Here is a 72,089-nt window from a genome sequence, read left to right as displayed (position 1 = left end):
TTTTCTTTTCTTTTTTTAAAAATAATGTCTTTGTCTGGTTTTGGAATCAGTAAAGCTGGTCTTCCCTCCTCTCGAATTTTTTGGAATAGTTTGAGAGAGTAGCTATTAATTCTTCCTTGAATGTTTGGTAAAATTCACCTGTGGAGTTTTCCAATTCAGGACTTTTGTTTGTTGGGAGATTTTTTGATTACTGATTCAGTTTTGTTGGTAGTAATTGGTCTGTTCAGGTTTTCTGTTTCTCATTGATTCAATCTTTGAATAATATATGTTTCTAGGAATTATCTATTTCTTCCAGATTGTCCAATTTTTTGGCATGTAGTTATTTTTAGTATTTTTAAAGTAATCCTTTGTATTTCAGTGGTGTCAGTTGTCACTTTTACTCTTCCACCTCTGATTTTATTTATTTGGATACTCTCTCTCTTTTTCTTGATGAGTCTGATTAAGGGTTTGTTAGAGAAAAGATTTTAAATGCACATCTACACTATGTGCCACGAAGCACGGCAGAGGCCATTTGAAGCCCTCAAATAATGATGTTAATAACCAGAAGCCATTCTTTCTTCTTTGCTTCATTAAGCTAGTGCCTCCTGTTATTCTTCAATCAGAAAGAAAGATGTGGGTAACAAAAGAATATTATGATTTAAGTATTTTAAGCTTAAAATGCTTATTGTGTTTGGTAATTATTGTTCTTCATAGATGAAAAATGGTAAGAAGAGCAAGACGTAGGGGGGGAGGGAGAGGAGAACAGGGGAGAAGAGAGAAGAGGAGAGGAAAAGCCTTATCCAAAAACTTAAATCTTCCTGTTCCTTCAGCACCAGGTTCAATGTAAAATATTCTTTTAAGTTTAATGTCCTAAATTTTTTCCCTTGAACTCAAGTACTTGTTCACTGAGTCATTGTCTAAAGGAGATGAACACTATTCTTTTGAATTTGATTTAAAAAATCTCTAGATTGCATTTTGAATTTTCTCAAGTTTCACATTAAGGGTAAGAATCTTTGCCAACTGCAATAGCACACAATTACATCCTTTTTTATCTCACAGTGAAAGAGCACTGTAGTTTGAAAAAGTTTGTATGACTCATTTTTTTGTGTGTGCATAACTCTAAAGTTTGGAAAAAACTTTGTCTTCTAATAAATTCTTGTGTTAACCCAGTCCCATTGCCAGCATCTCAATGACTTTGATTTTCATCACTGACAAGAGTCTTACATAAACACCTCCTACTGGGCCAGATACTTAATAAATATGATCCTATTTAAGCCTAAGGAAAAGTTATGATGTAGGTAATTTTTCTCCTCTTTTAAATATGAGGAAGCTTAAGGGTCTAAGAAGTTAAGAATTATACTGAAAATCCAAGATAGTACATGGCACAAGTAGAATTTTTACCTGGATAGTTCTTCCCATCAAGGCTTTTTATATGGCAATATTCTGCCTTCACTTGGGAGTATAAAAAGGCAGTTATTTATATTTTAGCCAGAGGGTAAATGCTGGGAGTGCAAAGACAAACACCTCACTGTCCCTTCCCACAAGGCATTTATAGTCTAGTAGTGCAGATAGATGCAAACATAAACTAGTGATTGCAATATTCTGTGACTAAAAATATTATATTCCCTAACATTTATTGAGTGTATTCTGTCTGCAAAGTGTGTTCTGAGTGGTTACCTGTGTTGACCCCTGTGTACCACGACAAAGGAATGCATGAGGGGTCTGGTGGCCAAAGAAGGAAGGGATGAGATCTGCTGAAGGGACCCATTTCCTTATCATAAGAGGAGAATACATTAGAGTAGGCACCACAGGATGGACAAGAACCCCTAGGTCTGTTCGGGTGGAAATATTGCAGGTAAAATGAGTACGTGTGCAAAAGCAGAGAGATGTGGAAAAGCTTCGCTTCTAAGTTTTGTGGAGGGAGTATGTGAGGGAATGGGATGCATGAGTTTGAACAGGTAGGTAGGACTCAAATCTGGAAAGGCCATACATGCCATGTTATAACGTTTGGATTTTTATCTCATTGTCAGTGGACGGTCATTAAAGAGTTTTAAGTTGGTGAATGACGTGGGACCCCAGCCCCCGGATCACACCAAAGGTGGGTGTCTATTCCAACCTTAAATGCTGTGGTCATGGGACAGGGCTGAAAGCCAATGCTCTTTTCATGTCATAGTGACCCCAAGGCTTGTCCCCAGCCCTTGAACGTACCAATGTAAGGGCTGGTGCTTTGCCAGTCATTCACCTTAAGGGCCCCAAAGCTCAAGGACTAAAAGGTACATCTCCTAAGGTCCAGTGACAGGCCAGCTGGATCTCTGTGTGCTGCCCTCACATGTGATAGGCAACAGAGAATCCACACATTTGCTACTTCTGTCTTCATGATTTGCTGCAGTAAATGAGGGGAAAGCTTGGCCTATAAGCTGGTTGGAATTCATTACTGTTGGCTTGGCAGGTAAATACTCATATAAATCACCTCCTAGGTTTGTTGAATCTAGGTTCCTTTGCCGCAGAGCCTCACTCCTACCCATGTTGGCTTAGGTGCCATTCCTCCTGAAGGCAGGGGAATAGAAAAAAGGCCATCGAGAGCATATCTTGACTCTGTTTCGACAATAGGCCTCTCTATTCTGAGGTACATTCATGACTTAATACAGATAAAAAATTATTTATGTGGCTCCAATTTACTCTTACCATTTTTTCCAACTTCAATCAGTGGTCTCTTCAGAGCTTGCAGTCTCAGGCAGATGTTGGGATCCTGGTGTCATGCACAGAAGTAGCTTGATTACAATCACGTTCCTTTAATCATCTCATTCTATCTGCAGCTTGATGCCCATTATTGCCTTCCCAGATCCGCCTTGGGAGTTCTGCTCTAATTTTATGCTGAGATATCTCTCCTTCTATTTTTGCTTCCTTGCTTTTCAATAGAGCTATGATTTCCTAGTTATTAGGTACTCACTATTTATGAAGCACCCAACCTTCCAAGTGAAAAGGTGAGTCTTACTTTCCTTCCTTGTTGGGGCAGTTAACAAGTTATTTCTCCTTGCCCCGTCCCCATGTCTCACTGAGCTCAGTAAAGCACCTCCTACAAGGACTCTTTCTGCTAGTGACTCTTTTCTCCTTACACCAAGGACAGAATTTTGCCTCCTTCGTTCCTTCCAAAGCCCATCTCATGTCATTATTTCTCCAACCTCATTTTCCATGCCAATTATGATCCCATTATCTCTGCTAACTTGCTACATTATACACACATAAATTATTGAGGACAAAGAGATTATGATCTTAATATTTAATTGCTTTCATAATGTCGTATTTATTTCAAAATGGAACTCTGCTGTGATGGCATTTCTCTATTATGTACCATTCAGTGGCAGTCAATGAATTGCAAAGGAAAACAAAACCCAAAATCTTAGTTGTGGTTCTCAGGAAGGAAGGGTATTTCTGTTTAAACCCAAACTACTGACATGCAGCTATTTAAAATGAAAGTGGAAGACGAGAGCCTTAAAGGGAAACATTCCCTCGGAGCTGTCCAAGTACATTCCTTCTCCGATGAAAACAGCGTGGATCTTACAGAGGGCATCTTGTTCCCCATCAACACAGACATTCTAGATAGTAGCTCAGAATCCAATCCAGACCATTCATTCATGGACGTTCATCCCATTCAAACATAAATGATTTACTCAAACAGTCAATCACTCAAGTATTTTACTGAGCACCAACTCTATGGTAGGCCCTGGAAGTTCAGGTTCAGTAAGTCATAACTGACCCCTGCCTTCAAGGATCTCATCTCAAGGCAGAGATGGCAGAAAAGTGAAAGGGGGCCACATTAGAAGACTGGTATAAAATGAAGAGACCTGTGTATAGGAGGAAGTGATCATCAAGTTGAGTATTGAAGCTTTAGTTGGAGACAAAGTCGAAGAGGGATAGAGACATCCCTGGTACGTGAAACAGCAGGTACAAAGACAGGACCGTGGGCTACAGTCTGGTGGCTGCAGTGGAATCATGCCTCAGAACAGTTCTGTTTGGCCTCCGCATAGTGGTTTTAATTTGACTTTCGAAGCTTTATGCACACATGCCGTAGTATCCGCTGCCCCCTATTACCTTACACACAAGCTGTTTTACTCATTTGTGTTTCCCACTTAGTCGCTAAATATATTTGAGTTTTCCAACCCTGGTGTAGAGACAGCAAACAAAATGAAGCATTATAAGCTCAGCGTGGGCAGTATAAGAGGTAAATGCAGGGAAGGGGCAGGCAGGAATCTGCAGCACTGCATGGGCATTTGAACATGAGGGGCCTTGCAGGGCAAGGATAAAGAATCTGAATTTCATCCAGAAAATTAAAAGAAACGAAGTAATCCAAGCTGGCAGTGTCAGGGTCAGATCTGTCTTGTGGAAAGATCATGAGGCATCAGGGTGCAGGATGGACTGGAGGAGATAAATAGAGACAAGCATAAACATTCTAAAGTTATTGATTAAACCAGGCTGGATATCATAAAGGCCCTACACAGTAACAATCAGAATAAAAGGCTGGGACATGTCTTTTGAGATATTAAAGAGGTTGAAAGACTAAAACTTGGTGGATGATTGTTGTGGAAAATGATTAAAATGGAAATGTCTTAGATGAAATTATTTTTCTGTCTTAGTTGGATTCATGGGGGCACCATTTGCCAAAACAGGGAAGGAAGATTAAATTGTAGGCATTTTTTCTTCTTATCCTCACTTATCATCCCCTTGTCTAGAGCTGAGTGCTCTGCCTCTGTCTGATCCTGCGGTGCAAGCAGGGCATCAAGGGGAGAGGTAGTGACTTAGTAAAGAGAGCATCACACTTGTGATCGGGAGCCCTGGTTTTGAACCATCTCCCTTTTTTATTTTTAAGATTTTATTTATTTATTTTTAGAGAGAGCGGAAGGGAGGGAGAAAGGGAGAGAAACACAGGTGTGAGAGGGAAATATCCATCAATTGCCTGTCACACATGCTCCATGGAAGCCAGGCATGTGCCCTGACTGGAAATCGAACCTGCAACCTTTTGCTTTGCAGAACGACACCCATCCAACTGAGCCACACCAGTCAGGACTGAACCATCTCTCTACATCATCTCGGACACAGTATTTTCACTGTGCCTCAAGTATCTCATCTTTCAAATGGAGATGCTAAAACTTTCTGCTTACCTTAAGGCTGGTTTGGAGAGAAAATGTGCTGAAAAAAAGTGAATTTACTTTAGATGGTGTGAAGTTTAAGGAAATATCTAAGAGATTAATTGAGTCTCTTGGGCACATCTGTGCCAGGATGTAAGCACTGCCCCAGAGGATATCACGTGGGCAGATTAAAAAGCAGTGAGAGATATAACAAGCCTGCTGTGTCAAAATCGGGAGCAAATGAAGCTGAACTAAGCAAACTGTAAACGGGTGAGATGGAATGAAACCTTGAAAGTCAGGTCAGACTGACAAGGGAAATCATCTCTCTGGGGAGTCAGGGCAAATAACACTGAAGGATGCTGGACTTGTCCCACAGTTCTTCCTCTGGAGAAACACAGGTGGAGAGGTTCATTCTGAAGTTCCATCTGTGGCTATATAAATCCTCAGCACTGGGGATGTGTGTTTCTGAGAAAGCTGTGAGCCACACAGTATTGCTGGAGAAATGATATGGCCTACCCTGTGTTTCTCTCAGACATGCTGCCTCATTTGGGGCTGGGAGTTCCTTTGTGGGGGCTGAGGATCCAGTGTAAGCAACAGGGACCCCTCAGATCCATCAAGCCCCTGCAGTCCTCTTCGCAAGCACGTGTTAGTGGATTCCTGAAGTATGGCTCTTGAAAGGTTGCCTAAACATAGGATGCTTATGTTAATTAGGACATAGATTAGGAGGCTACAACAAAAAGACCACCCCCCATACAGTAGCATAAACAAGAGTGAAGTTTATTTCTTCCTCCTTTAGACATCTTGGTACGTGGTCCAGGGCTGTGTTGGTGGCCTGACAAGGTGAGAGAGAACCCAAGCTCCTTTGATATTCATGCTCCCTCATTGTGTTACCACGTGTTTGAAACTAGCTCAACATCACATCTGTCGGGGGTACATTTTGGCCAGGAGGGAAGGGTAAAGGGGAGGCAACAGGACACTTTCTCTTTTAAGGTCATGACCCAGAAGCTGTACACATTGCTTAGGCTCAGTTCAGCAGAACCCGATCATATGTTCACACCTAGCTTCCATAAAGGCTGAGGAGTGTAGTCTTTAGCTGGCTATTCGTGTGCCCAGCTAAACCTGGAAATTGCAGAAGTAGAAAAGGTTATGGGACACTGGGCTGAGGGTAATTACCAGTCTCCACCACAGTAATAAAAGCACTTGGGTCTGAAACTTTGTCCTTATGGATAGCCTTAAAAATAATCTCAACCCGAAGAGATAAAGTGAAATATTAGTCTTGTGAAAATCTGATTATGGCTCCGTGTTTTCTTTTTATCAAGATATAATTTATATGCAGCTTAAGGTGCAGATCTTAACTGCTACAGTTCGGTGAGTGTTGATGAATTTGTATGCCCATCAACCTACACCCTTATTAGGACAGTGAGCATTTTCATCACCAAGAACATTCCTTCGTGCCCCTTCTACGTCAATCCCCAGCACCCAGGCAGTCCCGTCCTGAATATCATCCTCATAGTTTTGCTTTATTCTAGAGCTTCATGGGAATGGAAGTCAGGGAGCACATACTACTTAGCTTCTTTCAGTTAGAAAAATGACTTTTAAGATTCTTCTGTGTTGTGAATAGTATTCCATTATATGAGCTTACTACAGCTTGTTTGCCCATTTTTCTACTTGATGAACATTTGGGCCATTTACAAATTTGGAAAACCATGAAAACATCGACTATGAATATTCATCTGTAAGTATTTTTCTGGACATTTGTTTTCATTTCTCTTGGATAAATACCTAGGAGTGGAATTACTGGGTCTCAGGATTGATGTATGTTATGTGCATAAAAAATTGCTCATTTTCTAACCAGTAATTTGAATTCCAGTTGCTCTAAATCCTCACCAACATAAGCCACTGGCAGAATTTTTAATAGAAGTTCTTCTAATGGGCCTACTGAGTTTGAAAGGGGGAAAAATAAAATTCAGTCTGTGATTTACATATTTTCAGATTTTTTTCAACAACTCTTCTCCATAAGACAACAAACACTGAAGAAATGTTCATAAAGTACTTTGAAATATCAAAAATTCAACAAAGAAAAATGATCCAATAGTAAATGTGTTTACAAAAAGGACTTTTTAATAAAACTTTATAGTGTAATGGCATTTTTAGAGTCAGGAGACCTGGGCATCTCACTGAATCTCAATTTTAATCTACAAAATGGAGATAGAAATACCCTTTTCAGGTTTTTATGAAATTTGAATAAAGGAATTTGCCTAGCACTAGCCTGGTGCCTAACACAGAGTAAAGGATAGTATGTTTTAATAGCATCTAAGATGAGCTGGTCTTATTCAAATAACCACAATCATCATCATCCCCATCACTATCATCCTTATCGATTACTCTAACCTTTGCCATATTCCAGGAACTGCTCAGCCCTTATATATTTTAATTAAACCCTCCAAACTGCCCTTCACTTCAGCACTGGCATTTTAACTTGTCAGGCATCTGCCACCCCTTCTATTCATGGGTCTCACCGTGCACCAAGTAGAGCAGGCCCTCCAATACCATTGCTTTGCTCCACGTCGTTTCGTGATAATGTTGATGAGAGGCCTGTAGGTACTCAACCCCTGTTTACATCGGTTAGCCTGTGGTAATACTGATTTCCTTATATGTTGTTTTGCTTTAAGTTGCATAACTTATCAAGGACATTTAGTGCAGACTTACTGTAATGCTTGCTGCTCTGTGCCTTTTGCCTGATGGAGGAGCTATTGTTGTACCAGGAGCTTGTGTAAACACAGAGGCATCCCTATGCCCACTAGAATTCATGGGCAGAAGTGTCTGTAGTGGCACAGATTCTCCACTTACTCATCACCTTGCGGAGGGGGGATCCTTTCCTGCACCACAGCTCCGTGGTGCGCCCAGCTGTGGCTCATCCCAAGCGTGCCCTCTCTGCAGTGTTCTACGGGAATTGGGCTCTTGTGCATCTGCTCATTTTCCACACTACACGTTTCACCTGTAAAACCAAGTGAAACCAGAGGGGTTTGGGTAAGCGCATTGCATGCACCATATAACAAACTATGAGCCTGGACTCAAAAAGGTGCATGATTTGCTCAAGCTTACAAAATTAGCAAGTTAAAGAAACAAAATTCAAACCCAGGCTGTGTGACTCAAAGCCTTTGTTTTGAATTGTTACGAGGTACAGACTCCTTAACTGGAGTTTTATGTGTTCATTTGTTTTTAAACCCCACTGAAGCTTTGTTTCTTTTTAGTGCACAGTCTGAAATGTGCCCATGTTGTGTGCCTGAGGAGAACAGGTGAGAAATCAAGCACTCGTCACGTCACTGCATGTACAAATCCATTACCTCAGAAGACAGCACCATTGGTCCAATGACGGCCATTTGAGTGGCTAGGTCACTCCAACACAAATCTCTGTCACACAATTTCGTTTCAGAGACTAAAGAGAAACAAATTTTAGTTAAACAGATCTGGATCAAAACCACGGTTCTCCCAGTGACTAGCTGGGTAGTCTAGTCCCGGAACTGTTTAAGATTCAGCTTCTTTACTTGTAAAATAAATGTATTAGGACTTTCTCATGCATTGGCATGAGGATTAAATATAGCTTATGTTGTAATATTTTGTTGATTCTAAGTCATGTGTGTCTTAAACATCAATACAAATGTTAAGTGCCTGGTACTAGGCTCCCCCCGTAGGAACTGTTGCCATTTTCACTATTGCTAGCACCATGCAAGCCCACAGAATTGGCACAGGGAAGATTTCCTGCATTAAGGTACTGCAAAACAGTGAAGGCAAATGATTTCTATGATGCTTTCAGGTACAACTCTATCCATTGGTACCTCAGTCTCTTTGGTATGAGGACCTCACGCATCTGTCACCTATAATATAATCTGTCATCTGTTTTATATCATTTTATATTTAATATGTCTATTAAATATATATCCATTATTGATGAGAGGGAATTCTGAGAAGGACAGAGGTAAACGTATTTTTCCTCGTGATAGAAATGAAGCCAGGTATTATTAGCCCCTTTCAGCAATGTATTTGGGCAATACAGGTGCCACTTGTAAAGTGAAAGGTTGCATTCAGCCATTATCATCCATAGATATGGAGAAAAGAAAATCCATGACAACAAAAGTTTCTTGGTAAAGGTAACTCATTTTAATGATAAGGTACTGATGCTTGATAGAAACATCTTCTGTTATACAGTTGCTAAGGAACAGAACTTATTAGCAACAAAGATGTTATCTGAGTTCAAATCTGGAGATTTCGAATTGACTAGTGTGTGATCTTAAACAAGTTGCTCATTGGCTCTGGGCCTCAGCGTCCTTCCCCTATAACTCGGCACGCAGAACAACACTCGTCCACACTCAGAGTTGTTAAACCGTCTTTTCCCATGTAATTTCTTCAGTTCCTTTTGTTTTTCCCTGACCTCCTCTTTTACTTTACAATCTAGTTCAAGTGTCTCCTCCAGATGGAATTATAGAGAAGCCCTAATTAAATATCCTTTTTAGATCTTATAATTTTAATTTAAAGAACTACTTTGATAAAAACGCATCTAACATTCGCCTCCTCCGCTGGATTCTGGGCCCTGTGATGTTAGGGCCCACGCACAAGCCTGTTCCCATCCATACCCCAGCACCTAGCGCACTGTAGGTGTGCTGTTATTTTCCCAAGTGAATGAATGAATGGACGGATGAGCAAGTGAGGTAAAATGCCTAACTCAACTCCTGGCACCTCACAAGTCTTCAAATAGTAGCTATTGTAATTTCTCCGGTAACTCAATGCCATTTTTTATGAAAACGTTTGTTGGAAATTCTGTTTTATCTTTTTTTTCTGTCTTGCTATGTTTCAATCATTTTAGCCACATCAAGCCTGCCTGTCTGGGACCTGGCTGTGTTTTCAGGGATCACTGGTGTCCACATGGCTGAAGGGAGGTGTCTGAGTATGTTTGCCATTGCGTGGTGGACTGTCACAGTCCATTCGGGGATTTAGTGAAGATTTGTTTCTTTTGAAGTCAAGGCACTGTCCCTTGTTGTGAGTGAGTGAGCCAACAGCTGCTGTAGAAGTGCCAGCACTCACAGGACACCTTCCAATTACCCATGAAGCCCAGGGGACAAGAAAGAGCAATAGCCTTTGCTTGGTGAGTTGCCTGGGGGAAAAGCACAACCACGTTCAAGTGCACTGGACAAGTGGATCTGACAGAGTAAATGAGAGAATCTGAATGGGACCACAGTCAGTGAGAGGGGCTTTCATCAAGGCAATCTCAGCCGCGTTCAGTCCGTTATTCTCAAGGTGCAAAGGAGGCCTGTTTCCACACGGCAAAGGGTGTATAGAACAAGCTAGAAACAGCCTCAGGATTGCTAAAGAACAATGTAGCTTGTTTGCATGGATGTGGGCCGAGCATGCACAGGCCATTGACTGAAGCTGTGCCAGCACCCTGCTTCTGATTTGACATTGGAGCTTTTTCTACTTAACCCAGATCCTTAAATCAGATCATGTGGGTTTGCATCACAGTCCTATCACTTGTCAGATGCGTTTTCTTAAAAAGATTCCTTAGTCCCTTGATACTACAATTTCTTTATCTTTCATGGGAGGATAATAGTACTTATCTCAGAGTTGTTGCGAGAATTAGTCATTATGCTCAGTGTGTTGAGCTACGACCCTCGTTATTACAGTTACTCACATCTTAGACTCGCTGTCTCTGACACAGGCTCAGCAGTTGTATGGGGCCCTTTGTATCACGGTTATGGCCGTCATGGCTGTCACATAAAGGTGTGGTGCTTTATCATTTTTAAAAAGCTTGCCTTGTTCTTAACTTAGTTCATCTTTATATCAGTCCTCCAAGACAAAGAAACTGCGACTCATCTAGTAAAACATGAAACCTAACAACCGAGTGTCAGGTGCATCAGGCCTGGATTAATATATCAGCAGAAATGCAGCGAAGTTCAAAGGCGCTTTTGGACTAGGAAGAATAGACAGAGATTTAGAAACAGTTTTGAGTAGCTACAATGTGGCAGACCAGCGTTAGTTATTATCATCACCGTGTAACGTGAGACCACCTCAAATGGAGGCTTCACAGGAATGACGGCAGAATGGAATTTTAACGCAGTTATATCTCACTGGAAAGCACATATACTTTCCACCGCACATTAATATGCATTCATGTGATTAAGCGGCACCCCATTGCCAGCAGAATGGCAGGAGGTGTTTGTGACAGAGCCTGCACTGTTACAGCCCGTGTCCGAATGAGGATGAGTGACTGGGAGCATCAGGGACGTGGATCAGAGGCCAGGCCCTAATCCATCACTTTTATTTCCCCGGCACCTGGCAGACAGTGGGGGCTGAGTGTACGCGGGGGTCATGTTGCTGACGGAATAGGAAATGAGAAGTCAGGAAGAGAGGCTGGCTGTCTAGGACACGGGCCCACTGATCTTTTGTCTCCCCAGTTGCTTCTACTGTTCTTTTGACATGGTTTCCGAGTCCCCGTTTTGCTCGTCTCTCTTTTGTGTGCGCTCTGTTTTGTTACCATTCCAGATGTGAACAGGCTTTCCAGGTGGTGTACGCTGGTTGGCACATGACTGATGCTGTGTATGAAAGGATTACTGTTTCCGTCATGTCATAAACTGTTAATACAACCTGAGACTAAGAGAGGTTTCTGGCAAGTGCACCACATCTGCCCAGGTCTGTGCCAAGTTTATTGTTAACTGAGATCAGAACTTTCCGACTGCACCCTCAACATCCTGCACCTGTACGATTCATCTTTGGAATGCAAAGTCAGGACCTGACAATTAGTTCTGTTGGGCTATTCACAGGAGATGGCTTTTGAAAGAGGCACAGTTTTAGGAATTACTTAGATGATGGCAGTGGTTAGGTTGAATTTAAATGTAGGTAGAAAGGACCTATCGAGCCTGGTGAGGGCTGGGAGGAGGTGAGCTCCGGGCAAATGTGGAGTCTCTCATCTTTCCTATCTCCTCAAACCCCTGTTGGTAAGATTTCCCGTGCTGTACTCAGAAGGACCAAATAGAGGCTAAAGCAACAGGTTTTCTGCATCCAGTAAATTGGAATTTCTACCTCCACCAGCTAAAGCTGGATAAAAATCCCTTGCACAGGGCCAGCTTGAACGAGGCAGCATTTCTGCTGCAAGCCCCGTATACCGAGGGTGACTTATAATCATGGTGGACGCCAGAGTCAGAATGCCGCTGTGGCACTGCAGAGCGTTCGGACACGCCCTCACTGCCGTTCGCATGCTATGCCTGATGAGGCCCAGCAGGTAATAGCTAATATAAGGAGAATAAAGCCACTTGTCATATTTTTAAATTTCTCCATTTCTTTCTAGCTGCTTCTGTAGTTTTCTATTCTGAAAGCCACGAGTTAGCCTCACCGCCCTTTCATTTCACCCATTTTAAAGAACTAATTTTCTTAGTGCCCTGACATTTCTGGCTCGATTTTTTTTTTTTCCCCTGGAGGGAGTTTAACAAAGTATTTGTTTCAAAGGCTTAACATTTAGGCCAAGACACGGTGATAAGTGGATTAAAGTCAGGAGCCCAACTTAAAACATGTTTAAAAGAAAGAGTCCATCTGGTTTTGTTTATAACAAGCAGAAGTTATTCTTGCTTTCAATTGCTTAGACTATTCTCCCTAAAAAATTATAACAAAAACAAAGTATTTAGTGATTTCAGCATCATGAGAGGGAATGGGGTTCCTAGATTCCTGCCACTAACAGGTCCTTTGACAACAAGATCCTTTATGAAAGCTGCCTGGACGACACAGACAACGAAGCCACTCAGATCTCCTCAGTCACTGGTCTGGGAAGCACGTGCGGGAGGAGAACGCGGGTGTGCTCGCACACTGAGGCCCCTGTAGGAGCTACGCTGGGCTTGGCACTGGCTGACTGTGGGGTTGCCCCTGAGGTTTATAGAAATGCCCCACCCACTGCAGGGATCCTAAGACCTTCCTCTCAGAAATAAACTATCCAGGAATAATATCTTGGAAACCAGAGTTTCCTCTTTCAACAAAGACACCAATTTGTTTGCGCATTACTCTCTTCTTTCCCTGGCTCCTCCATCCCCCCGAACCCCTGTTCAGACACAGCAGTCCATTCCAGGTTGTTGGTCATTCAGAATAGGTTTTCAGTTCTGTTGTGTCCTAACCGGGTCTCCTGGACACTATGGCATCAAGATCTAAGGCAGCTGAAAATTAGCTTAGTCAACTCCAGTGGGGACGTCTGTATCTGTGATGGAGAAAGCAGGTTTGTTACTGAATTGTTTCATCCAGGAGTGTGAGAGGAGAGATACAGAGCATCAACAGGGTGCTATGAGGCTGAATCTGGGGATGTCTGCAATAGTCTACTAGAATCCTGCAGCCAGAACCAGCCAAGTCTGGAAGAAATTTAGGATTCCAGAAGAAAGCATGTTTTGAGTTGTCATGGGTATCTGGTAGTTAAAAAGGGCCTATTTTGTGATCTGCCATCTTGAGGATGTTGAAAGGGTCTGGAGAAGTGCAGGTAATGTTTTGCTGATATGTGAGTATAATTGGTGGTTCTGCCTCTATCAAATATATTTTGAAAAATTTTTTTAAACAAACGTGCATCAGAGCTTATTATTTTCATTAGTACAACCATAGCTGTGGAAAGAAAAGCTAAAGAGTTAACTTCATAAGTATGCCCTGGCCAGTGTGGCTCAGTTGGTTGGAACATTGTCCAGCAACCAAAACGTTGTGGGTTCAATTCCCCGTCATGGCACTTAGCTAGGTTGAGGGTTTGATCCCTGGTCCGGGCACTATGATCCCTGGTCTGGGAGTATACAGGAGGCAACCAATCAATGTTTCTCTCTCTCTCTTCCTCTGTCTCTGAAAGCAATGAAGAAAATATCCTTGGGTGAGGATTAAAAAATAAAAAGAAGAGTAAACTCCATAAATCTCAAAGGCAGAGTTTTATCTATGGATAGGGGGAAGTTATTCTCCAGGATATCTGGGATTAGGTAAATCAGACTAAATTCTTATCTGTATAAAGAAGTTGCAGTTAAACCTGAAAAAACATTGTCTTTTTGGAATAATGTGGTACTAGAAAATTTCAATTTGTGCAGTCTTCTCTAAATGGACAATTATTTCCATTTGTGCTCCTGATTTTCTTTTTTTTAATTTTTATTCCATTTTTGGGGATGACATTGGTTAATAAAATTAGATAGGTTTCAGGTGTACAAGTCTATAATATATCATTTGTATATTGTGTGTTCACCACCCCAAGTCAAGCCTCTTTTCATCACCATTTACACCCCCCCAATACCCTCTTCTGCCTGCCCCCAGCACCCTTTCCCTCTGGTAGTCACCATAGAGTTGTCTGTGTCTGAGTTTTGTTTTGGTTTTCTTGCTTAATCCTTTGAACTTTTCCACTCAGCGACCCCAACCTCCCTCTGCTCTGACAGCTGTCAGTCTATTCTCTGAGTCTGTTTCTGTTTTGTTTGTTAGTTTTTTTTGTTCTTATTTTTCTTTGGAAGCTGTTTGAAATAGAGAAATGACTTGTTTTCAGACTAAAAACCTAAACTTTGGTCAAGAAGTTAGGACTCTGGTTAGTTTATTTTTGCACTTTACATGGAATGAGACAGAAAGTCATTTTTTTCCTATTCTTAAAATCTTTTCATATTCTCTACAAACCTAATGTCTCTGCCTTAGCAAGTCAAAGACAGTGAATACTAGTGAAGCCCTGTTGTTGGTCCCAGATTATACAGTGACTTACTGACCATCATTTCCACTCTAGTCAACTGAGGATTCCCAAATGGTGACATACTGCTGGCCGGCCATGAGTGAGGTGGGTGGCAAGATATTACAGAGTCAGACACTGCCCTCAGAGTGTCTATAATTACTTTTCTTAATTTAGTGAAAAGTTGTATGGGAAGAGACAATGCTCAAGTGAAGGAAGAGTCATTTCCTGTTCAAGGTGAGGGAACAGGGAAAGACATAGACTGTATTTGTGATATCATAGTAAGCTTCAGGATCCAGTTCTAGAAATCGAATTTTACTAGCTAACTACCAGCTAACCCAAGGACAAGTAGTTGGAGTTGCTTTTTCAGTAAGTCCTTTGTTATGTTGTTTTTCTGTTTCAAAATGAGAATAAAATATTAAGAAATGTGGGAAACTTGTATGATTAAATATAAACTTCCTTGGTGAAACTGGTTGAGTCCAGTTTGAGTTTAATTTGCCCACATGTCATTTAAATTATCAATTTATATATGAATACCAAAGACAAGACAATTAAACATATTTTATATTCCTCAATTTTTCAACACTTAAGCTTTTTAACTTTCTCTACACCCTGTTCCTTTATCCTGTGAGAAAGCTCTGGTATTAGGATACCTGCCGATATAAATGTAAGAATGACAAACCAGGGGGACCGCTTAGAAAATAAATACTCTTTGTGGCAGAGTTTCATCAGGTTCAATGCATATCCAATATCTCTTCTCAGTTCTTTCCTAAGGTTATATTTAGGAAATAATGTGTCAGTCTGACAAGATTCGTTAAAGAAACTCATAGGAGCAATTTCGTCAGGTTTGGCTTTATATCTGATCCCTTATGGAATCATGGTGCTACCAGAGCTACCATGAAGTCATGTTCAAGTCCTAGCTTTAGAAAAGGAGGTGCTGGCTTTCATTTTTGTTTCTAGGAGGGTTCCTTTCTTTTCTCCCTTCCTTAGTCTATCGTATTTAGAGCAAGACAGATAAACGGACACTGGCTAACTAAGTTCAACTATGAAGAGCTGGAATGTACCTGGTGCTTATGTTGTGGCTGTAGTTAACACCTGGAATGGAAGGATGCAGAAGTGGAAGCTACACACAGATATTGACCTGTCCTAAATCAACTCTTCTTCCTCCTTCGGTCCAGATACATCTGTCTTCTCTACTCTGCCCGTATCTTAAAACCTTTCACTCCATATCAGACTTCTTTTCTTCTTCTTTTTTTTTTGTTGTGGTCCCCGCCCACTATCTATTACCAGAACACAACTTCCCCTACAAGGTCAATCTGAGAACTTCACCCCTGATATCTGCAGTATACAGATAATCTTATATTAAAGCACTTATTACACTGAATTGTGGTATTTTGATTGTGTTGCTTTTTTTCTGGCATATTGCGGGCTACTTTATGAAAAGGAACATGTCAGTCATATTTGTATTCCCAGTGACTAGCAGAGGGTCAAACTACAGTAGGTTCTCATTAATTATAAATGAATATTGAAAGTATGGATAATTATATGGATAGATGAATAGATGAGTGAATATCTAAATCCTGATGTCTTTCCCAAGACCTTCCTGTTTCTGATGAATATTTCTAAGATCTTTCCTAGAGTTCTGAAATTCTACTACCTATTGACCAGGATTCCTGCTCCAAAACATGCCTCTGCCTTTTGGGCCTTGTAGTTTTTCTCTCCAAGCCAGTGTTCCTGATCCCTACTGCCTCAACCACCTGGAACCTGAATCCTATCTGGCCCTTTGCATTTCCCTGCTCATCCTTGGCTTTACTGACTTGTCTGGGTTTGGGGCCTCATCTATTCAAGTTACGTTTCTCTGCTTCTTCCTGTACCTCTCCCATTAAAAGTCAGAGAATAGCATTATTCTACAAAATGCTACACTCGACCTGATTAATGATTAAATAGCTCTTAATGGCCCCAACGTACATGCTGTGGGAATGCATGGCCATAACACTTCTATCCTTCCATTCACATATCCATTGGTTCCACACTTTTGGGGGAGGGTATGATGTGCCGGATTCATTATATGTGTTTGTGTGCTTAGGAGAGATGAGGAAGTTGAGTGCCAGATCTCCAGAAGCCAAATCTCTAGTGTCTACTAGAGATAGGTGTGTAAACCAGTAAGTATAATACAGTGTTACAGTTTGGGTATCAAGATACAAGTCTGTAGGTGGTCTTATGGGAGATCAGAAGAAGACAGAATGGTCAATATTGTCTAAATGAGAAGACAAGGACGCTTGAGCTGATGAGGAACCGTGAGAAGGTAAATATGGTTGGAAGTTAGAGCATTTGGGAAAGGAATGGAGCAGAGGTTGCTAGTGGGCCCACATCAAAGCTAAACCTTTCCATCTGCCCCTGCTGCCCTGTTCTCCTCCCCTCAGAGAATGTTGGCTTCCAGACATAAACATCCTGTATGTTTAACTTCATTTCAGGAGTCTGCTGTACTGAGAACATAACCTACTACCTAAGAAGGCTTTATGTAGATAATGAAAGATGTGACATAAGAGAGGAAACTGACAACATATTAGTAACAGTTCGGAGATAATATTTAATAGATCACTTATTCGACTATTATCGTAGGCCACACAAGAGTTGATAAGGGCCTGAAATTAGGGAGAACATGGGAGTGGAGATGGGGGAATAAAAGAAATACGACAGACACAGACTAGGAAGGAATTGGTCCTTGATGTAACGTGGAGAAAGAGTGAGGGTCACTGTGCCAGGGAGCTCAGGAAGAAGAGGGTCGTACTGGGTGGGGGAGGCACACAGGAAGAATGGAGTCCAGGCTTGGCCGGGCCAAGTGTGAGTGCCTGTTGCAAACCTGCATAACGATGGCCGGGGCGTGCAGGGTCTGGGCTGCAGCAGCGAGGTCTGGGCCGGGAAAAGGAATGTGGCCGTCAGCGTCATCCCGTATGTGGAGGCAAATCAGGAGAAGGAAGTGAGTGCGCTCAGGCAGGGCATTTTCAGAATAACGTTTATAAGTTATGTGTCAATAGCACATACTCTGTATTTCATCTGTATCTTCAGGAGAGAAGAGGGTTATGAACTGAACTCTGGAAGTTTTCCATACTGAAGACACAGACAGGAGACAAGCCAGTGAAAAGGCCTGAGGAGCAATCCTCTGAGCTGTGGACGGCGTGGGGGCCTCAACAAAAATGTTCTCCCACCTTCTGAGTTCCTCTGGCTGGGCTAATAATAACATTAACACGGACAGGTTAATAAACAGAAGGAAATAAAAATGTAATATGGGCGCATGGGGAATTCACATAGGCATGAGAATTCCCAGAACAGTGAAGCAGAGCGAGGTAGAGATGTCATTGTGTACAAGGCAGAAAGGGGTGGAAAGAATCTGGGATTTCAAAGGAGAAATGAGCAATTCACAGGTAGCTGAAAAAGTGGCAAACAGATTTTTGCTAGGCAACTCAGAAACAGGGACAGAGGGACATCTGGTGAACAGGTGGTTGCATGGGTCCTTGCGTCTATCATACTTCATTCATCCGTGTTACAGGGAATAAACCAAGTGATTATGCTAAAGTTCCCTTCATGAAGCAGGTTTTTCTATCTGAGAGAATCTCTTTGAGGAGGTTAAAAAGAAAACCGTCTTTCTGAGTTTTTTGGGCTTTAATTGATTTCAGCTCAAAATAATTTGCATGCTGGGTTGGCACATTCTGGAAAGACCGGCTTCTGACCTCTGACCAGAGAAAGACAGAAATTTGCAAAGAGATGGCAGGCAACAGTTTCAAGTAAGATAAGGGCTGAAATGTTACTTGTATTTGATGTGTGATGATTAACTGTTTATTCATCTCGTATCATGTTGAAAGCACTCTGTGAGGCCCAGGACACTTAGGACAGAATAATGCTAGGTCCTGACTCATGTCAACCACAGTTCACTGAGTGATAAATACAAGTAAACAGAATATTCCTGGGCAGCATGACAATAGCTTTGATGAAGACGCGTACACAGTGCTGGAAAAACTGAGTTGCAGGTGCAGGAGCCAATCCAGTCTTATTAGAGTTACTTTTGAATAATAGAGGAAAAGGACTTTGGGAGGTGAGTAGATTTTCACCAGTAGAAAAGCTGAAAAGTATGTGGGGAAGGATGAGAGGAATGATCCAAAATCAATAAACTTATTGTTTATCTAATGGTCCAAAACGTCTTGTTAAAAAAAAAAAAGCATTGAGTATTCACAGCACATTCTAAAGTTTCAGCAAGCTGGACACAACTCTGCTGCTTCCCGTCGCTCCCCCCTGCAAGGTGACTTCAGTGTCATTTTCTCTTTAACCAAGTCACCAGTGTAGCCTTCAGTTTTCTACAGCCCAGGGACGAGAATTTGGACCTTAGAAAATTATGCTCTTTACCAAATTACATTGTCAACACTATTTGCTCACCTTCTTTGAAAAGCATAGCATTGTTTTTAAAGTATTATAGTCCCACCATTTTTTAAAAATAAGAACTTCATACACATAAGAAAATAAAAATCACCTATAGTCAACACTCAGAGATTATCAGTTTTAACAATTTGAACAATTCACTTCATTATTTATTCTATGTGTGTGTTCCTTCATATTGAGATTGTATTTACAGAGAGTTTCATGTCACCTTTTCATAGAACAGCTATGCAGAGGCATTCTACTATATTATACTCTGGCTTCTGCATGAGCAACAGGTTTTTTTCACCAAGTAATTTGCCAAGATAGTTTCTTGAATCCAATGATTTCAGTAGATTCACACTCTTTTTTAACAGTGATCTTTGTGTTTCTATAAAGTTTAGGGAGAATTAACAGCGGGGTGCGGTCCTCACTGCTGGCAGAGCAGACAAGCGTTCTGCCCTAAGGCGGGGTGTTTCCTTGACTCTCTCTGAAATGGTGGTGAACCTTACACAGAGCGACCTCAGCGAACGCTGAGAAGTAAAGATGCACAGTCATGAGAAACCAGTAACATTTCGTAAGGTTACCCGACCAGAGACATACTCATGCCTGGGTGTGTGTGGGGTCAGCTGGGTCAATTGGGTCAGAATGGCTCAAATTTAGATAAGAAAATCTCACAATTAATTAAGCTGAGTTGATGGTTGTTTGGGTATGAAAATGTGGTCTGTATCTGATTGTAAGAGCACAAGGAAGACCTCATGCCTAAAAAAATGAAGACTGTGTCTAAAGCGTGACTTGTTTAACTGGTTAAGATTAGAAAAATAGAAAAGAAAAAAATGCTTCACTTTCTTTTTTTCTACAAAGACTGACCATGGCCTACGACTAAAAGCTTAAAGCTTTTCTACATTAATTACACTTTATGAAATTTCCAATGTTAAGCAGAAATTGGCTCATTAACTCAAACAGTTCTACAAAGGCAATATTGCTCTGGTGAGGTTGTTTCGGAAGGCTTTGCAGAGCAATGCAACACTAATAGAAAAAGAATCAAGCAACACACTTTATTCCAGCCTAGCTATGTAAATGGGCTGTTTACTGGCACCATCCTTTGAGGGCCTGTGACTACAAGAAATCAGGGACATGACCACTGGCTTGGATTCAGGGAAACGTTTCAAATGATTTCCTTCGTTACCAGGACTGCTTTTCTTCCTAACACTTTGATGAGTGGCATTTTTCTTGTCTATTTATAAAAGCATTCCACAGAATGAGGATGGTTTCTCTGCACCCCTGCCCTCTCTACAGAGTCCCTGTTCTTCACGTATGATACCCTGGCCTTCCCAGGAGACTAATCTTATATAAGACATGTAGAGAAGATGCTTTCTCTAACTCTCTGCAAGTACCTCTAAAATCACATGCCAGGATCAATCCCACACTCTAATAAGGAAAAAGCCTCCCAGACACCTAGGTGATGCAATTTTTTAGCCCAAATATTGTTGCCAAATGGTCTCAATAAAGAGAATCATTTTGTTGTCCTATATATTAGCAATATTATCTTTATGCTCACTAGTCCAGGTATTTTATACATAGAGGTCATAGTAACTATTGTCTTGCTATCACTAGCCCAGTTTCTGTTCTTGTAGACATCAGATTCCTGTGGTTAAATGTCTTTGGTAAAGTTTGTCCCCATATCACTAACTACAGGTCCTGAGTCTGGTCTGTACGCAGCATCCACAATCAGAGAGCTGGGTGAGTATCGCACATAAGGTGGAGCCGCAGGACAGCACCGCCCACCATTCTCTCCTTCCTTGTGTGATTTCACACAAAACTTGAGTCTGTCTTCCACTGGGCTGAATGGAGAGTTACCGTGTTTTTCTGAGTCTTGGTTGGAATTAGAGCTATACTGCTGAGCTGTCTGCTCAGCTCCAAGCCCTTCTTTTGTTGCTAAGTGGACTATCTACCCAAGTCCAAGAACCTCTGTTGCCTCACACGGGGCTGTCTGCACAGCTCTGGGTCCTTCTGTTTCCCCTGACTGGGTTGTCTGTGCAGCTGCAGGTTTTTCTGTGGCCTCTAAGCAGGCTGTCTCACAGCTCCAGGTCTTTCAGTTATTCTAACCAGTCTGTCTACACAATGTGAGGTCCTTCCATTGCCTCCAACTGGGCTGTCTGCACAGCTCTGTGTCCTTGTTTTACTAATGCGCTGTCCATGCAGCTCCAAGTCCTTCCTTTATTGCTAACTGGGCTGTCTGTGCAGCTCAAAGTCCTTTGGTTGCTGCTCTATGGTCTGCAGAGCTCCAGGTTCTTCATTTGTCATTAACTGGGCTGTCTGCATAGCTCCCGTTCCTTCCCTTGCCTCACACTGGGGTGTCTGCACAGCACCAAGTCCTTCCTTTGTCACTAACTGGGTGTCTACACCACTACAAGTCCTTCCCTTCCCTCTAACTGGGCTGTCTGAGCTCCAAGTCCTTCTGTCACTAACTGAGCTGTCTACAGAGCTCCAGGTCCTTCAGTTGCCCTTAGGGATATGGCTTTCTTTTCTCCTGCAGTGAGTTGGCTTCTGGAACACCAGAAGCATGAGGTGGTGATTTGCGGGTACTTTTAGAAATGCTATTTTTTCTCTTGATCTGGACGCCTTTGCTTTCTTCGGAGGGACCAGTTGTTCAAACTGACTATGCCATTTCTTAACCTTGTGCTCCGGTGAAAAGTTGCAGAATGCATTCGTGAACGACAGTTTATGGTATCATTTTTGTTTTTGTGTAAGCCAGGCAGCTGCTGGTCCACTTACAAGAGGTACCAGGCCTTCCAGAAATGGCATTGGAACTGCAAGAGTCAGGAGAAATTTCTTGCTTTCTTTGAGCCTAAAAAGTATAATCTATTGGGGAGAGGAAGTTTCAGTGGGTGTAAACAAGGAACGTTCAGCTATCTGAGAGAAAGCACTGTCCTGGGAGCTAGCTCACTGCTGAGCCAGATGGGGAAGCGCCTGGGGAGGTCGAGCAAATGCTTAATCCTGAGGGTAACAACTTCTCAGTGTTTTGGTTCGTGGTCCTACTATTGCCACCTCGATCCCCATGACCAAACTCTGATTAATAAGCCTTTGCCCCTCCATTTGCAAAGATTTATGCTACTTGAGATAATCCTCCTCTCCAGGCAAGTGACCAACGTCTTAGCTAGTATTTTTTAAAAATAATTTTTATTGAATGTATTGGAGGTGACGTTGGTTAATAAAATTATGTAGGTTTCAGGTGTACATTTCTATAACATATCATCTGTATACTGCATTGTGTGTTCACCACCCAAAGTCAAGCCTGCTTCTATCACCGTTCCTCCCCCCTTTACCTTCTACCTCCCCCAACTCCCTTTCCCTCTGGTAATCACTAGACCGTTATCTAGTTTTATTTTGTTTCTTTGAAAATATCTTCCTGAGACAGCTCAGTTTGCAGGGTTCATCATCAATGTTGGGCTGTGCGCAGAGCCCCTGCGTTTTTGAATGCCTGAGGATATCTGCTGTGTGTGTGTGTGTGTGTGTCGGGGGGGGGGGGTGCAAATGTATCTGAACCAATGGGTTGGTTCCAGGAATGATCATGTGAGGACATGTGACTATAAGACGCCACAGAAATGGCCACTGGCTTGGATTTAGGGAGAAGCTTCACATGGTTTCCTTCATCTACAAACAAGCCTTTCTTCTTAGCATTTTTACTAGTGGCATTTGTTCTTGATGTCAGTGCCTATAACTAAACTCTGTTTAAAATATGTTTTTCCCTCTTCCTGCAGGGGCTGATTATGCTTCAGATGGTCCTCATCCTTCTGTGAGAGAATTGCATCACAGCTGGACTTGCATAGTTTTTTTCTGGTAAAACTGCCTGAGAGAGGAAAGCTTTGATCTAGATACATGGTGCTGGACTCCAAGCAGCGCCGTCTTCCCCTCGGGCTTTTCAGAGCATTGGCTGCAGCTGTGGACAGATAGCTGGGCGTGGTCAAGCCACATGGAGCCCAGCATGGTGCTGCAGCGGGGCCTTTCTGTACAGTACTGTAACGGTCACAGACAGATGCCAGGGGTCATTGCATTTGAATGTCTTCATGATTAGAATGGTCTAAGTCAGAGTCACTCAGGGTTAAATGACCTTCCTCCTCATGCTGGTCTAGGTCATTGTCACTAAGGGGTAAGGCAGAGTCCATGCTTCTGCTCCCCTGACTAAGGTTCTTTACAAAATCCCTACACAGAGCATCAGCAACCCCATTCAGCTCATTTTCCAGGCTGTCATAAGAGAAGTCAGTCATTTATAATCAAGAGGTATTGGAGCATTCTCTCTAGTATCATATCTCACTGAAACCTCTCCAAAGAGGGGGGTGATTTCTTCTTCAAATATTCTACAGACATTTTCAAACAGAAATTGAGTAAGCAGAATAACCTTTTATAAATTCATTTTCTAGTTTTGGGCTGGGGGATGTAGGAAGCCAAAGAATGCTTGGAGCCATACACACCTTTGAATTAAATGTAGTTATCTGATTGGATGAGGAATGTTGCTCTATGTTGTATAATACCCAGAAAAGTTACCTTAAGAGAACGACATTGGCTCTTGGATATTGTCTACCAGCCTTTTAATTGTATTTATTTCTCTTCATCATTCCCTGATCCATTACACAGACCCAGTGACCATAGAAATCTGATGAGAAAATATTTCCAGGAATATCTTGTAGAAAATTCTTCAAAACAAATAGATTCAGAGCCCAGGTATGTTTCAACTCCAGAATTCAGTTTCTCTTTCAGCTCTCTGCAAGACTTCACATTGGCTGAAGATGGCTTTTGTGAGGGGTCCTTTCCGATTAAGAAAGAATTGTGTATTGGAGACAGGCTTGGGCAGATTGTCATTCTCAGATATTTGGCAGAGAGCATCCAAAGAGCTGTCCTGGCATAGGAGAGGTTGTAACATGGGCGAGTTAAAAGGCCCACTTTATATCTTCTCCTTTTAAATGTCTCCTGACCTGAGTCACTCAGCTGCTGGGCTGCAGCCAGGTGGCTGGGCTTCAGGGTGAACCAGCACTGCATCTGCCGGGGCAGCTGTTCCATGAGAAGGGCTCTCAGAGGTTGGGAGGGCCGGTGGAGTCCTCTGATCCCTGTGTGTGGAGAGCAGAACCAATAAAATGGCATTGGTCTGATCAAGACAGCATAAAGTATATAAAACAAAGTGGAGTCACTCATGTCAACCAAAATGGCTGTCAATCAGCCATGATACTTTGGTTCAAGAGGGAAACTACCTAAGTCAGAGCAGACACATCTGGGAAGGAGACACACCTAAGATACCTACACATGTGACCAGAACAGCCCTGTCTGCAGAGTGGGACCACCCATAGATAGGCTCCTGGGCAGATTCCCACTTGCCATCAGGGGTGCCAAGACATCAAAAAGACCCAGATGGGTGGAGTACACTACTTCCAAGGCATAACTGAGGCAGGCTCCAGACCACTGCTGAGACAGCCGAGCTCCACACACCAGAGTGCTGCCCCACGCCACGCTGATCTCCCTTGGCATCAGCCGCTGGAGGCTCTGGCCTGCTGCCCACCTGGCTGCAGAGATCCTTCCTTGCAAGAGGCTGACAACTGCCTTGCCCACTGTGCTGTCTCCCAGACCTGCAGGCTGAGACTCTGGGACTCAGGTTCGTTATTCCCCACTGATTGCTGGGGGGGGGGTATTATATTTCTCTTAGATTGTTAGAGTATGAGTAGGATATTAATGTATGTTAATGTTCTACTTTGAGTGAACCTGCATTCAATAAAAGCAGAGTGAATTACATAGTTACTGTATGTGACTCTTGTCTATTCTTGATGCCAGGTTGCTCAGCTGGCAGCTAGCTGAGCGGTTGCCCGGCTGACATATAGGAAAAATTGTATCACAAATATATGCTTATGACACTGTGTCAGGAGTGCAGTGTCTCGAAGATGGCTCACTTTAATTCTGTAGGTTTATGTATGCCCGGTACGTGAATACGGTGCCTCATCTTTGCCAGAACTGACCCAGGACTGGTGATCTCTCTCGGAGCTGGTCATCCCTAGCATGGGTAGTGACATACTGATAACGTCACTTGCTGTATCTGAATTCCTTATTGCTACAGTTTTAGAGCAGGCACAATTCCCAATGACTTTCATGAAGATTTTGAGGGGAATGCTCTTTGGATTGTCCTTCTCTTTCTCTAGACTGATGTGTCCCTGAAGGAGAGAGAGCCATTTGTCCTTCTGCTCTAGGGAACTGAAAGTGGCCTTGAAGTTCACCGTGGGCCAGCCCAGGACTAACAATCTCATGGCGTCAGTATGGCTTCTCCCACTTCATCTGCACAGCTTGCTGTCCACAAATCACTTGATTTTATTTTTCGTCTTAAAATTGTTATATTTGACTTGGGTCACAACCAACAGACCATTGAGCAGGAAAAGGTGCCACTCCTGCCTCTGCAGGCCCCTTTTGAGTTCTAAGGGCCATCAAGCAGCAGAGTCCTGTTGGAGCACACAGGTGATGGAAATGCACACACATGTCCATGCTAGCAGAAGGCCTTTCCTTGGTACTAGGCTGGAGCTTTATCCTGGGTAGGAGATGGAACACTCTTCCTCTTTTTTAACTATCACTTTCATTTTCTTTACCTGGGATTGGTGTGCCCCACCAGATACCATCAGCCTTAATAACCTAGAAGTTGACCTATGCTTCGAGAGAGTGTGTGACCAGAGAACCTTGCTGGAGAGCCAGGAGCCCCACACCTGGTTAGGAATCACGGCTTCCTGCCTACCCCGTGGTGGATGGAGAAAAGGATGGATGCTATTGGGTCCACTAAGAGTGATTAGACTCAGGTGGGAAGAGTGCTGGTGTTTTATGGTACTGGTGCCACTGGCCTGGTCATGAGGCAGATAAGGTGGAAGTTCTAGAATTAGAACTAGCGCAGGGGGCAGGGAGCATCAGTGTGAAATCCCTGCGAGGATTGGCTCACCTGCCATAGTGGTGGGCAGGGAGGGTGCCTGCAGTGAGCGGTCCTGCTGCGCAAGCGGCAGGCTCCAACCAGCTCAGAGTCCTCACCTTCTTGCCACACCTTCACCTAGACACACCTGTCAGGGAGGAGAGTGACCTGGCTGCTTTCCTAGAGTCTTTTACTGGAGGCCATCTCTTCCATGAAGAAGACCTGTAAGCAAACCCCAGGTCAGGAGGAGACTGCATGGTCATATCTGTGGGATCCTGGCCAGAGAGGTGAGGGCACGTGGGGCCTGGGCAGCTGCTGGGCTCAACCAAGGAGTAGGGCTCAGCATGAGGGCAGTGCACCTCCTGTCAGTGCCCCAGGCAACACCGGCTGGACATGGTTGCAGAGGCTGCCACCCATACCACAGCCTGGCCTACCTGTCCAGGTATCCAAGTACTATGCCTTGTTCAGCAGAAATAAAACCAACCAGGACAAACAATATATTAACAACTAATCCCTATGGGGACACTTGCCTTGTTCTGTGCTATACTCTGATCTCTTCTTGTTTTAGAATGTGCCACTGGTCGCAGTTGGAGCTTTCAATAGATCCACATAGAAATATAGGGAAAGAAGAAGGTCCTGGGGGCTCAATGATAGGTTGAAGACTTACAGTTACCTATTGTCCAATGAAGAAACTGAGATGTAGATGAATAAAAGATTTGATCAATCTGTTAGAGTGAGTTCATGGATAACCTAGAACCAGGCACTAATCATACACGGTAAGGATAGACTTTTATACAGTGCTCTGGTCATATAATTATATCATTTTAAATATCTCTTTACCATAAAGATCCTTCCAAACTTTAAAGATTACTTTGCTTCTCTCAGAAAATCGTTTTAAAATAAAATCTTGGTTTAAAACCTTAAAATTTGCATGGAATCGCAAAAGGCCACAAATAGTCAAAATAATCCTAAGAATGAACAAGAAAGTTGGCTGTATCTTGCTCCCTGATTTCAAACTATGTTACAAAACTATGATGATTAAAACAGTATGTCACTGGCGCAAAATCACACACATAGATCGATGAAACAAAATAGAGACCCCAGAAATAAACCATCACATATATGGTCAATGAATCTATGATAAAAGATTCAAGACTGTACAATGAAGAAATGACAGTCTTTTCAACAAGTGGACAGATACATGCAAAAACATGAAACTGGACCATTCCTTTATACCATATACAAAAATAAACTAAAAATGAAATGAGCCTTTAACATAAGACCTGACACCATAAAGCTTCTAGAAGAGAACACAGGTAGTAAACTATTCAACGTCAGTCCTAGTAATATCTTCCTGGATATATTCCCTCAATCAAGGGAAACAAAATAAAAAGTAAACAGATAGGACTTCATCAAATGAAAAAGCTTCTATACAGTGAAGGAAACCATCAACACAACAAAAAGACAACCTACTGAATGGAAGAATGTATTTGCAAATGAAATACCCAAAAAGGGGTGGATGTCTAAAATATGTAAGAAACTTACACAACTGGGCAGAGGACATAGAGACACTTCTCCAAAGAAGGCACGCAGGTGACCAGCAGACACATGAGGAGATGGGCACCATCACCAATCGTTAGGGAAAGGGGAATCAAAACCACAGTGAGATGTCACCTCGCACTTACAATGGTTATTATCAAAAAGTCAAAAACTAACACGTTGGTGGGGACATGAGGAGAAGGAAACTTGAGCACTCTTGGCGGGACTGGAAACTGGTACAGTCATTAGAGAAAACAGTATAAACATTTCTCAAAGAACTGAAGACAGATTTATCACATGATCCAGCAATTTCACTTGTAGGTATTTATCTGAAGAAAGTAAAACACTAATTTTTAAAAATATATGTGTATGTGTACAGAGTCCAGCACAAGTAATGTCCTTTTTATTACAAAATCTTTTATTACACACTTATAAGCATGTAATTCTGTGACATAACAATATCACACTCAAGCATAGCACATGACATTTTAGGTGAATGTTCAAATTGCTGCCCATCTGTGTGAGAGGTTCACGTGCCCTACTATCCATACTCCAGCAAGCCTACCTTCCACCAGACCCCGTATATATTGTGCATGTGTATATATACACATACATATGCATACAATATATACATACACATATATCCATACAATGTGTATATATACACATTGAGCAATATATTCAAATGCATGGCAGAGAGAAAGAGATTGGTTTGTTGAAGGAACACTTAACAATAGTTCAGGTTGGCAGAAAGACTGGCAGAAAGATTCATGAACTTTCATTTTTAATCTGTAAAAAACATACACCATATATACAATATGTATATAGGTGTATATTCCACATACTGGAATATTATTCAGCAATAAAAAAGAATGAAGTTTTGCCATTTGCAACAACATGGATGGACCTAGAGGGTATTATGTCAAGTAAAATAAGTCTTGAAGAGAAAAATGCTGTATCATTTCACTTACATGAAATCTAAAAACAATGAACAAAGAAAAAAAACTCAGGGAAATGAAGATCAAACTGATGGAGGACTGAGAAAAAGTATGAAGGGGAATATAGTCGATAATATTGTGATAAGTTTGCACGGTGACAGATGATTACTAGACTTAGTGTGGTGATCACACTGTAAGGTATTTAAATGTTGAATCACTACATTGTACACCTAAACTAATATATTTCATACCAACTATACTTAAAATTAAAAAAAAAAATCTTGGTTTGAAGAAATTCACAAAACTGGTATAAATAAATTTTCTGAGGAAGTAAAAGAATCTCTTTTTGAAATTATAGAACATAGATTGGTTAAATAGAGGCTCCATCTCTTTTTTGAAGAAATCTTGAATATTAAGTGGCCCACATGTATGATTCTAATCCATGTGCTGAAGGTAAAGATATTTTGTCTTTGGCCAGAGCTCCAGTATTTGTTAAGAAATCTTAGGAGTACAATATATTTCGCTTATTACTTAACAGAGAATTTTTATATCTAATAAATTGAAAATAAAACATGGCTTAGGATAATTCATTTGTTCACCTATTCATGTACATTTGCATATTATCAATCAGGACATAATTATTGAGTATTTTCCAGGAGGGATGAAAGATGACAAAAGTAAATAACATTCATTACCTCAAAGGAGCTATAATTAAAACACATGAAACAATTTCCCAAAGTAATGTATCCTGTCTATAAATAAAGAATATATAAAAACCTTCCCCCAATTAAAGAGCTCTGTTTATAGATCTCAATTTATTATTCTTCATGCACTTTCACTATTGGCAGTTACATATTCATGTATTTGATTCTTGTCTTTATTATATGATCTATGCTGGAATGTAAAGAGAATGAGGGCAGGAATTTTTGTTCATCTCTGTGTTCCCAGCAGAGAGAAATGCCTGGCACAAAGACGACACTTAACAGACACTGACTGACTGAATGAGTGCTACTAAAACCTCACCTAGAATTCATTAGAAAGTTTCAAAGGCAAAGAGATTATTGAACTGCATCTTAAAATCTCAACTTAAGTTTAAGAATAAAGTCAGTGGGGGCAGAGAGCCATTTTAGAAAGCAACATATTTGAGAGAGCAATATATTCAAATGCATGGCAGACAGAAAGAGATTGGTTTGTTGAAGGAACCCTGAATAATAGTTCAGGTTGGCAGAAAGACTGGCAGAAAGATTCATGAACTTTCATTTTTAACCTATAAGAAATGGATTTTCCAGTACAGGCTTTATTAAAGGGGAGTGACGAGATGTGTCTGCTGGGGGATCAGTCCGACGGTTCTGCAGAAGTTGACTGGAAGAGCACTCAAGCTGGGTCAGGGAGACCAGTTCGGAGGCTACTGCAACAATCCAGGTAACAAATTACAAAAAATTAAATCATAGTCCCACTGAAAGTGAGGAAGAGAAAATGAAAATACATTAAGAAATGAAAATTCTTAATTCACTTGAATTCAGTTTACGTGGGCCGTCTCCCTTACAGAACTTTATCCTCTGCCAGCATTAAATGCTACCAGGCACACCTGCTTCTTAACTTGAGCATCACTCAGGAATAGAACTCAAGCCAAGTAAAAATGCAATTTTCTCAGTATGGAACTTCAGCTAATAACAAGTGAGCACAGCAGTTCTTAATTGCTAGACTGGTGACTTTTTACCAAGGTGGGGCGATCAATTTGAAACAACAGCAACAAAACAGGATGTATCCTGCACAAACATCTCTCCAAAGGCAGTCTGGCCAAGGGAAGGTCTACAAAATCCCAGCCTGCTACAAATAGAAAGTTTAAAAACCAAAAAAACCAGACCAATCAAAAGCTCCCACATTTTTGAGGATGGAGCAAAGAGTCAGTGTAAATGACCTTTCATTACCAATGTCTTTAAATTAAACAGCCCCTGAGTTGGTGACAAGATAGGATAATTGCTGGGTTTTCCCATGGTTCTAAACTTATAACTGATCACATGAAACCACTACTAGGGACCTCTCTCATCATATACTCCCCAGAGTCACAGGACACAATAGTTTTTAGGGGGTGGAGGAAGGTAAAGACCATCACAAGTCATTGTTATTAAACAGAGTTGAATTTGGAAGCTTGAGAATACTTTTCTTTATTATAGCGTATCCAAAATTATTATTAATATAAGAACACACTCATCCCGTGGCATTATGCCACGCTTTCTTGAATGGAAAGGAAGGGCTTGGAATACCAGGTCATTGGGGATTTTCATTACTAAAAAAAAAAATATTTGATACTCATTGATCAAAGATTATTTTGAACTTCTCTAATGATAAAAATCTTCAAAACCTGGCCCCAGCCTGCTCTTCTTCCTCCAAAAACTCTGTGCCCAGGAGACCCTGATGTTGGACGTGGCTGGAACATGTCTCACTTTTTTTCCTTTGTTTCTTTTGCCAAGACTATATTCCTCCTTCCTCCGCCCTCTGGTCTCTTTGAAGTGCTTTCTGACTCTCCTACCGGGAGCCATTCGTCACAGCATCGCACACACTTCTAACTGCAGCACCTGCCTTACTTCACAAGATTTATGTGTCCGGGGGCCGTCTCCCTAGAAGATTGCAAGGCCCTTCAGAGGAGCAACTCTGTCTTACTCACATTTGGAACATGCCTGACTCGCAGCAGGAATCAGTGTTTGGTAAATATTGAGGCAGTAACCTCAGGAAATGTTAAATTTGTGATAATATTTTTTCTTACATCACAAGTTTAATGAAAAAAAATTCACACATCTGTTTTGACATGTGTCTTTTCTTGTGCTGGAAAGAGAATTACTTCAGATCTTGGGCACGTTAATTTAGCAAATATTTTTTAACATTTCCAAGGCTAAACCTTGTAATAATGTTATCATAAAGATGAGTAAGACTCTTAAGTTGCTCACAACATAATGGGGCACATCCTTATCCACAGCCTTTCCAGCCAATGTGTGTGTGCACACATATACGCACATCACAATGAGCTGCAGAGCCATCACCGTTCATCAGCCTATGCTAAAATCGGGTCACGGGGCCACCCCTACATTCAAAGAGCAGAGCTGAGAAAAGTGGAAATTAATTCTAATGTTAGTTATGATTAGAGATTGAGGCTTGAGGGCTTTCCGATTTAGGTAGATAGTAGCTTAAACTCACTTTTCCTCAGATTTGAGTCATATGTTATAGGCTTGGAAAGATCCCTAAGTCCTCTGAAAAATGGAGAATGGAAGTCTGGTTCTGTATATAATCTTCTCTTCCCAATTAAACTGAAACACTTGACAGCCCAGCCTTCAGGAGACAGCATCAAGGGCAGGGTTTTCTCAGCCCGAATCTGAAGCTCGATGTTTGGAATTTAGTCAGCAAGAGGAGATGCAATTGTAAGAAAGCTAATGAATGTTATCTAACGATTGCCCTGTAAGAGTGAAATGCTTGGCAGAAAGGAAGAGAAATAAATAGCACTGGGAAGAGCATCATTTAGTGTCTTGAAGCCTTGATCTGAGATGCTTGTCCTAAGAGAACCTGGTTTCTAAGTACTCTGACCTGTGTAGCAGGAGGAAGACCTATGTCTGATGCTACAGCAGTATGTGAGATTTCCAAATGCTGGCTTGGAAGACAGGCAGAAACTGTGGATGCATTAATCAGGATGTTTCAAATATGCAGGCTTAGGGCATATTTGGAGAGTTGCTGAAGGTTGTTCTTTGACCTTGGTCAACCACAGAAGACAGATCATGGATCGAAATGAGAGGCTGTATGGGTCAATGGCAAAAGCATAGGCTTTGGAGTCTGGCAGACCTGGGCTACTTTCTAATACCACCACCATGTGCCTTTGGACAAGTCACTTCACTTCCCTGAGGTTACTTACTTATCCATAAAATGGATATGAGTAATTTATGGCCCTGGCCGGGTAGCTCGGTTGGTTAGAGTTTCATCCCAATATGCCAAGGTTATGGGTTCAGTCCTCAATCAAGACACATACAAGAATCAACCAGTGAATGCATAAATAAGTGGAAAAACAAATTTCTCCCTCTCTCTCTCCCACCCCTTCCTCTCCTTCTCTAAAAACAATCAGTAAATAAAAACTTTTAAAAAGAGTAATTTACTATGCTTTTGCCTAATTGCTACTTACTGCAAGCTCAATAAATGATGGTAGTAATTAATATCACGTTGGTAGAGGCGAAGACCAAGTGCTGAACCAGATGCATCTGGGCTCAAATCCTGATGTCTAGCATTGAAAAGATTAGTAGTCTTGCAGAAATTACATTACCTTTTCAGTTTCTTATAAATGGATGTAATAATAATCACAAGAATACCATCCTCATAGGTTTGTGGTGAGGATCAAACACGATAACACATGTAGCCCTCTCAGTGCCCCTACCACGTAACATGTTCAGTACAGGTTAGCTGTTCTCGTCATCATCGTCTGCAGCCCACGTGTAACCTTCAGATGCCGGCTCCTTTCACCACTGGCAGGGGCAAAGTGTAGGTTCTCTTATGTCAAATTTTCATCTAGTTACAATGGCCATAAAGCAGGCATTGACCTAGTCAGCAATGCCAGTTTTGTAGCAGATTATCTTTTCTTACCTCTCAAGCCTGACACAAAGTATACCCAATAATGCTCTTTTTCCTGACTGATACCTCATACAGATAAATTCTTTCTCAGAAATTATGGTACCTCACTGAGCCAACAACTTCAAGAGTCTGAGTTTCCTGGTATGGTAAAGGAGCTCGATTGGGACAGGTAGCAGACTTGCATTAGCAGCCTCATCATTACGGCAGTCACCGTTGACTGGCCAGTGTCTATATCACAGGCCCTGCGTACTTCACGTGTATAATCTGATGCTTTTAATCTGCACTCTCACAGAGCATGGCAGGAGGGAAATAAGCTGGAAAAGAGCACTGAGTTGTGAGACAAGTGAAGACGACATCGATCTTGGGATGTGCCCTGAATTTTCTCAGTTCCGTGCTTTTCTCAAATGGTTTCCTCTCTCAGGAATTCCTTCTCCACTTGGAAATATCCCACCTGTGCTTCAAGGTCCTACCTACGTGGCACCTTATCCATGTGATGGCTCCCTGCCTATCCTCAGCGAGTGGGCCGCCACTCTTTTGTGTTCCCCCACACCTGCCCATAATGTTTTTATAATTAATAGCTGTGTTATCGTTGTTTGGTAAGTTGTCTACCTCCACCATCAGCCATAATTTCATGAAAGGAAGGAGTGTCCTACTCGTGCTTCTATTCTCTGTCCAGGAGAGGGTTTGGCACATAGTAAACACAAAGTGTATGTTGGTTTTTGAAGTACAGTTGACACTTGAATGGTGCGGGGACTGGGGCACTGACCCCCTGCACAACTGGAAGTCCACATATAATTGACTCCTCCAAAACTTAATGATTAATAAAGAGCCTATTGTTTACGAGAAGCTGTACTGATAACAAACTGCAGGGGTGTCCAACCTGTGGCCACGGGCTGCATGCAGCCCAGGATGGCTATGAATGCGGCCCAACACAAAATCATAAATTTACTTAAAATATACAAGATTTTTTTGTGATTACGTGTGGTAATGTATTTAATGTGTGCCCCAAGACAACTCTTCTTCATCCAGTGTGGCCCAGTGATGCCAAAAGGGAAGACACCCCTGTTAGGGTTGATTGATTAACTGTATCCTGACAATAAAGTAAGCTAGAAAAAAGGAATTGTTACTAATAAAACCATAATGAAAATACATTTACTGTATTTATCAAAAATAATTGGCATATGCGTGGACATGTGCATCAAACCCATGGTGATCGAGGGTCAACTGTACATAAATTTGCCTATGAGACATTCCCACCTGCTATGTGCGTACCCCAGCCCTGCCGGCAGAAACACCCCAGCATCAATATGGAGCTCTGTCTTAAATCTGCTTGCGAAGAACCAACTATTATAAGCAAGTTGTAAAAATCCTCCTTTTGTATGCAAACAAAGGGTAAGAGCCATTAAAGTTTATGAAATAGTATTTTGTTAAATTATTTAAATAACAAATGGACATGCAGTTGATGGATCGGACCTATGCGTGGGAATGAAGTCTGGATGTCCTGGCATTGCCATATCCAAATTATTTCCTATGTGAATCTAAATTTGTTTCCATACCCATTGGGTCCCAGTGCCCAGCCAGGGAAGACCACCACAGAGCTCCCTAAGGGAGGTGTCTCTTGGCCTGGGGACTGGAAGGAAGTTCATTTCCCTTTAATAAACTGGCAGCTTCCTCCCTCTTCTGGTGCCTCCCTCCATCTCCCCGTTTGACTAGCTCCATGTCTGTGTCTTCCGGGAGGTAAACTGTGAAGCAGACCAAAGACCCGAGGTCCTAGATGATCGATTCTGTGATGCCTGTTGTGCCTTGGCTTGCTTCCCACATATTTTCAAAAGAAATAAAACAATCGTTTTACTTCTCAGTCATTAACTCCATAGTCTGGGTGCAACAATGTTCGTTGAACAGGTAAAGGAAAAGAGCGAACACTGGGCAAGGCTGCTCCCCTGGGCTGTCACCTTCAGAAAGCCCCCTAAATGCTGCAGCAAGCATGGCCAAACCTGCGGCATAGCCCCAGGCATTTAGAAGTTACCATCAAACACCAGGTGGCCAGGGGACTGTGGTTTCTTGAGCAATTATTGTAATCCAGTGTGTGTCCTTATTTGCCTCATTAATCCTCAAGACAGCCCAGCAAGATGAGCGCGGTGATGATGGCTCTCACCAATGTGGGTGAAAGTCAGCCTTCGCTCAGGTATGGTCCAGCGCTGAGTGCCCTGGTCTAGAATTTCACAGAGCAGTACAGCTTGCCAACAAATTTCCAGGTTAGTTTTACTAAAAGTGGATACTTTTTAAAAGACAGCAACTGCCATCTATAATTACTATCATTTAATAAAATAAATTGCATTTGTTGCCATAAAAGAGCACAATCCAAAAATAAAAGGGAATCCTTTAACTTGAATACATCCATCTGTACAAAAAACATGCAGACTCTACTACCCAGCAGCTCTCTCTCTAAACGTTTATCTGAGAAGGACACTTGCTTATATAAACTAGTACAGGTACCAGATTTAACTTGGAAACAATTCAAATAGCCATCTGCAGGAAAGTGGATAAATATGTAATATGTTTTCAAAATTAAATAGTATACAGTAGTCAAGATAAATGAACAGAAGCTGTATGTAAAAATTATGGATCTTAATAAAAGATCGAGTGGTAAAAATTCCAAAAAGATTATACACTAAGATACATAAGATTTATCTTTACCTTACTAAAGATAAACTTTATGATATACTTTTAGGGATTATATGTACAGGTTTATGTGTATTATGTGTATCTGTTTGTATCATTGTTTAAAGAATGAGAATAAAATCTCAAATGAGGTGAAGCATGAGAATGATGTGAAGGAGAATTACACGTATAGGTGTAAATTATGGTCAAGGGTCTAGTTCCCATGCTGGATAGGAGATACACGTGTATTTATTGGCTTCTATTGTTTCAAACACGCAAGGGGTGTGCATGGACAGAGGATGGGAATGTGTCACAAATCCACGATTTTAAAAATGGTAATAATAATAAGGATTAGCAATCCATTGTTGCCACCCGAGGTCCAAAGGTGAACACACCACAACACGACAAAACAATCCCTCAGGGTATTTTCTTTTCTCCTCCATTTTCCTCAGGATCGCTGATTATGTATTAGCATTAGTCGGCATGTGAATCCACCTGTGGGACAATAATCTAGACCAAGCAAGCTGATTTTCCAAGAGAGTAAGACTTGTAAAGCAAGCCTTGGAGTTGCACTGGTACTGAACCTCTACTAGGGAGTTTAAATGAGAGACAGAGAAAGAACAGACCAGCTAAACACACATAGGACAGGCATCAGATGGGTGGGAGGGAGGTGTAGATGGAGTGTAAAGGAGACAACCAGAGATGCTGGGTAGGAAATAGATGGAGGAAAAGTTGGGAAGAACATCATCATCAGTGAAAAGTACTGACACTACTATTGCTTATTAATTTCCATCTCCTTCCTGTATGAAATAAGAAGAAATGTACTCTGATGTAGGGGGAAGAATCATAGTTCTCATGGACTTTCCTTCAGCTCTAGAGTAGGAGCAGTTTCCACTTATTTCATTTGCTAGCAGGATTTGTATGAAGAGACCTATAGAACTTAAAAGCCTTCTTACGAAAATGCTGTAATAATAAATCTACCTAACAGCCTGTTCAGTGATTGATCTCAACACATCACTACCCTACTTAAAACCTTTCTGTTCCTCTCCAAAGATTTAAGATAATGTTTAAGCTTCTACAGGACATCCTGTGACTTGGCTTTGCCTGCCCGTTCAGCCTCATCAACCGCACCTCCCTCAGAGGCACCTTAAACCAGTCTTCCTGAGTGGGCTTGCTGTTTTTTTACTGTATTCATATACACCCCACCTTCGCATGTGTAGCTTTGTCTGGAAAGCTGTTTCCCCTTTGTTACCTAGGTAATCACACCAATCCTCTAGTACTCTCTGAGGTATCCAGCCCCTGGGGAACCTTCCTTGACCACCTGGGTAGAAAGGCTCTCCCGCTATCTACTGTATCATAATGTCTATATCACTGTTTACATTTTGCGGTCAGCTCCATACTGAGGGTCCTTTGAGGAACACACTTATGTTATTTAGTTCTGTGGAAGCCAGTTACACAGACACAAGCAGAGCCAAGGATGTGGGCCAGGTACAGAAGGTGACTGGGGCAGAAAGCCCTGGGTACCTCCCGATGGGCAAAACTGAGAAAACAAGAACCTCGCCCAAGGCCCATATGTTTCCTCTCCTAACATATTGCTGGTCCTGTGGCTTAGACTCCCTGACCTTTCATATCTGGTCATGCAGTTTGGACTCTCCCCTGACCTCTCACTTCCTGGTATGTTGCTAGTCATGCAGGTTAGACCCCCTTAGAGGGGGAACAAGGCGGGCAGAGAATAACCCTCAAGCATTATGCTCCCTAGGACAACAAGGTTCTGACCTGCATCAAATACATCTAGGCCTCAGATGTATTTCGCCTCCAGGCCCAGAAAAGCAGCAAAACCGGACAAGTGATGCCATGGCTGATATCAGGACAAGCTGCATTGACTAATGACCCCCTGTCCTGGTGCTGGCCCATCAGCGGAGACTACAACCCTGAAAGGACCACCTGGAAAACTACTAAATAGTCTACTGAGATCCTCCCCCTGGGACCTCTTCTAAAATCCCTACTCTTAAAAGCCCTTAGGATGGAGGACCCAGGTAAGCTCTCTCTATGGAGCATGCCTGTGCTTTTCCCCACTCCCTTCCTCTGGGTGTGTTTTCCTTGCCTCGCTCTTTCTCCTAAGCTGCAAGGGTCCTTCCTTTGCCTCTGTAACTAGTTTCCTGAGCCTGTGCCCAGCTGGCTCAATTTTCCTAACTCTGACTTTCTAAATAAACTTTATCTTATACTTTTTGAGTCTTGGCTCGGAATTCTCTCTCAGCTAGACCTTAAGAACCGAGGGTTGCTGAACCCAAGGTCTGGTCGGACTCCACCTCGTGCCATTTCACCACCAATGGTTCTAAGGCTAATTACCTTTTGGAATAAGGTAAGGTACACATAAACATGTAGAAGCTAAACCCTACTACCTAAAATGAGCCCAACATATATTGTCTTCAATAAATATTTGTTGAATGAACTTGATGTCAAAAATAATTCTATAGCCCAAAGTAATTTCATCATGTAATCTGGACAGCAGCAGATTCAGTAATTAATTAATTCAGCTAGTTCAGAGAAAGCCTAGCTGTCAAGTAATTCAAGAATTAAATTTTTAAAAAAATTTTAATGGGGGCTATTCTGCCCATCTTCCTAGCTGGCCATCTTTGTGACTCGGTTCCCAGGCCCTTTTGACAGAGCGTTCTGTCATTCAGCTCTGAGTCAAGCTGGCAGACAGAACGAGACAGACTTCTAGATCCTGAGGCACAAGCATGCCCACTGCAGCCCAGGCTCGGAAGGGCTGCCTGGCTGTGTGTAAATGGTGCGCATTCCTACCCAACTTGCCAGAAATCCATTCCAGATTGGCCCTTTTAGATGCAAAGGGCCTCATCACTAGATAAGTGATGCATTTTCAATACACAGCAGTTTGAATCATCCTCTAGTTCTTCTGGGGAACAGTTGCAGCAATGCCTTTAAAATGCCAGTGAATCATCTCTAACTAGAGCCTAAAATAATATGATGAAGCCATCTGTACTGCACTGGGAAAATATCATGTGGCATAATTAATTCATTGGATGTGATGATTACTTAGAATCACAGAAATACACTTTTGAAAGGGCTCTCATGAGGCCTGTCGAAAATTCCCGGATTCCTCCAAAGACCTGTATTTAAACTCACCAAAAGCATAATTACTCCATCCTTTAAATTATCTAGGCACAACTTAAATATTTGCCATTAATGAACTTGTGAAATTAGAGAAGAACTTAATCTCTCCAGGCCTTGGTATCTCATTTTTAAAAGTCGGGGGGAAATGCATCATTTTTCTCAAACTCTGACACTCTGATTTCTAGGGTCTGTATAGAACTCCTTCACAGTTACTGGGAAACCAAGCGCTGCCTACAGTACCTAGGATTTTCCTCCCATACTGTTGTATAAAGTAGAACAAGCTCCTATTTTTTCTTATGTTTCTGCATCTGATTTTTCTGCCTGTGATTTTACCAGGAAAAAACAACAACAACAAGATTTGACCTTAAAGTCAAACACTAGAACTAACAAGGCCCTAGCTACCCACTGCTTTAATAGTCATTGAATTATCAACTGCATTGAGAAGTGATCCAGTAGCAACTGGTAGCAACTACCAGATTTTAAGTCAGAAGGTATGATTAGGATGATAGCTCAGGTGATCACCATCTGTGAGACTCCAGGTGAGTCACAAAATTATTTATCATCAGGTATAATAATAGCTCTCTCATAAAACATCTTAGCCTGGGCTCCCCAGAAGGCAGAACCTGAGAAGAAGTCTCATGTGACAACACTTTAATGGGGAGTGTGATTCTAGCTGCAGATGCAAGGGTAGGAAAGGGCTAAGAACAGTACATATGTGTTATTAGCTCATTGCTTGTTCCAAGACCATCCTAGAAGCAGTACAAAGTACTTCTCAGATCTATCAGTTGGACTAAGGAGAAAGCATTTGTCCACTGGCTTTGAGGGACACCAAATTTTGCCACCCCAAAATGTGCCTCGTGAGGTATTAATGTAATGATTTTAAGCTGGTAATTAAGAAACAAAAGACTCAGAAAGCACCTTTGACCCTCCCCCTTACTGCCTAAAGGAATTCACAACGAAAAACCTGCTTCTGGAGGGGAACCTGAGCATAACCCCTTCACACATATGAATTAGCACATCGAGGTAGACAGGAAGAAATCTAACGAAGCCTTTCCCCCTTTAGTGTCCCCTTGTTTCTGAAATGCCCAGGAAGAATTTGTTTGCCACATGCTCACTCTTTCTCTGCTACCCATGAATTGCTGGCTTCCTCTTTGGATTCCCAGATCCCTACACCCCCTTCTTTTTGTCCAGAATGGCACATAAACCTCAACTGCCCACTGCATTTTTGGCTTATATCTTATGGCACTCCTGCACGTACATCCGTAATAAACTTTGTACATTTTCTCCTGTTAATCTGTCTTTGTTAATTGATCATTGGTTCAGCTAGAACAACTTAGAAGATAGGAAGAAAGTTATATACATTTTTTGTTGCCCCACGGTTTGGCCGAGCCAGCCAGGAACACTCAGTGCTAGCTCCCTGGACTGCTGCAGCTAAGAGAGAATGGAAATCCAACCGCAATTAGCAGAGGTGCTAAGCGCTCTTACCCTGTCAGTCTCACTGATCTCTGCTTGGTGGGTTCAGTGGAGGTTAGAAGTGATGAAAGTCCTTTTACTCTCTTTTTAAATTTAGATTGGCAGGAGAAAATATTGTGCAACTTTTCTTGGGCAAACGTGACCCTGGTAAATATTTGGTTTGAGCAGACTTGTCTTCTGGTGCTCCTGTTCCTCCCAGGACGGTCTGTTATCTCCAGCAGTGGGATGATGACTATGCACCTGGCTGGCAGCCAGAAGCTGCAGATACAGGCTTAGGAATTGCAAACCCCTTCTGTTCAAAGGGGGAAAGCAAGTGATTCCCCATGTTTTGGGACAGATTTGTGAAGACAATCCCATCCCACCTTTTTGTAGGCTAACTCTGGGAATAAACCATTTGGAACTTGTGAGGGCTGCATCCCTTGCACTCTCTGTGGAAGCCTCCTGTTTCCTCACTCAAGCTTTTCAAAGGCTTATTGGTTTGAGTTGCTATGAAAATCCTACCATCACTGGCCAGATGATGGAATCTTTGAACTGAAAAAAGCTTTAAATTGGAAACTTTGAGAGCTCTCAAATGGGTATAATGACTTGCCATTAAGACTCCTTTAATAAGATGAAAGGATAGAAATTAAAAAAAAAAAATCAAAGTCCATTCAGACCCCTTCCTATTTGCCTTCAGATGTTTCCAGATATTGTTAAAAAATCAGGATATTGGAAGGACAATTGCTTAACATTTAGCAAAAGGAGAGTCACAAGATCCTTCCCACCAGAGTAGACATTTTTAAAAGATTACTGAGCTGTAAGACAAAGAAAATATTGATAGAAACGGAACAAAGAGGAAACAGGGAAGAGTCGCAGGACTCGCTCTAGCAAGACAGAAGTCTTTAGCTAGTTATTAGAAGTGAGATAAATAAAACAAACTGATGAGGTTAAAACAAAACGTTTAATGTAGCTTGACCTAAAGTTGGGTGAGCCAAAGAGACCACCTGCTGGTCTTCAAATATTAAGGGCCTCAAACAAGTCTGCTTCTTTTTAAACAAATTTGAAGAAATTTTTCTTAAATGAGAAAGCAGAGATTATAATAAGAAACCTGACAAGATATTTTTTAAATTTATTTTTCATCAGAAATTTGGCAAAATTGGAAGCGATTTTTCTGTCTAATAGAACTTTATTAAGCCTCCTGAGCCTTCCTGTGGGTTAATCAGGAATGTAAATACAGCCCACAACTGCCTGAAAGTGAACAAACCAAAAATAACCTAATAGTCTTGTGTAAATCTGTTAATGTTTGTGATCTCTATGTGTGCTATCTGTTTGTGTTTGTCTGTATATTTTATGTGTAAAAAGGTGCTTCATTTTGCCATGTATAATGTGCACCCATGATTCGTGTGCTTATACACAGATTATATCTGTATATAATGCCCACCCTAACCTTTCCCTCAAAAATCTAAGCAAAAAAAATGTGCATTATACATGGCAGAATATGGGTATGTTCTACCTCAAAATGCTATTAATAATTTGTAATCTTTAATTGGCTTAAGGGAATTAGCACTTATAAAATTAGGAAATATAATAGAAACTAATCCAAATGTTTTCCAGGATCATGTGATCTGAAAAAAACATTTGACATTAAACTAGTTTGAGTTTGGTTTGGTTAAATAGACATGTCTTTTAGAGTTGCTAGCATTAAATGTAATATTTTTGTTTTACCTGTAATCTCTATTGTAAAATTTGTCAGAAGGAAAAGTTTGGATAATAATTGACTTTGTCTGATGTCTCATGGAGTTTTTTATGGGTAATCTAATATAATTATTAAAGAACTAATAAATTAAATAGATGTAACTAAAGTAAAAGGGTTTTTTTAGGTGAAAATTTTAGCAATATGTAATTGCACGGTATATATACTTAAATATAATTTCCCAAAAATCTTTTGACAATTTGAAACTTTAAAGTTCTAAGTTACATTAAATGATGGAAATTATGAAATATTTAGATTATTTCCAAAGAATATACAATACTGAAACATTAATTGATAAATTAGTCTGTTTACCTACTTTTGGCTTATCACAGAAAAACTAAAACATAAATTTGAATCTTTGTCCTGGATGGTGTGGCTCAGTGGATTGAGTACCAGCCTGTAAACCAAAGGGTCGCTGGTTCGATTCTCAGTCAGGGCACATGCCTGGGTTGCGGGTCAGGTCCCCAGTTGGGGGCCCACAAGAGGCAACCACACATTGATGTTTCTCTCCCTCCCTTCCCCTCTAAAATAAATAAAATACAAAAATGTTTAAAAAAAGAAAATTTTCTCAATTTTAAGAGCTAAAGTTTTTCTAACAATTAGTAATCTATATAGTCTTCGATATCTTTTATTGTCACTTCGGTAAAAGAATAATTTTGTATTGTATCATAGTAATCACTGATCTTTTTGGTCAAATGTACAAACCTTTTAAATATGTTTGACAAACTTTCCAGAGATCAGGTTTTAAGTAGACTTGGAATTTTTATTTTATTTTTTAGGTATTCGAGGTCAATTTTTATTGACCTCGAATACCTAAAAAGATTTGTTCTTTCTTTCTTTATAAATACTGAAATTTTGAAATCACTGGGCCTACTTGATATACTAAAATTACACAAAAAGCATTGATAAATAAAGGAATAATAACTATGCTGTATTAGTATACGTATATTGTTATTAAAATGGGCAAAGGACCTGAATAGACACTTCTCCAGAGAGGACATACATATGGCCAAGAGACATATGAAAAGATGCTCAACATTACCAATCATCAGAGAAATGCAAATTAAAACCACAAAGAGATACCATCTCATACCTGTCAGAATGGCCATCATCAATAAACCAGCAAATAAGAGCTAGTGAGGATGTGGAGAAAGGGGAACCCTTTTGCACTGTTGGTGGGAATGTAGATTGGTGCAGCCACTGTGGAAAACTGTATGGAGATACCTCAAAAACTTAAAAATGGATCTGCCTTTTGACCCAGCAGTTGTACTTCTGGGAATATATCCAAAGGAACCCCAAACACTAATTCAAAAGAACATAAGAACCCCTATATTTATTGCAGTGTTATTTACAATTGCCACGATATAGAAGCAACCCAAGTGTCCATCAATAGATGAGTGGATAAAACAACTGTGAGACATTTACACAATGGAATACTACTCAGCAGTAAAAAAGAATAAAAATTTACCCTTTGCAACAGTATAGATGGACCTGGAAAACATTGGTGCTAAGTGAAATAAGCCAGTCAGAGAAAGACAAATACCATATGATTTCACTCATGTGTGGAATCTAATGAACAAACTGAACTAACAAGGAAAATGGGGACAGATTCATAGATGGAGAGAAGGATGATGGTTAGTGGGGGGGTGGAGGTTAGCAGGAAAAGGGAGTGAGCAAAAAAGAAAAAGGACTCATGGACATGGACAATAGGGCAGTGATTGCTGGAAAGGGAATATAAGGGGACTAAATGGTAATGGAAAAAATATAATAAAGATTTTTAAAAATTAAAAAAATAAAAATAAAATGTGTTCCAGAGATTACATAAGATTTCCAAAATTTTGCTAAATCCTGATTATGTTATTATTTGTAATCCTAGCTATCTTAAAATGTTATGTTACAGAAAAAAGCAAATTTCTTTGTCTATTACATTGTAATCAGATATTTAACCATGTCATTTTAACTTTTTGTCATTTATAGTTATTGTTTTGCTCTGACACTTTTGCAAGTATGGTTTATTTTCAGAAAGATCCATGGAGAGGACTCTGATTTCTTCCAAAACAAAAGTTTCTGAAAATAAACTTTCAGATCACACATTTAAACTCTCTGAATATTTGCAAAACTCTAAGGAAAAACTGGATTTGTAAAAATATTAACAAGTAATCAAGATAAGATTTAATTACATGGGACTAAACTGAGGATGATTACAATTTTTATGAAATATTGCTGATTTTTAAAAACCTTCCATTTTTCAAATATATGTAAACTTGTTTCTTATAAATTATAACTTAGAACAGTTCTACCTGTTCTAACCAATCCATCGATAATTTGGAAATTCTTAATAATTATTACATTTATTCTTATGGAAATTTTTCATAATTATTACATTTATTCTTATATTCATGGCAGTGTGATTATTAGATAATTTCAATAAGAATCTGTTCTCCTGTAACAGGACACAACTGGAAACTGGTTTATCACCAAGGCTTACCTGTAATTTCATGTTTGAGGGAGGCACCCATGGTGTGCGGCACAGCCAGACAGCTTTAAGGAGTTAAGATTGACTTTTGAAAAAGCCTGGTGCCTTTCTCACAGGATTCACAGCAGTCTTTCCAGGAAAGTAGCAATTGGGTCAAATTTATTGAAACTAGACTTATGTTACAAATAAATTAGTCTTAATCTGACTGTCTTTGGTAATAATGAAGATGATTTTAGATTGAAAACTTATTTTTAATAGAAGCTATAATATACACCTACGGATATTAATTTCCAATTCAATTAATTGTCTTTAAAGTTTTGTGTTCCACCTGCGAACTGGACTGTATCTTGGATTTAGTTTCCTCAAGTATTGGGCTGCAACCCTCCAAACTAACATTTTCATTTTTTTTTCATCCTTTGACATGGGATTATGGAACCCAAACTTCCCTTTTTTTCCTGAGCCTTGCAATTGCAAACTGCAACTAGGTGACTTAATATAAACTTTAGAGAGGTTATCACAACAGCTCATGCTAAGACAATCTCCATGACTGACGCTGTGTAGGCCACTAAAAGTCTGAACACCCAATGACATCACCAGAGACATTCAAACTGCCAACCAGGATGACCTCCAACTGTCACTGCCTACCTCCCTCCATCAAGAGCAGCTTTGGCACAAGGTACCGCAAACCAAAAATTCTATTAAAAAAATGAAAAGAATTCAAACACATCAGTATACAGAAACATCACCACACAAAAAAGAGAGCAGGAGAATAAGGTAGAACAAAGAACTCCAAAAACAATCGGAAAATCAGAAAATGCCAATAACTACATGCCTATTAATAATACTTTAAATGCAAATGGACTAAATGCTCCTCCAATCAAAAGACATAAAGTGGCTGAATGGATTTAATACAAAAGAAAAACAAAAATAAGACACATACATATGCTGCCTACAAAAGACTCACTTCAAATCAAAAGACACACAGAGAACATAAAAGGATGAAAAAAATACAGTTCATGGAAAAAAAAAAGCTGGGATAATACTTTTTATCAGAAAGCACAGAAGTTAAATCAAAGGCTGTAATAGACAAAGAAGGACACTGCCTAATAACAAAGGGATCAACCCAACAAGAGGATAAACTTTTATAAATGTTACACACCCAAAGGAGGAGAACCTAAATGTATAAAGCAAGTACAATGGACAAAAGGGGGAGAACAATAGTAACAAAGTAGTAGTCAGGGCTGTAACGCCCCAGTGACATCAATGGATAGATCATCCCGAAAGAAAATCCGCAAGGGAACAGCGGCCTTAAAAGACACATTAGACAAGATGAACTTAATTGATATTTTTACAGCATTTCACCCAGGCAGCAAAATACATACTCTTTTCAAGTGCACATGGAACATCTTCCAAGACAGAACACATTAGGTCCCAAAACAAGTCTCCATACATTTCAGAAGACTGAAACGATACCAACCATTTTCTCTGATAACAATTGTATAAAACTAGAAATCAATTACAAAAGAAAACTGAAAAACACACAAACATGTGTAGGCTAAATAATATGCTATGAAACAATGAATGGATTAGCAGTGATATTTAGGAAGAAAGCAAAAGATACTTTGAGACAAGTAAAAGTGAAAAACCAATGACAAAAGTATATGGAGCAGAGGCAATGCAGTTCTAAGAGGCAAAATGAAAGCAATACAGGCCTACCCACAAAACAAGAAAAATCTCAATCTAAACTTATTCCTAAAGGAACAAAAAGAAGCCCAAAGTGAGTAGAAGGGTTAGACCTAGAGTATTATGCTAAGTGAAATAAGTCAGACAGAAAAACAAAAATAGCCTATGATTTCACTTATATGTGAAATCTAAAAAACAAACAACCAACAAACAAAAACAAACTCATAGATACAGAGAACTAACATGGGTAGTCACTGGGTGGGTGTAGGGGAGATAGTGAGAAAGTTATGAATCAGGATTAAGAAGTTCAGATGGACAGTTGTTAAAATACTCGTGCGGGAAGGCACAGATCTTGGGCCAGTAGGTCAACTGACCTGTGGGGTGACGGAGCAGATTTAGGCTGCTCACCACGGCTTTGGAATCACTGCCACCACCAGTCAGTTATACAGCATCCAGCATCTGCTTCCAGGGGAGGAGCGGGTCACCAAGAAGGTGTCCAAAGCCCACAAGGAAGAGATGTGGAGGCTGAAGCTGGCCAGAGGCTCAGGCTGAAATTGCACAGTACGCCTGCAGAGGGAGAAGTAGCTCACAGCGCAGGAAGCTGCAGCCCTGGCATCCCACCGCAGGAGAGGATGCCCATCTTCCAGACCTACTTCTGGCCTTTGTCTGTGGCATCTGCCCGAAATCCAAGAAAACTATCACATAAATGGATAGAGGAAGAAAGAAGCGCCTGTTTCATGTATTGGCATTTTAAATGCCTCCATAGAATATGAAGCTTTTGCAAAGCTTGAGTTATGTTCTTGTGAAAAGGAATTCAATTCTTTCTGTATATTACATAATAGGTCCTTTTACTTTTTTCAATAACAGCAAATCCAGTTTGTTTGTACAAACTAATGGGTGTACATTGCCTGTTTTCCTATGCCTTTTAGGTCAAACAATGCTGACTTTTTCTTTCTTAGGTGTAGTAAGAAACACTTTTTTTTTTAAAGAAATGGATTAAATGTATATATATATTTCCCTAAAGCTTTCTTGACGATAAGGGTCTTTATCTATGAAAAAGTAGGAAACAGTTGTTTGTAACCTGCGTAAAGCAGCCACTAGCCTTAAAGTAGTTCTTTCAGGGTAAGGGTTAGACCAATGAGGACTAGTATAATTGTTTGGGCTGCTTTTATATCTCTTAATGAAAATTACTAGATGATAGAATTCAAGAACTTGTTACATGTTATTACTTGGTATACTGATAATAACCATTTAAAAGTAGAGACTCTTTGTCATACAAAAAATAATAAAATACTCATGGGGATATAAAGTACAGTACAGGGAATATAATAAAAATATTGTAATAAATATGTATGATGTAGATGTGTTTTAGACTTATCAGGATGGTCACTTTATAAGGCATATAAATATCTAATCACTATGTTTTAAACCTGAATCTAATATTGTATGTCAACAGTAATTAGGAATTATTTTTTTAAAAATCACAATAAACAAAAAAAGAGGAGCTTGAAACTGACATCTAGAAATCTTCTTGACCTGCAGTCCTCCAGGCTCAGAATCTGAGTTTATAATTTACTCTAATAATTAACCTTACTTTTTATTTTGTTCCCATAGAAATGTCTCTTATTAAATACCTGATCGATTGTCTGTACGACATGGAGCCCGTTTGCATCACCACCTCCTGAAAGAACACACCACTGTTTAATTGAACTGACTTAGTCTCAGGACTGACTCAGCGGTTCAATGAAATATGGAGAAATCTACCAACTTGGTTTCTTGAATGGGAAACTTTTAATTTAAAGTGGAACAATTCTACCAACCACACCCTCGCAAAACTAGACAGAATGACACCAGGACTGATATCAGGACCTGATACAAAGATCGACCCCACCCTGACCTCAACCAGTCAGCAGAGCCCATAACCCCAACTTGAGTAGTCTCCATGATTAACGATTTTCCCCTGTATAACTGATGTTTTAGAGGCCACTGAGGAGCCAAATTTTAGAAGCATTCACTTGTCTATGTCTCCAGGTTTGGTGTCATTTCCTTAAATAAACCTTTACTTTCTTTGCTGCAAAAAAAAAAAAAAAATTCAAAGGTGGAACTGAGGGGAACCAAAGTTTCACAACCCCAAATTGTCCCTTTGATGTTGATTTTAACTGGTTATAAACCAAAAAAAAAAAAAAAAAAAAAAAAAAAGAACCCACTGAAAATGAACCTTTGACCCTTGCATTTCCTGCTTAGAGGAATTAAGAGAGAAAAACCTGCTTCTGGAAGGTCACCTTAGCACATCCGCATCAGTACATAATGACTGACAGGAAGACCTCTAACAGAGCCTGATTCCCTCTGTGTTGCACTGTTTCTGGACGGCCCAGCAGGAATGTCTGCTGCCGCCTGCATGCTCTTTCTCAGACACCTGTAAATTGCCTGCTTCCCCTTTGGATTCCCAGACCCCTGCCTCCCTTCTTCTTCTTTGACAGAATGGTAGATAAGCCTCAACTGCTCAGTGTGCTTTGGGTCTCATATCTTATGACACCCCTGACATGTACATCTGTAATAAACTTTGTACATTTTCCCTTGTTAATCTCTCAGTTAATTTGATTATTAGCCCAGCTAGATATTAGAGGTGGGAAGTTATATTTTGGGAGGGCTCTCCCACAGCTTTTTGTTCCCATTGGCAAAAATTCACCTTATAGGTTGTTAACTGGTCCAAATGTCTAATTTGTGCGTGTGTAGCCATCAAGTGGCTTCCCCGGGTAACTTGCTTCCTGACCGTGGGGCAAGGCAAGGGGTAAGAGCAGCACGAGCCCGATGAGTTAGCTCGTAATTGCATGACGCTGGTTGAAACTGTGCTGAACTAGTTGAAGCAACCATGGCTGGAATAGGAAGTGTTGCTGCGATTTCTAATAGTGCATAAGAGGTATTTGCTATACTTCACCCCTTGCGCCATTCCAATCCACTCGTGCCCTCATCCAAGTCCAGTCTATCATAGAGGCCCCTTCCAGAAGGTGGGCAGTCACAATCTCTGCAAAGACAATGTGAGGGGACCAGGGAAATGAAATAAGGTGTAGTCCCCATGCTGCAACAGGTCACGCGACTCTAATTTGTTCCATCATCTCCCCTCTACCATCCATTCTAGATACCACTCAACCTTGGTCAGAATTTCAGTTGGTGTGGCTCATTTGTCTGGGAGGGTGACCCAGACCTGTATTCCCAACTGATCTAATCCTTCATTGCTTTGCCTTTCCGGAACTTGTTTGGAACAACTGCCTATTCACCATCAGGCACAGAAAAAAATAAACACTTCAGTAAACCCCCTAGACTCCAGACAGGCTCATTGGTGCCCGACTCCATTTTGTGGCAGCAGCTACATCGCCATGGTAATCAGGGTCATTTATCCATAATGTGACTGTCTTTGCCTGCTGTTTCATGAATATTAGGTGCCCTTAATGAGGCTGTACTTACAACTTCAAGTTCAGTGGAGCCCTCACTATGTCCATAGTGAAACATTCACCCACTGGGAACCTGGCCTCTAATTTAGCAGACCTAAGATTTCGGAGATAGCAAACAAAATCCTGCAAGTGGGTCACTCAGAAATGATGATGATTAGGTCGAATACCACTTCCACCCATCGGTTACTGAAGCCAGGTTTTCTAGTCATTAGAGACATGCACCGCGGGCATAGGTTACCCGCGTGCGCTGTACACTGGGGTACAGTGTCCAGCCCTGAGCTGAGTGAGTGTTATCAGACTTCCACCATTCTGTCGTGCTGCCAGCTTACAGGTGGAGCCTATAAGATAAAACAAGTGGACACTGTGGTCTCATGCAATTGTCTCACCTCTGCTGCCCTTGCTGACATGAAACATTTGATACGCCCTCCGATAGTGGTTCTGGCAGAATTACTGTGGAAAATACCAGCAAACACATATCCAGAGAAGATTTCCATGTGGTGAGGTTGAACCACTTTTAAATTCAGGTAAGCCTGAACCAGGCTTTAATTCGGGTAAGGTTAAATTAAAGTGGAAAAGCTCTGGGCGCTGCAAGAAACTGTTCCATAATGAGGGCTTAGCATCGTTCTCTGCTCTGGCAGGTTTGTCATTTCACAGCGGCAGCAGCTAAATCAGTTTCCTTCCTAATGATGGAAATTCAGAAAGAACACAACTGCCAGACGAACAGCGGCTCCTCGGGTGCCAGCTGCGGACGTTTACAGTGCTCCCCCTTGCCAAGCATAACCCACCTGGGTTTTCAGGGGCTATACAGGTTAATTAAATAAGGACTGCCACCCCTTTACATCTTTGATGAGGCCACGAATCTCTCACTTCTCGTGTCAGACATTGTTTCTAACGTTCTGTTTTACTTGGTGAGGGATGAACAGCTTCAGGGACTTTCACATGACCCTCCTTACAATAATGCTTTTTATCCTACAGGTAAGGATCAAAGAGAGGATCCTGTCCCGCGCTCTGAAAGCTGGAATAGAGGGACCAGCTAGGGAACCACGGGCTGGACACTCAGGCCCATTGGATCTGCTGTTGGGGTCGGGCCATAATTCCAGCTGATCCAAACCACTGCAATAACAAAACTTCCTGGAGCCCCAGAATATTTTTTGTAATCTCTAGCATGTTTCTGTTCCTAAATACTTGCATTTTACAACTCATAAAACTGGGAGCCTGACTACTTTCTGAATCAATAGCCTGAAATTAAATCTCTCAATTCTTTTGCCTACATGTTCCCTGAATCTCCTGCCTTCATCTTAAAAATGTCTTTGAGGGTTAGTGGTACTGAACGTGTGCTGTTATTATTTGCCTGCTCCTGAAGAGTAATTCTAGTCATTTTCACACTAGCAAGGGGTATAACTGAGTCTCCTTTAACTAAGTAAATTAATACAATAAACTTATTTGATACTAATTTTTTCTTTTCGATACCTGTCCTAAAGAGAGCGTGAGAAGGAGAAAACTGATGATCTGTTCAGGGCTCACCTGACTAACATAACACAGGGGCTGGCAGAAGTAAGGCCTGCTTGAGTGGGGTTGGGAGGGTAATAATATGGGCGTAATAATTTATAGTTTTAATTTGAACATTTCACCTAAAATGTCATATGGTGTGCTCGAGTGTGATACTGTTATGTTACAGAATTACATGCTTATGATTTTGTAATAAAAGGTTTTGTAATAAAATAGCTGCGTTACTTGTGCCAGACCCTGTACTTCGCAGTGAGATGACATGCACACAAAGGTTCGTTCTATCTGAAAAATGACAATCACATCACGCAAGCTAGACTTGTTGCGTACAGTTTAGGCAATTAAGTGGATCTCTGACATTGGACAAATCATCCATTCTAAGTGTTTCTTCAACTTCCCCCTCTAAAATCGCAATACTCGGCTCTTACATAGTAAGGTATAATTGAAAAAAACCTTCATGCTCAGTATCACATTCAATCTTTCCAGCAAAACTCTTATAAATTATCTGCACTTTACTTACAACAACTGATATTCAAACCTATTCGTAACTCTCTCCTGCTCATAAAGCCATCAAGCGGCTCTGCAGACATAAACCTCTTTACTTCATCTTCAATACTACGTTTACATCAATTCAATTCTATATTGACCTCTTATGGTAGAGATACGATAGTACAGTGAATAAAAATAACATTGATAATAAGAAGAGTCATTTAAACACATAAAGGCACTGTGAGAAACAATTAAGAAAATGTATGGGCTTTTAAACAATTATAGAGGAACAAGAAATATTACTGACAAGGTCAAGAGAAGGTGGCTATGAGGGTGGAGATGAACTGTTTAAATATAGTTAAATATCTCTAATTTGTGATTCTAAGTACCTGGCACCTTGAAATATTCAAGAGAATCAGAGTTGCTGTGTTACATCTGTTCTAGAATTTAGAAATATTTATTTAAGTTTTATATGCTAGAAGTTTCCCACTTGAGATTGTATCTACTGACATTTAGAAATGCAAATCCCTCATACAAATTTCACAGATATTTAATGTACTTTGCCTGCGTACCTGGTAGAGTTATTAGAGGTGATAGAGAAAAAACAACTTCCAATTGTTGTCTTCATGGTTCTAACATTTCAGTGACGTAGCTAGATGTTGATTAGGTAATCACAGGTGAATATAAGTTTGCAATGGCAATAAGTGCTAAGAAAGAGATACATGTTGATTTGAGGGTTTAAAGTAAGAATTTGACCTAAACAGTGAGTCAAACAAAACAAAGGAAAAAAGACCTGGTAGGTAGAGGATAGAATAAGACTAAACTAAATGAAAAAGGAAAAGCATCCCAGGCATAAATGTCATTGCAGACGGCCTATTGCAAAAGTCAGCACCGTGAGCATGGGAGGCTGAAGGAAGACGATATCGTTCAAATAGAGTGTAAGGCAATCAAGGAATGCTAGAGGTGGTAGTGGTCAGACTGTGCCAGGCTTTGTAGACCTTGTGAATGATTTTGGTTATATCTCAAGATGGGGAGTGACTTGATCAGATTTGTGTTTTAATGAGATTAATTTGGTCACAGTTTTGGGCGGGTCAGATAAGAGCAGATTTCTGTAGATCAGTCAGGAGGTCATTGATAGCTCGGTGATAGATAATGCAACTGAGTTGGTGGTGGGGATGTGGAGAGAAATGGGGCAGAACTGACAGGTATTAAAGGAATAAGGTAAATAGGACTCTGCCTTTCATAACAAGATCAAATATGCCGTTCATCAAAGGAGGGAACTCTACAAGGTAAGCGTGTTTCGAAGGGAACATCATTAGCTTACTTTTTAAAATACTGTTTGGGATGAACATTTGATCCTTGAGATCAAAGGGGCAACCCCTACTAAAGACATAAATTTGGAAATCATCTTTATAAAAGCATGATGATTGAAGTCGTAGATGAGAATTAGATTTCTTATGGAGAGAGTGTAGTGTAAGAGGAAAGGACCTGGACTGAGCCTTAAAAACTTAAATATTAATCATCAACAAAAAGGATTATCTTATAAAGAAGACTGACCAAAAAAAGTTGAAAGTAAAAAGATGGAAAAGATATATCTAACTATGAAGACACAGAATACTGAAGGAAAAATTGATAGAATTGAAAGGAAAAATAGGTAATTCAACAAAAATTGTTGCTGATGTCAATATCCTACTATGGATAATTGATAAAAATAAATGGACATAAAATAAAAAAGTGTAGAGAAGACTCAGAAAACACGGTCAACCACTTGACGTAATTGGCATTCGTAAAACACCCAAAGAAAACAGAATACACATTCTTCTTTCAAGTGTTCAAGGAATATTCTCCAGTAGCTCATGATAGGCCACAAAACAAGTTCTCACTACATCTGATCGAATTCATACAAAGTATGTGTAGCAGTCAAACACACATTAAACTTAAGGAACTTTAAAAATCTCCAAATTTTGGAAATTAATAAATACATGTCTAAATGATGACCCATGGTCAAAGAAAAAATCATGTGGAAAACTATAAAATGTTTTGAAATGAATAAAAACTAAACACATTAATATCAGGAAAATGTAAGAATGTCTGCTCTCAACACTTGTACTTGGCATTGAACTGTGTGTTGTAGCCTGTATAACACACTTTTACCCCCAAAAAGGGAGGGAGAGGAGGAGGAAGAGAGGAATGGGTAAAGAGGAAGGAAAGGAAGAGAATTTATGGTATCAGATTTGAAAGGAAGAAGTAAAACTGTCTATATTCTCAGACAAAATTATCCTGTATGTAGAACAATAAAACACAAGCAAACAACAACAAAAATCCTGCTGGAACCAATAAACAAGTTTAACAAGGTCACAGAGTAACCGATCAGTGCACAGAAAACAACTGCATTTCTATATATTAGCTATGAGCAAACCAAAAATAGAATTAAGGCAACAATTGCATTCAAAATAACATCAAAAAAAGTAAAATGTGCAGAAATAATTTTAACAAAAGAGGTGCAAGTTTTGTACACTGCATATGATAAAACATTGCTGAGGAAATTAAAGAAGTTCTAAATCAGGGATATAAATAAAGAAAACTCAAAGGAATCGACTGAAAAATGATTAGAAAAAATAACAGTTCAATTAATGAATAGATACCAAAATAAAATTACAAAAACCGATGCCTGCTTTATAGTCCAGAAATAAATAGTTCAAAACTAAAAAGGGGAAAAAATATTTATCATAGCAAAATAAAACACAAAGTACCAGAAAGTGTTTTCTTCTATGAAATGTAAAAAAGATAACATGTAAGATTTGAATAGATGGAGGAATATTCTTTTCTTAAACTCTAAAGTATACTAATTCTTTTAAAATTAATTTTAATGCAAGGTAATAAATATTTAAAGGATTTGGGGGAGACTGTCAAAGTAATTCTAAAATTTACCTAGGAGAACAAATGAATGAAAATTTCTAAAAACCTTCAAAAACTAAGGTGGAGGTAGCTATTGCTTTACCAGAAGAAATGTTTTCAATGAAGTCACAATAATTAAAATGATAAACAAGAGCCAACACATATATAATACTTACGAATGTCGTCAAGAAATTGTTGAAATAATATAAGCAATGGTTAAGATAATCATGGTTGTTCCCTTTGCAAACAACAATTTTAGGTACTTATTCTACAGGAAGAAGTTGAATGCCAAACCCCCCATACAGAACAGTACAAATGGACAGAATATGGGTGAATATTTATGTGATTACAGATGGGAAACAACTTTAAAACATAATAATGAAAGATATCTTAAAGAAAAAGGAAAACAACATTCACTAGTTAACAGTAAAAGCCATCTACATATCAGAAATCCTGAACAAAAATAGAAGGCAGAAGACATATAATATTTGCTTGCTACAAGCACATAGAATCAATTAGGGGGAAAAAACCAATTCACTGCCCTTCAAGAAGTAACATATATGAACAAACAGCAGCATAAGAAATAATTTTTTAAAAGAACAAAAATAGTTACAATAAAATGCTTCTAAAAATTAAATTTTAGCTTTCCCTTTGAAACTAGCCCCAAATCAGGTTTTTAAATGTCAATATATTGATGCTGACCAGGAGGTGAGAAAGAATAAATTGGCACAATAGTCTGACATAATTTGGCAGGACATCACAAAAAAGCCTAAAATAAAGTTGATATCTTTGATGAGACTTATTTTTGTTTAATGTTGAATAAAAGCTACATGTGTCAAATTCCATACTGTTCCTCCAGTTCCAAGGACCCATAACCTCTTTATAAGAACATCTTTTCTCCTGGCCTCTGTGACCCCTAATCTCTTGTCCTTTCCTCAGTTGGAGTGATGTTTTCACGTGCATATCTGGTCATGTCCTTCCTCTTCTTCAAACCCTTTCGTGGCGGTCCGACTTGTATTCTCTTACACTTGTATAACTAAACTACATGACCACACTATCGTATCCATCAGGAGGAGTAATAGAGTTATAGCACTCTAACTTCTTTGAGTTTTCTTGGGGGAAATAAAAATACTAGACTTCAGTAAATTAAAGAAGCATGTTAAAGATTAATCATGAATATAATGGATATATAGCATATAACCTCTAAACTGGTAGAGCGGAAGGAATTGGAATTGCCAAAGTAATCAATCCAATAGAAAGCAAGTTGAGAGAAGGAACATAGAATTGGCATAACCAACCAAAATCACATAATAAGATAATAGGTTTAAACCCACATAGTGAGTAATGGTGTAAATGTAAATAAATAGAGAAAATGATCGAACTTAAAGAAAAATATTTCTGAATTGGATAAAATAGGAACAAAATTCCATCACATGCTATTCACAAGAGCTGCCACATCTGAAACATAAGGATACAGAAATTTGGAAAGCGGATATAAAAGATTTACCAAGAAATTATAAGAAAAGATGCCAAAACTGTTGGCCCAGACTACAAAAGAATCTTCATATTCAAAACCTTAAATGTAAGAAAAAGACTTTCAAATGTGATAGACACTAAATCTATTCTCGGCCTTGGACCAGGGCTGCAGCCTGGGCTCGGTGGAGCTGTGCCTCCAGCAACACAACAGCAAACCACAGCTGCAGAATCCTGCTTGTCATTGCTTCGTGCAGCCTGCTGAAGACTGGTGTGAACTTGGACTTACTCCTACCAGACCCAGACATATATTCACATCCACCTGGACAAACTTTCCATTTTCAGAAGACTAAGGACAGTATTTTTAAAAGAATTATCAGAGAAACAAAAATTACCTATAGTGAAAGCTCTGAAAAGAATAAATTTCAAGAAGGTAAATGGTCTATCCCCAAGATTAGTTTTATTTTTCTGCCCTTTTACACTCTATTTCCCCATCTTCTTAAAAATTTGGAGTAAACTAAGTCCAGAAAATGAAGCAACTTTGAATATAATAGTGATGGTCTTTATTCTCAAGCTTTTCCCTATTCTTTATGAACCAGAAAAAATAGATTCATTCATTTTCTCCACATCACATACATCTCTTTTGTATTTAAAAGTAATAAAGGGGATTCAGATAATAATTGAAATTGCTACTGAATAAGCTACTATTTTAAATTGTATGCCTTTCAATTGCTTCCCATTTTCCGTCATGTCTTTGTTGCCATCAATACATCGAAATTGCTGAGAAATTTAAATTGTCCGTTATCATATAGATACAGAGGAGATTTAAGTTGCAAATAGGCCTTAGATTTTAAGTTAGACAGTAATCATAAAGCTGGAGGAATTCTAGTTGTGCTTTTGTTAGGAATAATTCTGTTACCCAATGGTTACGTGCTTTCCACTGCTACACAAGCAAATTTCTCTTAGCACAGATGGAGAGAGTAAGATGCAAGATTTATCTACTCATAAATCTTTCTAAAATGCAAATGGGATCATATACACGCCTGCTTAAAACTTTCAATAATGCAATGCTGAATAGAGAAAAAAAGACCAAATTCAATGATTGGCCTCTTCTTACTTCTTCATGCATATGTTCCACCCTTATTCTCAAGAACCCCATGGTCTGCACCTCTTTTGAGTGGTAGGCCCTCTATATGGAATGCTTACTCCTTTTCCCACTCTCTTTGCCGTGGAAGCTTTTAGGGGCTGCTGGTTTCACCACGCCTAAGAAAATTTCCTTTTCTGTTGTTATTTGGCTCTGCATATAGTTGGTCCCTCATTTTGGCTGCCTCAATAAAGCTTTTGTTTTACCATATTTTATTGCTTTGTAAATTTAGAGGAAAAGGAAAAGGCACTATGGATTGTACTTGTTAATTTGTTTTTAAAATTCTCTACATAAGCATTACCCCTATTTTATGCATTAAGTACCTAAGATTTACAAAAATGTAAGGAATTTACTGATGGTCTTTCATGTGTGGAAAAAACGGAATGTTACAATTTCAAATAGTAGCTTATTTTGGTAGTAATTGCCAATGAGCAGTCTGAGTTTTCTTTCTTTGTTTCCATAACAAAATACATGCATTCAGTACCCTCCTAGAAACTGAGATTAGTTTGGCTCCAATGCTTTGCCATGGATCTACCATAAGCCTAGAGGTTGTTAGAGACCTTCAAATTGGTTATGATGCTGTTCACTGTAAAGTAGAGCAGAATTCTGCATTTAGGAATTAGCAACTCTACTTAACCATCACTGAATTTGGACAAACTACTGCATTTTCTCATTTGTAAAATAAGGAAGGTTGACCTGACCATCAGTGTCATTCAAACTTTAATTTTTTTTAACTAAATAAAAAATGTTCCCTGTCATCCTCCGATTTACCCGTAGGTTGGCCTCACCCTTCCATCACCAATGCGTCATCACCTCTGAAGCGCTGGTGACCACCCCCTGTGTGTTCAGCACTGGTCTGGGCCCACTTCGTCTTATTTAATATGCTCTAAAAATATAGGAAAATTTGGGCTTTAAAAAGGAGATAAAATTTGAATTCCTAAGACTGAAGAAGACAAGTTTTCCTTGGGGAAATACTCCATGTACATCTATTATTCATGTTCAATCAGAATAAGAATTACATGAAAGAGGATCTTTGGGGATTTCTCAGGAAATGGGGCTCTGTGTGCTCCATTCTAGGCAGCTTGCTTTTTTTTTTTTTTTTTGGCCTCGCAGAGGTTCACGCTTCTCATCATATATCTCACACTCAGCTCACCAGCAGAATAGACTTCTTGGCTTTTGTGCAAATTGCTGAAAGACTGACTCCTCATGTCGGTGATTTTTGTTTGCTTGGAAACAATTCTTGTTTTGCCACTATGACAGAATTAGGTCAACAGCAAATTAATCCCATACAAATTAGAAAAATAAAGGCAATAATAGATTTTAAATTCTCCTGTTGAATATAGATACTGTAACACTGGTTCTCCTCTTTTTCCATGGATGAGAAACAAATTTAAAAACCATATTCCAGAGAAATTGTGTGATAATGAGCAATGTCACTTTATAGCAGGAAATGCCTGCTTTTATCAAAAAGACCCAGTGTTTCTTTCCACCCACAGCCAAAACCATAGTTCTTTCTCCACCTACTCACATTATTAACATACAGTAGTGAGGATGGAGAGGAAATAAAATTGCCTCTCTGTAAGATAACCTAAGAAAATGAAAATTGCATTTTATAGCCTTCAGTCTGATAAGAACGGTAGAAACGACCATTTGAACATCACAAAAATTTATTTCAAATGATTAATTTTGGCAGGATATGAGGAAAGAGATTTCCCAGCCCCTCAAAATCCCTAGAGGCATTAAGGTAGCACCATATATTTATGACAATTGTGCCCATCCTAAGGTAAAATCAATTCAAGGCTAAGGCTCCTCTTCTTCTCTTTTCAGGAGGCAGGTAACCAAGAGAGGAAAAGTGACAGAGAAAATCAGATAAAGATCCTGCGGCTGAAGGACCCATCCAGAACGAGAGGAAGCAGTGCACATCGCTGTTTACATTTCCCCTGCCTGAATAATGGACAGAGTTCTCTCCAGGCTCTCTGGCCAGCATGCGGGGCCCCTGCAGCATATCCCTAGCCACCCCTCCGGGAACTATTGTCGATCCAGCAGGAACAGGAGGGTGCCATGGCATGTGTACATGAGGACTCTCCACGTGGAATTTGACCCAGTGGGTACAACAGGGCACTGCTGTGTGCACCCACCAGGCTGTACATACACCAAGCTCCCCCACAAACAGAGTGTGTGGAATTAGCAAAACACTGTGGTATCTGCACGCAGGGGAAATATTAATGGACATAAAAGCAAAAATTAACAGTAATAGCTGGAGACTTAAATACCCCATTTGCCTCAATAGATAGACTACCCAGACGGAAAACTAATAAGGAAATAATGGCTTTAAAGGCTACATTAGACTAGATCAACCTGATGTACTGTTATAGAACTTGTCGTCCCCAAACTTCAGATTACACATTTTCTCACATGCACATGAAACACGTTCTAGGATAGGCCACAACATTAGGTCATAAAACAAGACTTAAGAGATTAAAAAATATTGAAATCATATCAAGCACATCTTATGACCACAGTGACATAAAACTAGAAATGAACCACTGAAAGAAAAGTGGGAAAAACACAGAGACGTGGAGATTGAACAACACACTAGTAAACAACCGATGGACCAAAGAGGACATGAAGCAGGAAATCGAAAACTACCTTAGGTAAATGAAAATGCAACTTTATAGAAGTTATGGGATGCAGAAAAAGCATTTCTAAGAGGGAAGTCAATAACCATACAGGCTTACCTCCAGAAACAGGAAATAAACAATCTAACTTTGCACCAGAAGGAACTAGAAAAAGAAGTACAAACAAAATCCAAAGTAAGTAGGAGGAAATAAAGATCAGAATAGAAATAAACTAAATAGACACAAAAAATAAATAGAAAAGGTCAGTGAAATTAAGATCTGATTCTTTGAAAGGTTAAATAAAATAGAAAAATCTCTGTCAAGACTCAAAGAAAAAAGAAGACTGCACAAATAAAATCAGAAATGAAAGTGGAATGATCACAACAATACCACAGAAATACAAAGTATTGTTAAGGAAAATCTGAAAACCCACAAGACAACAAATAGTAAAAAGAATCTTGAGAAAGAAAAACAGAGTTGGTTATATCATATTCCCTGATTTCAAACTATACAACAAAGCTATAAAATCAAAACAGCATGGTAAAGGTACAAAACAGCCACAGATCAATGGAACAGAAGAGATAGTACAGAAATAAACCCTTGCATTTATGGTCAATTAATCTATGGCAAAGGAAGTAAGAATATGCAAAGGGGAAATGATAGATTCTTCACAAGTGTTGCAGAGAAACCTGGCAGAGATACACAAACAAAAAAAGGAACTGGACCACTGTCTTATTGCACATACAAAAATAAATCCAAAATGGCTTAAAGACTTAAATGTTAGAACTGAAACCATAAAACTCCTAGAAAAAGCAAAGGTAGTTAACTAATGACGTTGGTCTTAGTAATATTTTTCTGGATATGTCCCCTCAGGCAAAGGAAACAAAAGCAAAAGTAAACAAATGGGACTTTATCTAAACTAGTGGCTTAACAGTGAAAGAAATCGTTAACAATGCAAAACGACAGCTGACTTCTGGTCAAGATGGCAGAATAGGTACACACTGTGCTTGCTCCCTCCAGTGACCAAATCAACATTACAACTAAATTATGTAACAACCAACATTGCAAATCACCTGAACACCAGCTAAACGGAAGTCCCATAACTAAAGATGTAAAGAAGAAGCCATGCGGAGACTGGTAGGAGGAACAGAGACATGGAATGGGCTGGTCCTACACCCACTGAGTGGTGATTAAAAATCAGGAGGGATATCTCAGCAGTGCAGGTCCCCACTGAGGAGCAAGTAATCCCAGCCCCACCTCTTGTCTGGGCAACAGTGCTGAGAAGAGCAGTTCCCATAACATCTGGCTGTGAAAGCCAGCTGGGATTGCATCTGAGGGAGAAAGAGGGCTTTTGGAGTCACAGGTGTTCCTCTTGAGTGTCCCATGCACGGACTCGCTCTGTAACAGATTCACTCACTCTGGGCTCCAGTGCAGGGCAGCAGCTTGAAGAGCACCAGGGGCCATAAGGGCAGAAACTGAATTGACTGGCTTCAAGGCAAGGCCTGGGTGGGAAGGGGTCAGGGCAGTCTCTCCAGGGACGGAAGTGCTGGTGGGCATCATTGTCCCGTTCCTTTGTTAATTTCAGGCTTTCCTGCACCCAGCCAGCAGAAGCAGGTAGTCACCAAATTTGAGCTCTCCATCAACCTGGCTAACATCTTTCACCATTCCCAGACGATTCCCTAAGTCCCCACCCCACCCAACTTGTGTGCCCTGACAAACCTCTTCCAGTGGTTCCTCCACACAAGCAGCCTTCTTTGGCTTATGCTGTGAAGTTTCCTAAACACTTTCAAAAGTCCAGAAACCCCAGATAAGCAGGGACAGGCCCAGAAGTGCCCCATACCTCTTGCTAAGAAACTCCAAGCCCTGTATAAGCAGTGACCAGTCTCAACCAGCATTGCAACTCCCATCAGGTGGCCCCAAGCCAGGCATATGCTGTGGTCAGTACCGACTTGAAATGTAGCTTCAACGAAGAGGCTACAAGCCCGGCAGAAGCGGCAGCTGGCCTCAGCTCACACTGTGGTAGCGCACTAACTGACATCAGTTTTGGTAATATCTTTTTGGATTACGTCCTCTCAGGCAAAGGAAACAAGAGAAGATAAACAAATCGGACTACATCAAACTAAAAGGTTTCCCACAGCAAAGGAAACCTTCAACAAATGAAAAGACAACCTACTGAATGGAAGATATTTGCCAATAACACATCTGATAAGGGGTTAATGACCAAAATATATTAAAAACTCACACAACACCAAAAACACCCTGAAACAATCCAGTTTAAAAATTGGCAGAAAACATGTAGAGATATTTCTCTAAAGAAGACATGCAAGTGGCCAATAGACATATGAGGTTTATCTGGAAAACGTACAGCTATTGTTAATATAATGCGAATGGTTTGCATGACATTGATGCAACCTGGTAGCCAAGGAGAGTGGACTGCATTGCACATAAACAATGACAACTTCAACGTACTAGTCAGTGGGGGCGGTAGACATCGTTGAGTGAGCACATGTACTATGTGGCCCTTATATTAAAAAATGACAGAGTGAGTAGAGCAACAAATCCACATTAAATTTTGCATTAAGCTTGAACATTCCTCTGTGGAAACTATCTGCACGATTCAGAAGGCTGCAGCTGTGGGCAACTGGTGATTGGCAGCTTCATCATGACATCGTGCCCACGCATGTATCACATCTCATGCAGAGGTTTTTAGTAAAACATCAAATCGCCCAGGTGACTCAGCCTCCCTACGGCCCAGATTTGCACTCTGCAACTTCTGGCTTTTCCCAAAACTAAAATCACCTGTGAAAGGGAAGAGATTTCAGACTATCAGTGAGATGCAGGAAAATATGACGGGACAGCTGATGGTGATTGGGAGAATTGTGTGAGGTCCCAAGGGCCCTACTTTGAAGGAGACTGAGGTGCCATTGTCCTATGTACAATGCTTCTTGTAACTCATATCTTCTCCAATAAATGTCTCTATTTTTCATATTACATGGCTGGGTGCCTCTGGACAGGCTCTATACACACAAAGCACATTCTTTTGCCCAGGTTCTTCATATCCTTTTGAAAATAGGAACAGATATAAATATTTATACAAACACACATAACCTCATTTTATCTTCATTATAACCTATAATTTGTTACATTTTTCTGTCCTTAAGTGAGAGAACTTAAAAGACTTAAAGTAATTTAAAAGAAAGCTTTTGCCATGTCTTTTAAGATGGGGCTGCAAATACAGATCATAGAATCGGAATGCAGGTTTTGAATGCCCGTCCCAAGTCTCTTTCCACAATACGAAGGGTGACCTGTACTAAGTGACACTACAGTACAATCTGATGATGCCGGTTTGTCTTCTATTATTCAGAAACATACCTATTGAATTTTCTGAAAGTGAAAATTGTCTTTTGAGTCCCAATGAAACAAGTGAAAATTGCCTTTTAAATCCCAAGGAAACATTCACACACAAAAAAAAGAACTTTATGAGATAGGTAATATTAATACATCTATAAATTACATGAAGATATTGAGGGTCACCTGAGTAAATAAATCAATATCCTCAACCTAATTGGGACTTTCCATCTGCTCACATCAAGAGCTTCTGCATAAACTACTGGTTGCCTGCTGTCCAGGAACTACAACAAAGTTTGCCCATTTGACAGTTTTTGTGGAAGTCTCCAAAGATCTTGCTTAAAGTTTTTACCTACTTAGAACTAGATCTACTCCAGAAAGACTCCCAGAGGAATGAAGCATTCTATTCCTCAATGTAAATGACAGTTTTCTATGTATTCATTGCACCATTCTTTTCTCACAGTTAGAAAAAACAAAACAAAACAAAGAACTAGGAGATCAATTGAAATAGCCACTTTGTTTTATGGATTAGAAAAAGAGACTGAGGAATGCAAAAAGGGTTAAAACATTTTGGGAGGTTGAAACATTTAAACCATTTAAGCATTCTCATTGGCTTAAAAATACAGATAAAAATGATTTTTAACTGAATTTCCTACTTAATTTATGTGAAACATGCAACTTAATTTTTATTTTTGAGGATGGTATTAGATTAATCTTACTAAGGCTCAAGTACGTCTTGTGGTTTTTGTTCCTGCATGGAAGCAGACTTAATGTGAAAGTGTGACAATGTGTCATTTTCTACTTAGTGAGTCCTAAAAAAAATTGTGAAACTTAGAAAAAGCATTACAAAGTTTATCCATACAATTTCTAGTCAGAAAAATAATAAGCTAAGTGTTAATTTTTTAAATGGAGAAATAGAGACCTGCCTGCTTTTAGGGATGCCTCACATGTTTTGTCTGCTTCGACTGACTGAGAAATGCCATCAGTGTCTCCTAATGGCTGCGGTGATCACAGCATTGCATATAATTCCACACGGGGAAATCATTATAAAATAACTGATCCTTTCAAGTGCAGTGAAGATAAAACGATTAACGATTAATCAAGAATCTTAGTGACTAGATGGCCTCAGAACAAAGTGATTGTGGCATCCATTTGAAACTGTGGGAATTGACTCTGGAATCATCACAGCGTCGTAACGTTCATTCCAAAAGCATCCTTTGGGCAGAGTTGGCTTTGGGTAAAACTATGAAAGACAACAATTTTTTCTCTCACACGAATGCTTCGCGAACTTTGGTATCATCGGAATCACTGGAGGGCTTGCTGAAACACAGACAGCTGGCTCCATCGCTGTAGTTTCTTATTCAGTGTAGCTGCAGTAAGGCTTCCTAATGTGCTTTTCTGGCAGACAAATGCCTGGCTAATGATGCCGCCGCTAGTCTAGGAACCACGGTTTGAAAAGTATTGCCCTGGTGAATATGCAGGAAAAACAATTGCTCATCCTTGTATATCCAAAACTAGCACTCCATATTTTAAATTCGTGATTGAACACAATAGTAATGAACCTGTATTGAGCACTTACTTGACACTTAACTAGTCCCTGTGCAATGGGCCATTTAATGGTCTCAAGAACCCTCCTAGGTAAGTACTTTCATTGCTTCCACTTACAGATGGGAAAGCTGAGGGTAAGAGAGGTTGTGAAGTAGCCTGAAGTCACACGGATAGTAAAAAAACGGAGCCTGACTTTCGGGCCCAGGCCATCTGACTCCAGAGCGCAGTGCTGATCTTCGGTCTATGCACATTTCTCTCAAAGAGAAATGGTTACGCAGTGACGAAAGAACAAGCTTTAAGATCAGCTAGAATTGCAATGAAACCTAAACTTCATGTTTACAAACTATGAGTGACAGGCAAACTAATGTATTTTCATTTTAGTGTCCTTACAGGTGAAATGAGGATAATAATCACCTTTGTAGGAATTTGAAAAATAAAAAACAACATAGTAAAACACATAGATAAAAGTCTATCGTGTGTGGTGGTCAACAAAAGGCAGTCATCATTTGCTCACATCAACTCGGACTCCAGACACATGAAGAATTAACTTCCCGCCCCGACCAGTGTAGCTCAGTTGGTGTGGCATCATCCCACAAAGGGAAAGCTTGCCGGTTTGATTCCTGCTCAGGGCACATGCTTGGGTTGCGGGTTCAGTGCCCAGTAGGGGCGTGTACAAGAGGCAACTGATTGATGTTTCTGTCTTGCATCGATGTTTCTCTCCCTCTCTTTCTCCTTCCCTTGTCCTCTCTCTAAAAATAAATAAAATCCTTAAAAAAATTAACTTCTCAATTCTATCATCCAGCCATCCATCTAACTGTCATATGTTAAAAATTACTATGAAACAAACATTGAGATGTTTTCTAAGAACTATACATCTTTCTGCCCTGGCTGGTGTGGCTCAGTGGATTGAGTGCTAGACTCTGAACCAAAGGGTTGCTGGTTCAATTCCCAGTCAGGTCACATGCCTGGGTCTCGGGCCAGGTCCCCAGCAGGGGGTGTATGAGAGGCAACCACACACTGATGTTTCCATCTCTTTCTCCCTTTCTTTCCCTCTCTCTAAAATAAATAAATGAAACCTTAAAAAATAACTACACATCTTTCTGTAGCTATAGGTCTGCAGTGCAGTAGCACTCCATAAGCACTAACGGTGAACTGCATTCAAGTGGAAACCAAACAACCGTGATGGGCAGGGACAGTGTTTACCAAGTCAGACTTGAGATTTCCCACTGGAGCTGTCCTCCCAGCAGCCCATTTTCCCTGCCCATTCCAAGTGCCAGCTCACACCTGTATACTCAGGCATTTAGGACTTAGGACAAATGCCCTTTTGACTTTTGGTCAAGAAACTGATGATGTAGCCTAGTTGACAGTTGCCTCACCGTTGGAGGTGCTGGATTCGTTTCTGGAAGGAGATTTTACGTGCTCCTTTTGACTGCAGTCCATTCGCCTGGGGGCACTGCAGCACTGCACGGTGGAGCGCTGCCCAGCTCGACCCAGAGGGTATGGGGAGATGTCCATAGCAACCGGCCACCAAAGAGGAGACAAAGAAAGTGTGTGTTCCATAGGGATTTTTTGTTGTTGTTGTTCTGTTTTGTTCTTCGGGTGGGAGGGAACCCGGTTTGTATTTCTAATGAATTTTAATGAGGTAATATGCTGAACTTAATAATTACATTAATAAAACATTTTTCCTGTAGGTTATACCACAAATAAAGAAACACGAAAACTCAAAAGTATCCACACTTTCTATCAACACTTAATCAAATTTAAAATTGGATCACTTTGTCTTGTCCTAATTGTAAGTAAAGAAATATACTTCATAGAGAATCAATAAAGGATAAGAAAAAGTGATTTGATATAGAACTTACTAATATTTATTTATTCAATAATATTTAGCCCCTGTTATAAGCCAGGCAGTGTGATGAACAACAGACCTTTCTCTGGGAAGCTCCAAGTCTATAGGGAAGAAACACAAGCAACCACATCCAATAAATTATAACTGAGAGATAGAGTTCTATGAGCAGCAGCAAGACAGTTTTTGTTCAGAATACAAGAAATTAGCTTCCTGGATTAACCCTCCTCCTGAAAGATCCTAAGAATCCTGACTATGATATTAAAAATCAATTTGTAGCCCTGGCTGGTGTGGCTCAGTGGACCGAATGCTGACCTGAGGACTGAAAGGTTGCTGGTTCAATTCCCGTCAGGGAGCACGCCTGGGTGGTGGGCCAGGTCCCAAGTTGGGGGTGTGAGAGAGGCAATCGATTGCTGTTTCTCTCACACATCATGTTTCTCTCCCTCTCTTTCTCCCTCCTTTTCCCTCTCTCTACAAATAAACAAGTGAAATGTTTAAAAATATCAATCTGTACATTAATAAGCTCTCAGGAAAGTAAGAAATTTCAGGTCATATGCTGATAAAAATGTGAATGATTTTTTAAAAATCTGACACCAAAAGCAAAAGGAACAAAAGCAAAAATATTGAGTTGGCCAAAAAGTACGTTACGTTTCTTCCGTATGATGGGTTTAGTAGCGCTTAGTTGGCTTTAACTTCATTTGAAACAATTTTGTTAGATTGTATTGCAACAACTGTCATATCAGTGTGCATTTAAGAACCTTATTAAAATTGGTGAATTTTTGTGCAGCCATTTTAATATTGAAGATGGAAGGAAATATGCAACATTTTTTTGGTGTATTATGCTTTAGTATTTCAAAAAAGGTAAGAATGCAACTAAAATGCAAAAAAAAAAGATTCATGCAGTGTAAGGAGAAGGTGCTGTGATTGATCAAATGTGTCAAAAGTGATTTTTGAAGTTTCTTGCTACTACTGACATTTTGGCCAAATAACTCTTTGCTGTGGGGCTGTCTTATGCATTGGAAGATGTTTAGCAGCACCCTGGCCTCAACCCACTAGAAGCCAATAGCGGGAGATAGCTGACATACTCAAATATCCAAATTAATAAGGTTATTGATGAAAATGAAAAATGTGTCTTTTATTTTATGGAAAAAAGTAACAGACTTTTTGGCCAACCCAATAACTAGTGGGACAACACAAACAAAATGGCTTCTGCACAGCAAAGGGAAACATCAACAAACACAAAAGGCAACCTGTTGAATGAGAGAAAATATTTGTGAACCATATACTGATAAGGAGCTAATGTCCAAAATATAAAAAGAACTCATATAACTCGATAGCATGAAACAAACATTAAAAATTAAAAAATGGCCTGAAGATCTAAGTAGACATTTTCCCTAACACATACAGATAAGCGAGTGGTACATGAAAAGATGCTGAACATCAGTAACCATCAGAGAAATGTAAATCAATCCCACGATGAAATCTCTCTTCACACCTGTTAAAATGCTTATTATAAACAAGACATGAAGTAACAAGTCTGGCAAAGATGTGTAGAAAAGAGAGCACTTGTGTAGTACCATTGGAGGGAATATAAGTTGGCACAACCATTATGAAAAAAAAGAGTATGGAAATTTCTCAAAACATTAAAAATAGAACTATCATATGATCCAGCAATTCCACTTCTGAGGCTTTATGAAAAGAAAACAAAAACACTAATTCAAAAGATATATATTGTACAACCCTGTATTCACTGCAGCACTGTTTACCATAGCCAGCATAAGGAAACAACCTACCGTATTTTATTGTGTATAACGCGCACCCATGTTTTTGGCCCAAACTTTCAGGAAAAAAATCTTTTGTTTTAATTTTTTAATTCAATGTTTTATCTATTTATATTTAGATATTTGTTTATATTTTAAAGGAATTTTAGCATGTATTTTTGAACATATGGATATCATTATTGCTTTCTAGAGTTACACTTTTAATGCAAAAGCATAAATAAAAGAATTAAAAATATATAGATACAGAATTAGTAATACCTGTGTATAATGTGCATCCTTATTTTTTCCTCAAAAATTTAGGCAAAAACTGCACATTATACACAGCAAAATACGGTAAGTGTCCACTGATGGATGAATGGATAAAGAAATGACTACATGCACACAATGGAATATTAGGTAGCCATACGCAAGAATGAAATCTTACCATTTGCAACAACATGGATAGATCTCTAGGGCATTATTCTAAGTGACATAAGTTAGGCAAAGAAAAAACACCATATGATCCCTCTCAGATCTGAAATAAATAAACAGATATAGATATAAATATAGACAGATAAAGATAGAGATAGAAATGCCAAGTTCATAAATGCAGAGGCCACGTTGGTCAGGGGTGGCAGGGTGAAGGAAATGGGTAAACTGGGTAAACTGCTTCTTTTAGTTTAAATAAATTGAATACAAAATCTAAATAAGTAAATAAGTTTATCTGAAGTCTTAATAAGCTCTCAGGAAAGTAGACAATTCTCAAGTCAGGCACAGATAAACAATGTAAATTCAAGTAACTAAATAAAGCTCGGCACTGTGTATAGATATAGATGTGAACAAAACCCCTCTCCCTCTTCCTGCCCTTTCATGCTGTGGCCTCTGATCAACCTCAGTGTCCCCAGTAAGCGTATCATGGCCTTCTACTTAATGATTATCTGTCTTCCTTAAAATGTAACCATAAATACTTTCGATAGTAATGGCCAGTATGACAACTGAGATGAATATCAAACTGGTGATAGTATCCACTATCAGGAGGTATGGCTCTGGCACTACTGCATTCCTTGTCCCTTTGTCTTATCAATTAATAGCGTCTGAGTGATATTACAAAAACAGTACAGTGGAGAATAATTCGTAAAAAACTGCTGAGCCCTCTGTCCACTCCAGCCCAATCTTCCCATAAGAAAATTACCCTGTAATAAACTCTGCTGTGGTCTAAGGAGTTGCTTGATTTGTCTTTCACTCTGAAGATACCTCCCCCTCATGGTGGCAATTAAATCTTTGCTCCACCATTGGACAAGCTGGTACTCACTCTAAGAACAATTGCCAAACTACACAAACTTGAGCTGAAGTTTTCATGGACTTATAGAATGAAGAAGACAGGAGACCAGCCCAGTGTCTGCCCAAAGCATGCAGCCAAACAGATTTCTCTGCTAAAGCTAGGACCTCAAGAATATAAGAACCTCTCCAGTATAAGGATGATTTAGAACCAAAACTAACACCAATAAAATCTCTTATGGTGGACTGAAAAATTGTTCTGAACCTTGACAATGAGTTCCAAATTAAAAATGACTGGTGAGAACTGAGAACAATAACATAGCCCTTACCCAGGTTTCTAATCTATGATCTCATTATAACTCAAAAGAAACTTGGCCACGTATTTAAATTAGAGTGGCCTCAAATAGCACTTGGCAAAAGCAAACGTAAATTGCCTCTTTAGTACCCAAGTTTATGCCAGGCCTCAAATAATACCCACATCTCAATAACTCCAAGGAAAATAAGTTCATAAAAAATAAAAACAACCAACAAACTAAATTCACAAGGAAACAAGGCCCATGAATAAGAATCAGCATTAAATACACAGCAAACACAGGGTTACAAATCCATCAAACAATTAGTCATATACAGATTATAAAATAACTGTTTGATATGCTTAAAGACATAAAACACAAGCTTAAAAATATGTATAGAAAAAAGGAACTAGAATCAATGACCAGGTTGAAAATATTTTAAATAGAACAGTTGTGTTTAACAGCATATTAGAGAGAGAGAACAGGGACTTAGTAAAGCAGAAGATGGATCGGAGAAGTCATCTCGGACCAGTACAGAGATGTGCTGTGGAACACACGAAAGAGAAGCAAAGAGATACAAACATTTGAGTAAAAAATATCTAACAACATCTAACATATGTCTCAGAGTTCCAAAAAGAGAGAAGGAAGCAATATTGGAATGAATTTTGGCTGAGAATTTCCCAGCAAAAACAAGAAATCAATTCACATTTTTAAGAATCCCAACAGATCATAAGCAGGAAAATCAAAAAGAACCTGGAAACATTATAGTGAAACCACAGGAAAATAACGAAAAAGAGCACATCTTAAAAGCAGACAGGCAGAAATAATAGAATACCTTCAAAGTAATGATGCAGAGGAAACCAATTTCTCAGGAGTAACAATAAAAATCAGAATGATATGTTTAATATATTGAGAGAAAAAACCTACAGCCTAGAATTCTAAACCCATTTGAAGTATCTCAGAAAAACTTTATTTAAAAAGTCCCTTGCCTTCTTTCCAGCACTTTCTATTCCCCTCACTCTGGTTAATTGTTCTGCACAGTGTTATCACCGTGCACATAATATATCCATATCTGTCCAGAAAGTATCCAGTCACATAATATGAAAAATAGAGACATTCATTGAAGAAGATACAAGAAACATTGCACATAGGACAATGGTGCCTCAATAGGACAAAGTAGGCACCTTGGGACCTGACACAGTTCCCCAGTCTCCATCAGCTGCCCTGTTGTATTTTCCTGAATCTCATCAATAGTCTGAAATCTCTTCCCATTATAGATTTTTTTAGATTTAGAAAAAGCCAGAAGTTGCAGGTCACCAAATCTGGAATGTAGGGGACTGAGTCACCTGGGTGATTTGATGTCCCACCAAAAATCTCTGCATGAGATGTGATGCATGAGTGGACACGGGCATTGTCATGATGAAGCTGCCAGTCACCAGTTGCCCATAGCTGCGGCCTTCTGAGTCATCCAAATAGTTTCTGCAGAGGAATGCTCAAGCTTAATGCAAAATATGATGCAGATTCCTTGCTCTACTCACTTAGTTATTTTGAATTTGATGGCCACACAGTACACATGCTCACTTAAGGGTGTCTGCCACCTCCACTGACTAGTACAGTAAAGTCGTCATTTTTCACGAATGGGCATTCCAGTCCACTCTCCTTGCATGCCAGGTTACATCAGTGTCACACAAACCACTCTTGTTATATTAATGGTTGGACTTTTTCTGGACAGGTCTTCATTCTTGTTTACTGATCTTTGCCCTCATATTTGCATTGGAATGGGAAGTCCCTGAGAATACATATTTCACCTGATTTGCTTTTGCTGCATCTTCAGCAACTCGATGAGCAGTGTGCCTGTATCAGGACCTTGATAGGTAGTTATCTCACAAGTGAGTAAATGTTCTATGTAATGTGCTTGGACCATGAACAAAATCTGGGGGAAAGATTCCCCACGCCTGTGAGGCAAGAGGCATTCTATGAATCACCCCTTTCCTTCCTCATGCTGAGATAGATGGAAGCGAGGGAAGAGACGATTCACTTGGTCT

The 72,089-nt window shown here is 40.0% G+C and overlaps 2 pseudogenes; both read right to left on the bottom strand.

Annotated features, from left to right (window-relative positions):
* Nucleotides 1–21,724: 21,724 nt before the first annotated feature.
* Nucleotides 21,725–24,738, bottom strand: LOC139440261 (rho GTPase-activating protein 20 pseudogene; annotated as a pseudogene).
* A 305-nt stretch (nucleotides 24,739–25,043) lies between these two features.
* Nucleotides 25,044–66,382, bottom strand: LOC112315878 (rho GTPase-activating protein 20 pseudogene; annotated as a pseudogene).
* Between the last annotated feature and the right edge of the window lie 5,707 nt (nucleotides 66,383–72,089).

This window comes from Desmodus rotundus, chromosome 5, assembly GCF_022682495.2.
Source record: "Desmodus rotundus isolate HL8 chromosome 5, HLdesRot8A.1, whole genome shotgun sequence".
Classification (NCBI taxonomy): Eukaryota; Metazoa; Chordata; class Mammalia; order Chiroptera; family Phyllostomidae; genus Desmodus; species Desmodus rotundus.
The sequence above is the reverse complement of the archived record's forward strand: the minus strand, read 5'-3'. Positions and strand labels throughout refer to the sequence as shown.